At 49.0% G+C, this 72089-nt stretch overlaps 1 protein-coding gene across 1 annotated transcript; it reads left to right on the top strand.

Moving 5' to 3' along the window:
• The first annotated feature begins 46912 nt into the window (after positions 1 to 46912).
• On the top strand, positions 46913 to 47434 carry LOC109759184 (uncharacterized). Its single transcript, XM_020318009.1, has one exon. It carries the CDS (start codon positions 46913 to 46915, stop codon positions 47432 to 47434), a length of 522 nt encoding a protein of 173 aa, XP_020173598.1.
• The last annotated feature ends 24655 nt before the right edge of the window (positions 47435 to 72089 follow it).

The following is a 72089-nucleotide window of genomic DNA, read 5'->3' as shown; positions in this document are numbered from 1 at the left end:
CACTCGGCCAGAAGCATCTCGGCTTCCAATGATCTCGACAAGCGGAGCCGTGCAGACCACAGTAATTGGGTGCTCTTGAAAATACGGCTTCAATTTCTTGGCGGCAATGTGCACGCCGTAGCACATCTTCTGATAGTGGGGGTAGTTTTGCTTGGAGGCTGACAGCACTTCACTCAGGTAATACACCGGTCTCTGGACTGGTAGTGCCTTGCCTTCTTCCTTGCGTTCTACCACTATGACTGTGCTGACCACCCGGCTGGTGGCGGCGATGTACAGGAGCATGGGCTCCTTAGGAGTCGGAGCCGCCAGGACAGGTGGAGTGGTCAGCATCTTCTTGAGCTGGAGAAAAGCTTCGTCCGCCTTGTCGTTCCACTCGAACAAGGTGGTCTTCTTCATGAGCTGGTATAGGGGAAGAGCCTTCTCGCCCAGCCGACTGATGAAGCGGCTGATGGATGCCAAGCAGCCGGTGAATTTCTGCACATCTAGCAGTCGGGTGGGAACTTCCATCCTCTCGATGGCCTTGATTTTCACGGGGTTGCATTCTATGCCGTGCTTTGAGACCAGGAAGCCGAGAAGCTGGCCGGCTGGTACTCCAAAGACGCACTTCTCCGGGTTGAGCTTGATTTGAAATCGGCGCAAGTTCTCAAAAGTCTCCTTGAGGTCTTCCAGCAGCGTTCCACACTTCTTCGTCTTCACCACAACATCGTCCACATAAACGTGGGCATTCCTGCCGAGAGTTGCTTCAGGAGGCACTTCTGCATGCAATGTTGAAACGTGGTGCCGGCATTCCTCAAGCCGAACGTCATGGTCAAGTAGCAGAAGGCTCCAAATGGTGTGATGAAGGCGGTCTTCAGCCTGTCGGCCGGGTTCAGATTGATCTGGTGATACCCTGAGTATGCATCCAAGAAACTCAACAGCTCGCATCCGGCTGTGGAGTCTATCACTTGGTCAATTCTCGGCAAAGCAAATGGGTCTTTGGGGAAGGCTTTGTTGAGGCTGGTATAATCAATACACATGCGCCACTGCTTGTTTTTCTTCAGCACAAGGACTAGGTTGGCCAGCCACTCTGGAAAGAACACTTCCATGATGAAGCCGGCTGCCAGCAGCCGGGCTATCTCTTCTCCAACGACTCTTCTCTTCTCTTCTGACAGGCGGCCTAAGGGCTGCCTGACTAGCTTGGCATCAGACCGAACATGTAGTTTGTGCTCGGCGAAATCCGTCGGAACACCCGGCATGTCTTTGGGAGACCATGCAAAGATATCCCGATTCTCACGGAGGAAATCGACGAGCTCGCCTTCCTATTTGCTGTCAAGGCTTGCACCTATGACCGCGTGCCTCTCCGGGTGCTCCGGGTCCAAGGGTATCTTCTTTGTCTCTTTGGCCGGTTTAAACGAGCCCTCGGCTTCCAACTCCTTGGGGTTGGGCGGCATTTCCGGCTGCTTGCCTGCCATCGCCACAACCCGGTCAAGGAGCCGCTTCTCGGCCGCGTTCACAAGGGACTCGGCCAGCTGGCTGCTATCTGCTGCGCAGGCAGACGACTTCTTGTAATTCCCTGCTATGGTCAGAATTCCCTTGGAACTCGGCATCTTCATCTTGAGGTAAGCATAGTGGGGGACTGCCATGAACTTGGCCAGAGCCGGCCGGCCAAGCAGTGCATGATATGGGCTCTCAAGGTCCACCACCTCAAACCAGACTGGCTCTCGGTGGAAGTGATCTTTGTCTCCAAAGAGGACGTCTATCTGGATTTTGCCGATTGGTGAGCAGGAAAGGCCAGGAACTATGCCATGGAATACAGTTCGGCTGGGCTGAAGTTGCCTTTGTTTGATTCCTAACTTCTCCATGGTATCCTTGTACAAGATGTTGATGCTGCTGCCGCCATCTGTCAAAACTCGGGAAAAGCGAGCAGCTCACCTCTCTATGGCAAAAGTGGCATCCAGAACCAAGGCATAGGAGCCGGGATTGGGCATTACTTTTGGGTGGTCGGCTCTGCTCCAGCTGATGGGCTTCTCGGACCAATGCATGAACTCGGGGGTCTCTGATGCTACTGCATTTACTTCTTGCTATCGTCGCCGTCTGATGTGCTTATCGTCGGCCACGCTGGTGAACAGGACATAAGCTCCGTGCTCTTCAGGATACTCATCTTGTATGGCTCCGACTGGTCGAACTGCCGGCTGCTGGGGTGGACGAGGAGGCGGCTGCCCAGCAGGCGGAGAAGGCAGAAGGCCGTCACCCTTGGCGATTCTGGTGAGCCAATGGCACTTCCGAGTGGCGTGGTTGGACGGCTTCGCGCCACTGTGAAATTTGCAGGGTGCATCAAGAGTCTGCTCATACGAGAAAGCGCGCAGCCAATTGGGCTTGCCGCCCTTCTAGCGCTTAGACGGAGGATACCCTTCTGGCTGCTAGTCTTCGACTATCGCCACCTGCCGGCTTGTGGAAGCCGGCTGCATGGCCATGCGTTTGTTTTCGTTGGGATGTTGACGCCGACTGGTGTCACCAGCCGGGGCCCGAGGAGCTGGAGGAGCCACTTTGCCAGACGCATCAACTTGGATCTCTGCCTTCATGGAGGAGTCGGTCGTGGTGTATTTATCTGCTATGATCAGCAGCTCGTCGAGGGTCGCCGGCTCATCACAGAGAAGCCTGTGCTTGAGAAGGGTGCCCACTCGGCACTCGGCGGTGAAGTACTCATTGGCCTGCACCTCATGCACGCCTTCGCAAGAATTGCGGAGCTCGGCACAGCGTGTGAGGTAGTCACGAGTCGACTCGTTGGGGCCTTGGACACACAATGAGAGCTGGCGGGGCTTGGGCGGCCGCTTGTAAGTGCTGGTGAAGTTGCGGACGAAGGCTTCGGTGAAGTCGACCCAACTGTTGATGTTGCGGGGCTTCAAGCTGTTCAGCCATGCCCTGGAGCATGAGCGGAACGTACTTCACGGCAACGCGCTTGTTGCCGTTTGCGATGTTGACAGCTGTGGAATAGTCGACTAGCCAGTCCTCCGGTTTTACAGAGCCGGTGTATTTGGGCGTGTCTCTCGGGAGCGTGAACCCTTTGGGGAAGGGCTCGTCTCGAATGCGGGGGCCGAAACAAGGCGGACCCAGCTCATCTTCTTCTTCTAACGCCAGGGATCGGTTGAGACAGTCGATCCGGTGGCGGGCATCGTTCTCTCCGACTCCTTCCCGGCGGCCAAGGCGGTCGCCGAGTGTCGGGTGCTCAACAGGCGGCGGGGAGACGCGCCTCTCCCTATGGGGGGAGGAGGCGGACAATCATCCCGTCGTTCCACTGCTCTTGGGCGGCCGTCTTGGTCGCGCTCGATAGTGATGTGAGTCCGGCTGCGGCTGGCAGCCGGCTCCTTGTCTCTTCTTCCGCGGACGCCACCAGTCGGCGTCCGGGGTGTCGCGCCTTGGTCTCGGCGGGGAGGCGGACCGTCATTTTGCCAGTTGAGCGCCTCAGTGTGGCAGCCAGCCTCGTGCTGCTCAGCAGCCGCGTCGAGGAGTTGCTGGACGTGCTCCGCCATCTGGCGATGCTCTTCGCCCTCGAACTTGTCTAACTCTTCTGCTGCCGCCTGGGCGGCTCGTATGTTTTCCGCGGGCGTGGCGTAGATGGGGCGGTCTGCCCCGAACAGGCTGGCGATGGCCACGCCGCGCTGCTGGACCGTGCCGACGTGGCTAGGCCCACCAGGAGCCTGCGTGCCACCCACAGCGCGGTCCATCTCGCGCTGGTAGGCCTCCGATAGGCGTCTCATGTTGCCCAGCTTCTTGGCGCTCTCGACGAGCTGGGCGCGGCGTGCTTCCAGCATCTCGGTGTCGGCGTCTTCTGGAATGGGCGTCGTCAGGTCTCGCAGTGCTGAATCGAGCGGGTCATGAGCACCTCCGCCGGACTGCTCGCTGTGGCCGATGACAAGCACCTCCGTGACAGTGCTACCGCCGCTCTCCGCGCGAGGAAGCGGCTCGTCGTAGACCACCACATTGGTAGGGAACGCGTCAAGTGACGCGGTGTCGGAGTCGACAAGCATCGGGTCGGTGGAGCCAACGGACTCCAAATCTACAGCAAGCTCGCTGGTGACATGGAGCTGATCGAGGAGGCTCGCGAGGAGGCTCTAAGGGCCATCAGTGCCCGCATCAGACGCGGGCTCGTCGGAGAGGCAAACCTCGCCAACAAGATCGACGAGGCAGCTCGCCGCGCAGGCGACCTCTGCGCCATGTAGCGCGTCGGCGTAGACTCCGTCTGGCGTGCCAGGCTGGCTGCGCTCGCCAGGGAGGAACAGGGTTCCCGTCCAGAACAGGTCTCCGGAAGGCGGTGCACCTCGCCCCACGGTGGGCGCCAAATGTCGGGGTTGGGTGCGACATATGCCAATGGATAGCTTATCATGGTGGGAGCGAGTAGAACGTCGCCGGTGCCTGGAAGCGGGATGAGGCGTAGACACGAACGCCAGCGCACTTTACCCAGGTTCGGGGCTCTCCTAGGAGATAACACCCCTAGTCCTGCTCTGCGGGGTCTCTGCATGATCACCAAGGCACTAGTGAATACAATGATGCTCGTCGAGCTGTTTGCTAGAGGTAGAAGAAAGCAAGGCTAGCCCTTTCCTCTCTCTATGGTGAGTCTAGTTCTAACAGGTTGGGAACCCTTTGCATGGGTGCCCTTGGGGTTTATATAGGCTTACCCCCCAGGGGTACATCGGTTACCTTGTCGGGTGTAGGACCCGGCTGTCAGCGTCTCCGGCCTCCGGCTTCTCCGCTGGCTACTGGGGCCCGCCGACTGGCGGGCCCCGCCGACTGGTCTGGTACGGAGCCGACAGGCCGCTCCCGCCGCTCGCGGGTCTTGCCGGCTGCTGATCACTGTAGCCGTGATGCTAATGACGCAGGCTTGATCGGGGGAGCATGGCTACAGTCCCGCCGCTTGGCGGGCGATCACTGTAGCCATTCCGTGTCTTGTCTGGTTAATGGCGCACGGGTCCTGAGGGGGGAGTTGCCCGCCTGCTGGAACTCGGCCGCCTCCATGTCCGCCTGGTCCGGCTTCCTCCGCCCTCCGGGCTCCTGCTGCCTGGTAGGGCCCGCCGTCTTCGGGTCGCACCGACAGGCGGTCGTGGGAGCAGGGCCCCGCCTGACAGGGATGATGTCAGGGGTGGAGTGGCAACAGTGCTGCGCCGGGCAGAGATCTCCTTGTCTTGTCTTTCTTGATGAGGGTGCAGACTTTGCGGGCACCACGGGCCGACTGCTAGGGGCCGGCTTCTCTGGAAGCCGCCCGCTAGGAGTCGGCTTGTCTTCATGTCGGCTTCTGGAACTCGGCCACCAGAAGGAGGCACTTCGTCTTGATGCCTCGAGGGGCGCAGCCAGCCCCGATGTCTTGAAAGGCTCTGGGTGTCGGGTGAGCCTACCCGTGGCCCATTACTCCGACAAATACCTAAAATATTATCTTTTCATATCTATCAGATCTCACTCTCGTAAGTGACAGTGAAGGGATTGACAACCCCTTTATCGCGTTGGTTGCGAGGTTCTTATTTGTTTGTGTAGGTGCGTGGGACTCGAGCGTGGCCTCCTACTGGATTGATACCTTGGTTCTCAAAAACTGAGGGAAATACTTACGCTACTTTACTGCATCACCCTTTCCTCTTCAAGGGAAAACCAACGCAGTGCTCAAGAGGTAGCAAGAAGGATTTCTGGCGCCGTTGCCGGGGAGGCTTACGCAAAGTCAATTCAAGATTTGACTCCCAGCAACTAGCCATTTCTGGCGCCGTTGCCGGGGAGTCTACGCACAAGTCAAGACATACCAAGTACCCATCACAAACTCATCTCCCTTGCATTACATTATTTGCCATTTGCCTCTCGTTTTCCTCTCCCCCACTTCACCCTTGCCGTTTTATTCGCCCTCCTTCCGTTCGATCTTGTGTTACCATGTGCCTTTTTCTTGCTTGCATCTTCGCTTGCTAAAAGTTTATGGATCCTCATCCACTTGCTAATCTTTTTAAGAGATCCAATTTGATGAACCAATTGCTAGTGAGTTGTGTGCACTAGATTATCTTTATGAGGTTTTGCTTGAAATCCGTGAATCTGAAAATTGTGATGAAGTACTTTATGAAGTGATTCATGGTAGATGTTTGAATAAAAATCATGATTGCAATGATTTTACTATAAATTCTCTTGATGTCAATTGTGCTAATAATATGCAAAACCCTAAGCTTGGGGATGCTAGTTTTGCTATGTCTACTACTTGTTGCAATGATCATGATTGGGGTGATTCTTCTTATGATCATGAAAATTTATTTAAGCCCCATGATGAATATGAGATTGATAATAGTGTTTGCAATATTATTGAAAGTGGGTTTGGAAGAGTGTCAACTTTAGATCCCACATATTTGGAGAATATTCAATCTTATAATTTTTTTGATAAAAGTGGGTTTGGAGAGGTCATGACTTTAGTTAATGTTAATCCCTCTATTTTGGAAGAGTGTCTACTTTGCATGCATGTGGATCGTGTTGAGAATATTTTATGTGATAGCTATTTTGTTGAATTTGCTTATGATCCCACATGTAATTATTATGAGAGAGGAAAATATGATTGTATAAATTTTCATCTTGCTAAATTACCTCTCGTTATGTTGAGATTGTTATTGTTTCTTTCCTCTTCCTTGCATATGCTAGTTTTTGCTTGCTATGATAATTTGTTTGCCTATAAGATGCCTATGCATAGGAAGTATGTTAGACTTAGATGTGTTGGTCACGTGTTTCATGATGCTCTCTTTGCGCTTCAATTCTTGTCTTTCATGTGAGCATCATCAAAATTATTAATGCCTAGCTAGGGGCGTTAAATGATAGCGCTTGTTGGGAGGCAACCCAATTTTATTTTTAGTTTTTTTGATTTTTGCTTCTGTTTAGGAATAAATATTTGATCTATTCTCTGGTTAGATTTGTTTTTATGTTTTAATTAGTGTTTGTGCCAAGTTAAACCTATAGGATCTTCTTGGATGAGAGTTATTTGATCTTGCTGAAAATTCCAGAAACTTTCGGTTCACGAAAACAATTGTTAAAAATCACCACAACGTGATAAAATACTGATTCCAATTGCAGAAGATCAATAAACAAATTGTCTAGGTCTTCCTATTTTGGAAGATTTTTTTGAGTTCCAGAAGTTTGTGTTAGTTACAGATTACTACAGACTGTTCTGTTTTTTGACAGATTCGGTTTTTCGTGTGTTGTTTGCTTATTTTGATGAATCTATGGCTAGTAAAATAGTTTATAAACCATAGGGAAGTTGGAATACAGTAGGTTTAACACCAGTATAAATAAAGAATGAGTTCATTACAGTACCTCGAAGTGGTATTTTGTTTTCTTTCGCTAACGGAGCTCACGAGATTTTCTGCTAAGTTTTGTGTTGTGAAGTTTTCAAGTTTTGGGTAAAAGATTTGATGGATTACGGAACAAGGACTGGCAAGAGCCTAAGCTCGGGGATGCCCATGGCACCCCAAGATAATCTAAGGACACCAAAAATCCAAAGCTTGTGGATGCCCCGGAAGGCATCCCCTCTTTCATCTACTTCCATAGGTAACTTTACTTGGAGCTATATTTTTATTCGCCACATGATATGTGTTTTGCTTGCAGCGTCTTGTATGATTTGATTCTTTGCTTTTTAGTTTACCACAATCATCCTTGCTGTACACACCTTTTGAGAGAGACACACATAACTCGGAATTTATTAGAATACTCTATGTGCTTCACTTATATCTTTTGAGCTATATAGTTTTGCTCTAGTGCTTCACTTATATCATTTAGAGCACGGTGGTGGATTTGTTTTATAGAAACTATTGTTCTCTCATGCTTCACTTATATTATTTTCAGAGTGTTAAAACAGCATGGCAATTTGCTTTAATTATAATATCATGAGAAATTGATGCTTGATAATTGCTTTGAGATATAAAGGTGGTAATATCATAGTTGTGCTAGTTGAGTAATTGTGAAATTGAGAAATACTTGTGTTGGAGTTTGTGATTCCCGTAGCATGCACGTATGGTGAATCGTTATGTAACAAAGTCGGAGCATGAGGTATTTATTGATTGTCATCCTTTGTGTGGCGGTCGGGATCGCGCGATGGTTAACTCCTACCAACCCTTCCCCTAGGAGCATGCGTAGTAGTACTTTGCTTCGAGGGCTAATAAATTTTTGCAATAAGGATATGAGTTCTTTATGACTAATGTGAGTCCATGGATTATACGCACACTTACCTTTCCGCAATTTTCTAGCCTCTTCGGTACCGTGCATTGCCCTTTCTCACCTTGAGAGTTGGTGCAAACTTCGCCGATGCATCCAAACCCCGTGATATGATACGCTCTATCACACATAAACCTCCTTATACCTTCCTCAAAACAGCCACCATACCTACCTATTATGGCATTTCCATAGCCATTCCGAGATATAGTTCCATGCAACTTTCCACCATTTCGTTTATCATGACACGTTCCATCATTGTCATATTGCTTTGCATGATCATGTAGTTGACATTGTATTTGTGGCAAAGCCACCGTTCATAATTCTTTGATACATGTCGCTCTTGATTCATTGCATATCCTGGTACACCGCCGGCGGCATTCACATAGAGTCATATCTTGTTCTAAGTATTGAGTTATAATTCATGAGTTGTAAGTAAATAAAAGTGTGATGATCATCATTATTAGAGCATTGTCCCAAGTGAGGAAAGGATGATGGAGGCTATGATTCCCCCACAAGTCGGGATGAGACTGCGGACTAAATAAAATAAAATAAAAGAGGCCAAAAAAAGAAAAAGGCCCAACAAAAAATGAGAGAAAAAGAGAGAAGGGACAATGTTACTATCCTTTTACCACAATTGTGCTTCAAAGTAGCACCGTGATCTTCATGATAGAGAGTCTCTCATTTTGTCACTTTCATATACTAGTGGGAAATTTCATTATAGAACTTGGCTTGTATATTCCAATGATGGGCTTCCTCAAATGCCCGAGGTCTTCGTGAGCAAGCAAGTTGGATGCACACCCACTTAGTTTCTTTTGTTTGAGCTTTCATACACTTATAGGTCTAAGTGCATCCGTTGCATGGCAATCCCTACTCCTTGCATTGACATCAATTGATGGGCATCTCCATAGCCTGTTGATTAGCCTCGTTGATGTGAGACTTTCTCCTTTTTTTCGCTTCCCACATAACCCCTATCATTTTACCTTATTCCACCATAGTGCTATATCCATGGCTTGCGCTCATGTATTGCGTCAAAGTTGAAAAGGCTGAAGCGCGTTAAAAAGTATGAACCAATTGCTTGGCTAAAACTGGGGTTGTACATGATATGAATATTTTGTGTGGGGAAGATGGAGCATAGCCAGACTATATGATTTTGTAGGGATAACTTGCTTTGGCTATGTTATTTTGATAAGACATAATTGCTTGGTTAGCATGCTTGAAGTATTATTGTTTTTATGTCAACATCAAACATTTATCTTGAATCATATTAAATCTGAACATTTGTGCCACAATAAGAAGAATTACATTGCAATTATGCCAAGTAGCATTCCACATCAAAAATTCTGTTTTTATCATTTACCTACTCGAGGACGAGCAGGAATTAAGCTTGGGGATGCTTGATACGTCTCCAACGTATCTATAATTTTTTATTGTTCCATGCTATATTATATTCTGTTTTGGATGTTTAATGGGCTGTATTATACACTTTTATATTATTTTTGAGACTAACCTATTAACCGGAGGCCCAGCCCAAATTGTTGTCTTTGCCTATTTCAGAGTTTCGCAGAAAAAGAATATCAAACGGAGTCCAAACGGAATGAAACCTTCGGGAACGTGATTTTTGGAAAAAACGTGATCCAGAGGACTTGGAGTCCATGTCAAGAAAGCAACGAGGAGAGCACGAGGCAGGGGGCGCGCGTACCCCCCTGGGCGCGCCCTCCACCCTCGTGGGGCCCATGTTGCTCCACCGACGTACTTCTTCCTCCTATATATACCTACATACCCCCAAACCATCAGAGGCATCCACGAAAACCTAATTCCACCGCCGCAACCTTCTGTACCCGTGAGATCCCATCTTGGGGCCTTTTCCGGCGTCCTACCGGAGGGGCATTGATCACGGAGAGCTTCTACCTCAACACCATAGCCTCTCCGATGATGTGTGAGTAGTTTACCTCAGACCTTCGGGTCCGTAGTTATTAGCTAGATGGCTTCTTCTCTCTCTTTGGATCTCAATACAAAGTTCTCCACGATTCTCATGGAGATCTATTCGATGTAATCTTCTTTTGCGGTGTGTTTGTTGAGACCGATGAATTGTGGGTATATGATCAAGTTTATCTATGAACAATATTTGAATCTTCTCTGAATTATTTTATGTATGATTGGCTATCTTTCCAAGTCTCTTCGAATTATCAGTTTGGTTTGGCCTACTAGATTGATCTTTCTTGCAATGGGAGAAGTGCTTAGCTTTGGGTTCAATCTTGCGGTGTCCTTTCCCAGTGACAGCAGGGGCAGCAAGGCACGTATTGTATTGTTGCCATCGAGGATAACAAGATGGGGTTTATATCATATTTCATGAGTTTATCCCTCTACATCATGTCATGTTACTTAAAGCATTAATCTGTTCTTATGAACTTAATACTCTAGATGCATGCTGGATAGCGGTCGATGTGTGGAGTAATAGTAGTAGATGCAGGCAGGAGTCGGTCTACTTGTCACGGACGTGATGCCTATATACATGATCATACCTAGATATTCTCATAACTATGCTCAATTCTATCAATTGCTCAACAGTAATTTGTTCACCCACCGTAATACTTATGCTCTTGAGAGAAGCCACTAGTGAAACCTATGGCCCCGGGTCTATTTTTCATCATATTAATCTTCCGACACTTAGCTATTCCTATTGCCGTTTATTTTACTTTGCATCTTTATTTACTCTTTATCATAAAAATACCAAAAATATTATCTTATCATATCTATCAGATCTCACTCTCGTAAGTGACCGTGAAGGGATTGACAACCCCTTTATCGCGTTGGTTGCGAGGTTCTTATTTGTTTGTGTAGGTGCGTGGGACTCGAGCATGGCCTCCTACTGGATTGATACCTTGGTTCTCAAAAACTGAGGGAAATACTTACGCTACTTTACTGCATCACCCTTTCCTCTTCAAGGGAAAACCAACGCAGTGCTCAAGAGGTAGCATGCTCCAACCTTGCCCTTTGGCTTCGCTTCGAAGCCAAGTCCGAGCGCGCCTTGGGCCCGGGGGCTACTATCGGCGTTCTGGGAACCGGGGTACCCAGACTTGCCTGCCAGCGGCCCGCGGCGTGGCTCCATTGACGGCCAGTTACGGCCCATTTTCATCACCAACAACACAAGACCCTCGCGAGGGGTCATGCCTCGCGAGGCAGACGACGCCAAGACCTCCAGAAGGACGGACTCCTTAGGTTGGCTCCTAAGGAGCGGCCTCCTTAGGCTGGCTCCTGAGGACCGGCCTCCTTAGGCTGGCTTCTGAGGAGCGGATTCCTTAGGCTGGCTCCTAAGGAGCGGAGATTTCTATGTGAGCCCTCACCTCGTCAGGTTCGGATGACGCAAGCCATGACGACCATGTCCAGGCGGGCGCTAGCGGGCGCTGTACAACGGGTTTCCTCTTTGGTGCTAAAGAGGCAAGCGCAGGCCCGGAGTCCCGAGGCATCAACCAAAGGTTTCCATTTCCATGCAAAAAGACCAAGACCGCCAGGACGGCAGGACGGAGGTCATCGCCGAGCCCACCACGGCGTCACGACCAGAAGCTTCACAGGCGCATACCACCTTTCGTCAGGATAAGATGTACTAGTTGTCTCCATTCGAATTTGACCGTTGTGGGATCCCTTCCCACCTTCATGTCGGGAGGAGGACCAGGGCCCCTATAAGTATAGCCTAGCCGCCACCATAGACGGGGTCGGGATTCAGACCATCCAAACCCTCATACGCACAAGAACACACCTCCTGAGGTTGTTCTCCCATTGTAGGAGTAGGGTTTTAAAACCGCAAGGTTGGCCCGAACTTGGGTAAATTGCCTTGTTCCATTTCCTTCCAGTTCATCGAGCTGGGCCGTGAGATCAACGAGTTGGCAGACTGGCGAGGTTGAGTTCTTCGCACGCACCCCAGAGTTCGAATCTGTCGGAGTAATGGGCCACGGGTAGGCTAACCCGAGTCCCTAAACCTTCCAAGACATCGGGGCTGGCTGCGCCCCACAAGGCACCAAGACGAAGTGCCGCCTTCTGGTGGCTGGCTGGAGGAATAGCCGTCTGCCCATAGACGGCCGAGTTTCAGAAGCCGGCATCAAGACAAGCCGACTCCTAATGGGCGGATTCCAGAGAAGCCGGCCCCTAGCAGTCGGCCCGTGGCGCCCTCAAAGTCTGCGCCCCCATTAAGAAGACAATACGGGATGAGGCTACAGTGTAGCCCATCAACCCCATATCCAGGGCCGGGCATGGCCACAGTGCTCCGTACAGGCGGAGATCTCTACCCGGCGCGACACTGTTGCCACCTCGCCCCTGACGTCATCCCTGTCAGGCGGAGCCCTGCTCCCATGACCGCCTGTCGGTACGGCCTGAAGACAGCGGGCCCTACCAGGCAGCGAGAGCCCGGAAGACGGCGGAAGCCTGGCCAGTCGGACCCGAGGGAGGCCGGCCTCCAGCAGGCGGCCCGTTCCTTCCTCGGGGCCCCATGCGCCATCAACCAGATAAGACGCGGTGTGCCTAAAGTGATCTCCCACCGAGCGGCGGGACTGTAGCCACGGCCCCCTGACCAAGCATGCGTCATTAGCATCACGGCTACAGTAATCAGCAGCCGACAAGATCCGCGAGCGGTGGAGGTGGCTTGTCGGCTCTGTACCCGACCACTCGGCGGGGGCCACCAGGCGGCGGACCCCAGCAGCCGGCGGAGAAGCCGGCGACCAGAGAGACTGACAGTCGGGACCTACACCCGGCTGGATTACCATTGTACCCCTGGGGGTAGGCCTATATAAACCCCCCAGGGCACCCATGCAAAGGGTTGGAACCTGTTAGAATTAAACCAGCACCTAGGGGGAAGGAGAGCAAGCCTTCCATTCTTCCACCTCTAGCATACAGCTCGAGGAGCACCATTGTACTCACTAGTGCCTTAGTGATCATGCGGAGACCCCGCAGAGCAGGACTAGGGGTGTTATCTCCTAGGAGAGCCCCGAACCTGGGTAAAGTACACCGGCGTTCATGTCTACGCCTCATCCCGCTTCTAGGCACCAGCGACGTTCTACTCGCTCCCACCATGATAAGCCATCCTTTGGCATATGTCGCACCCAACCCCCGATATTTAGCGCCCACTGTGGGGCGAGGTGCACCGTCGTCCGGAGACATGTTCTGGATGGGAACCCTTTTTCTCCCTGGCGAGCGCAGCTAGCCCGGCACGCCAGACGGAGTCTGCGCTGACGCGCTTCATGGCGTGGAAGTCGCCTGCGCGGCAAGCTGCCTCGCCGATCTCGTTGGCGAGATTCGCCTCTCCGACGAGCCCGCGTCTGATGCGGGCACGGAAGACCCCGAGAACCGCCTCGTCACCCTCCTCGATCAGCTCCATGTCGCCAGCGAGCCTGTTGTAGACTTGGAGTCCGTCGGCTCCACCGACCCGATGCTTGTCGACTCCGACACTGCGTCGCTTGACGTGTTCCCCACCAACGTGGTGGTCTACGACGAGCCGCTTCCTCGCGCGGAGAGCGGCGGAAGCACCGTCACGGAGGTGTTGGTCATCGGCCACGGCGAGCACTCCGACGGAGGTGCTCATGACCCGCTCGATGCGGCGCTGCAAGACCTGACGGCGCCCATTCCAGAAGACGCCGACGTTGAGATGCTGGAAGCACGCCGCGCCCAGCTCGTCGAGAGCGCCAAGAAGCTGGCCAGCATGAGGCGCCTATCGGAGGCCTACCAGCGCGAGATGGACCAAGCTGTGGGTGGCACGCCGGCTCCTGGCAGGCCTAGCCACATCGGCACGGTCCAGTAACGCGGCGTGGCCATCGCCAGCCTATTCTGGGCACACTGCGCCGTCTACGCCACGCCCGCGGAGATAATACAAGCTGCCCAGGCGGCAGCAGAAGAGCTGGACAAGTTCGAGGGCGAGGAGCGTCGCCAGATGGCGGAACGCGTCCAGCGACTCCTCGATGCGGCTGCTGAGCAGCACGAGGCCGGATGCCGCACTGAGGCGCCCAACCAGCAAAATGATGATCCGCCTCCCTGCCAAGACCAAGGTGCGACATCCCGGACGCCGACCGGTGGCGTCCGCGAAAGAAGAGACAAGGAGCCGGCTGCCAGCCGCAGCCGGACTCGCATCACTATCGAGCGCGACCAAGACGGCCGCCCGAGAGCAGTGGAACGACGGGATGACTGTCCGCCTCCTCACCCCCCCCACAGGGAGAGGCGTGTTTCCCTGCCGCCTGTTGAGCACCCGACACTCAGCGACCGCCTTGGCCGCCGAGAAGGAGTCGAAGAGAACGATGCCCGCCACCGGATCGACCGTCTCAACCGATCCCTGGCGCTAGAAGAAGAAGATGAGCTGGGTCCGCCTTGTTTTGCCCCCGCATTCGAGATGAGCCCTTCCCCAAAGGGTTCACGCTCCCGAGAGATACGCCCAAATACACCGGCTCCGTGAAGCCGAAGGACTAGCTAGTCGACTATTCCACAGCTGTCAACGTCGCAAATGGCAACAAGCGCGTTGCCGTGAAGTACGTTCCGCTCATGCTCCAGGGCATGGCCCGGACATGGCTGAACAGCCTGAAGCCCCACAGCATCAATAGCTGGGTCGACTTCACCGAAGCCTTCGTCCGCAACTTCACCAACACGTACAAGCGGCCGCCCAAGCCTCGCCAGCTCTCCTTGTGCGTCTAAGGCCCCAACGAGTCGACTCGTGACTACCTCACGCGCTAGGCCGAGCTCCGCAACTCGCGTGCACGAGGTGCACGCCATCGAGTACTTCACCGCCGGGTGCCGAGAGGGAACCCTTCTCAAGCACAGGCTTCTCTGCGACGAGCCGGCGACCCTCGACGAGCTGCTGATCATAGCAGATAAATACGCCACGGCCGACTCCTCCACGAAGACAGAGATCCAAGTTGATGCGTCTGGCAAAGTGGCTCCTCCAGCCCCTCGGGCCCCGGCTGGTGACACCAGTCAGCGTCAGCAACCCAACGACAACAAACGCAAGGCCACGCAGCCGGCTTGTACAAGCCGGCAGGTGGCAACAGTCGAAGACCAGCAGCCGGAAGGGCAGCCTCCATCCAATCGCCAGAAGGGCGGCAAGCCCAATTGGCTGCCCGCTTTCTCTTATGAGCAGACTCTTGATGCACCCTGCAAATTTCACAGTGGCTCGAAGCCGTCCAACCACACCACTCGGAAGTGCCATTGGCTCACCAGGATTGCCAAGGGTGACGGCCTTCTGCCTCCTCCGCCTGCTGGGCACCCGCCTCCTCCTCCACCCCAGCAGCCGGCAGTTCGACCGGTCGGAGCCATACAAGAGGAGTATCCCGAAGAGCATGAAGCTTATGTCGTGTTTACCAGCGTGGCCGACGACAAGCACAATAGACGGCAACGACAGCAAGAAGTAAATGCGGAGGCATCAGAGACCCCCCAGTTCATGCATTGGTCCGAGAAGCCCATCAGCTGGAGCAGAGCCGACCACCCGGAAGTAATGCCCAATCCCGGCTCCTATGCCTGGTTCTGGATGCCACTTTTGCTACAGAGAGGCGAGCTGCTCGTTTTTCCCGAGTTCTGATAGATGGCGGCAGCAGCATCAACATCTTGTACAAGGATACCATGGAGAAGTCAGGAATCAAACAAAGGCAGCTTCAGCCCAGCCGGACTCTATTCCATGGCATAGTTTCTGGCCTTTCCTGCAGACCAATTGGCAAGATCCAGATAGACGTCCTCTTTGGAGACAAAGATCACTTCCGCCGAGAGTCAGTCTGGTTTGAGGTGGTGGACCTTGAGAGCCCATACCATGCACTACTTGGCCGGCCTGCTCTGGCCAAGTTCATGGCGGTCCCCCACTATGCTTACCTCAAGATGAAGATGCCGAGTTCTAAGGGAATTCTGACCATAGCAGGGGATTACAAGAAGTCGTCCGCCTGCGTGGCGGAGAGCAGCCGGTTAGCCGAGTCCCTCGTGATCGCGGCTGAGAAGCGACTCCTTGACCAGGTTGTGGCAATGGCAGGCAAGCAGCCGGAAATGTCACCCAACCCCAAGGAGTCGGAAGCCGAGGGCTCGTTCAAGCCTGCGAAAGAGACAAAGAAGATACCCTTGGACCCGGAGCACCCGGAGAGGCACGCTGTCATAGGAGCAAGCCTTGACAGCAAATAGGAAGGCGAGCTCGTCGATTTCCTCCGTGAGAATCGGGATATCTTTGCATGGTCTCCCAAAGACATGCCGGGTGTTCTGACAGATTTCACCGAGCACAAGCTACAGGTCTGGTCTGATGCCAAGCCAGTCAGGCAACCCTTGCACCGTCTGTCAGAAGAGAAGAGAAGAGTTGTTGGAGAAGAGATAGCCCGGCTTCTAGCAGCCGGATTCATCATGGAAGTGTTCTTTCAAGAGTGGCTGGCCAACCCAGTCCTCGTGCTGAAGAAAAACAAGCAGTGGCGTATGTGTATTGATTATACCAGCCTCAACAAAGCCTGCCCCAAAGACCCATTTGCTTTGCCAAGAATTGATCAAGTGATAGACTCCACAGCCGGATGCAAGCTGCTGAGTTTCTTGGATGCATACTCAGGGTATCACCAGATCAAGCTGAACCCGGCCGACAGGCTGAAGACCGCCTTCATCACACCGTTTGGAGCCTTCTGCTACTTGACCATGACGTTCGGCTTGAGGAATGCCGGCGCCACGTTCCAGCGTTGCATGCAGAAGTGTCTCCTCAAGCAACTCGGCAGAAACACCCATGTCTATGTGGATGATGTGGTGGTGAAGACGGAAAAGCATGGAACGCTACTAGAAGACCTCAAGGAGACCTTTGAGAACTTACGCGATTTCAGATCAAGCTCAACCCGGAGAAATGCGTCTTTGGAGTACCAGCCGGCCAGCTTCTCGGCTTTCTGGTCTCAGAGCGCGGCATAGAGTGCAACCCTGTGAAGATCAAGGCCATTGAGGGGATGGAAGTGCCCACCCGACTGTTGGACGTGCAAAAATTCACCGGCTGCTTGGCATCCATCAGCCGTTTCATCAGTCGGCTGGGCGAGAAGGCTCTTCCCCTGTACCAACTCATGAAGAAGACCACTTTTTCGAGTGGAATGAGAAGGCGGACGAATCTTTTCTCCAGCTCAAGAAGATGTTGACCACCCCGCCCGTCCTGGCGGCTCCGACTCCTAAGGAGCCCATGCTCCTCTACATTGCCGCTACCAGCCGGGTGGTCAGCACAGTCATAGTGGTGGAACGCAAGGAAGAAGGCAAAGCACTACCAGTCCAGAGACCGGTGTATTACCTAAGCGAAGTGATGTCCACCTCCAAGCAAAATTACCCCCACTACTAGAAGATGTGCTACAGCGTGCACTTTGCTGCCAAGAAATTGAAGCCATACTTCCAAGAGCACCCAATCACTGTGGTTTGCACAGCTCCGCTGGCCGAGATCATTGGAAGCCGAGATGCTTCGGGCCGAGTGGCCAAGTGGGCCATAGATTTAGCCCCCTACACCATCTACTACCAGCCTCGCACCGCCATCAAGTCACAAGCACTGGCCGACTTCCTCGTTGATTGGGCCGAGACCCAGTATCTGCCACATGTGCCAGACTCCACCCATTGGCGGATCCACTTTGATGGTTCCAAGATGCGCACCGGTTTGGGAGCCGGCATCGTCCTCACCTCTCCCAAAGGCGACAAGCTCAGATATGTGCTGCAAATTCAATTTGCCGCCTCCAACAACGTAGCTGAATACGAAGCACTCATACACGGGCTACGGCTTGCCAAGGAACTCGGCATTCGCCGGATCCTATGCTATGGAGACTCCGACTTGGTGGTCCAGCAGTCGTCGGGTGACTGGGATGCCAAGGATGCAAACATGGCTAGCTACCGCTTCCTCATCCAGAAACTCAGCGGATACTTTGAAGGGTGCGAGTTTCTCCATGTGCCAAGATATGACAATGAGCAAGCAGACGCCTTGGCACGAATCGGCTCCACCCGACAAGCAATACCAGCCGGCGTCGCCCTACAACGCCTCCTCAAGCCATCCGTCAAGCCGTCACCAGAGTCAGACTCCATTTTCGTGCCGGCCCCTCCTGAAGCAGTCGGATCCGACTTGAGAGCCCCAGCAGCCGGCACAGGGAACTCGACAGGCGACCCGGGGAGTGCCGCAGTCGCACCTGGCCCGGGGACTTCATTGACTCAGCAAGCGATGGCCGACTCCAGCCCACCGCCTCCCGGCCCAACCACCCTCGTACAAGTAGCAGTCCTAGTAGTTGAAGAAATTACAGCGCCTTCCTGGGCTCAGCCCATCCTCAACTTTCTGGTGAACAAAGAGCTGCCGGCTGACGAGATCTCGGCCCGACAAGTGCAACGCCGAGCTGCAGCATACAACATCGTCAACAGAGAGCTTGTAAGGCGCAGTGTTACTGGTGTCTACCAGCGCTGCGTGGAGCTGGAGCAAGGCCAAGCAATCCTCAAAGATATCCATCAAGGCGAGTGTGGTCACCACACGGCTTCAAGAGCACTTGTTGCCAAAGCTTTCCGCCATGGTTTTTTCTGGCCGACTGCTCTAGAAGACGCCAAAGACTTGGTCCAGAAATGCAAAGGGTGCCAGAAGTTCCGCTCCAAGCCTCATCAGCCGGCTTCTGCACTCAAGACTATTCCCATTGCCTGGCCCTTTGCTGTCTGGGGCCTAGACATGGTGGGACCATTCAAAACAACATGAGGTGGCATGACTCATCTCCTTGTCGCTGTGGACAAGTTCACCAAGTGGATAGAAGCAAAACCAATCAAGAAGCTGAATGGTCCGGCTGCTGTGACTTTCATCTCCGACATCACCATCCGGTATGGCATACCACACAGCATCATCACCGACAATGACACAAATTTCGCCAAAGGCGCATTGGCCCGTTTCTGCGCAACACAGGGCATCCGAATGGACTTAGCGTCCGTTGCCCATCCGCAGTCAAACGGTCAAGTGGAGAGAGCAAACGGCCTCATTTTGTCCGGCATCAAGCCCCGACTGGTCGAACCTCTGGAACGTTCGGCCGGCTGCTGGCTTGACGAGCTGCCGGCCGTCCTCTGGAGTCTGCGCACAACCCCAAACAAGTCAACCGGCTTCATGCCTTTCTTCCTCGTCTACGGTGCCGAAGCCGTCATCCTGATGGACATAGAATTCGACTCCCCCCGAGTCACCATGTACACCGAAGAGGAGGCCAAAGAAGCACGAGAAGACGACGTCGATTTGCTGGAAGAGGGCAGGCTGTTTGCACTCAGCCGGTCCAGCAGAGCCTGTGCCAATACTACAACCGGAAGGTCAAGCCGAGATCTTCCAAGAGGGAGACCTTGTGCTCTGGCCGATCCAGCGAACAGCCGGCCAGCACAAGCTCTCAGCGTCTTGGGAAGGCCCCTTCATCATCAGCAAGGTGTTCGGCAATGACTCCTACTACCTGATCGACGCTCAGAAGCCTCGAGCGCGCAAGAGGGACGACTCCGGCAAGGAGACGGAGCGCCCATGGAATGCAAATCTCCTCCGAAGATTTTACAGTTGATGCAGTATGTACCACGCTACCTTTTGTATTAAAGTACGAAGACTCCGGGCCCCCCGAGAAGAGCTCGGGGACTGCCCTCTTTTATCTATATGATAAGAATTATGCCTATGAATGTGTTATTTCATTTATGATGCCTGGCACCGGGTCCGACTAGTCGGCCCGGGGACTCGCCGCCTTGCACTATGTAATGCTTCCTGCAGCCGGACAAGTAATGTGTTGGCACTTAAGTCGTCTCCTGCCGAAAGCCGCAGCTCGCAGAGCGACTGTCCGGTGGGCTGGAGTAAGGCAGAAAGGGTGCCCACATGAAAAATGGCTAAGGACCGAAAGCATGTGCATAGTTCAAGCCGGCTTCCCGCCTCTACGACCGGCTGTTGAGCATCCGGCCGGCCGGCTCCTCCTTAACTTGCTAAAACGTTCTAATTGGCTAAGTACTTGCCTTCTCGAAGGTAGCTAAGTACTTGACCCAGCCACAGTCCGCAGAGCGGCTGTTCGGCTGGCAAGATGGCAACTAAGGGAGGGCGGCAAAGGAAAAAGGCCAAGGAACAGAAGGCAGGGAAAGATAGGACCGGCAAAAATATTTACACATCAAAGGCCCTTGGCCAGCATTCAACAAAGTTTGAAATACACCCCGCGGGTGGAATTGTGCAAAGTTAACAAGTTCGTCGAGACTGATAAGCAGGTAAAACAAAAGATAAACTGGCAGCCTAGGGAGCAACAGACGGGTTCGGTGGATCGGAGGAGTCGGTGGCGCCGGTTGGTGGAGCGGCCGGCTGGTCAGTCCCCGCTTGGTCGCCTCCAGTGGCAGCCGGCTCGCCCGGGCGTGGCTCGTTGCTGGAGGCGCGGTCAAGCCGAGGTTGGCCATCCCCTCGGACCTCTGGCGCATCCTCTTCGCCTTCCTCCTCCTCCTCGTCTTCTTCCTCACCGCTGGAGTCGATCACCTCGGCCGAGTCCTCGCCGTCCTCCGGGTTCAGCCCGAACCATTCTGGTGGCGCCTCGGCGCCGTTCTCGGCCTGCTCCGAGATGAAGACGCTGGTGTCGGTGTACTTGGCGATTGCCGCCGCGCGCTTGACAATGTCATTCTCTACTGCCACCAGCTCCTCCTGGGCCTCATGCCGAAACATGGTCAACTGGGCTAGATTTAGCCCAGGGTACCACGCCTTGACAAACTCCAAGGCCCGGCGCGCTCCAGCTCGGGCCGAGGAGCCCTTCCAGACCTCAAGATGGCCGGCCGCCACCTCCAGCCACTCGGCAGTCCGACTGGGAGTGCGCGGTGCCGGCATGTCCGTCCACAGGGCGGCGATCGCCTGGGCGCCGACACACTGAAGACGGCGCAGCATCCAGTGAGCCGGCCGAAGACGGACCTCGATGCTCAGGAGCTGCTCGCTAATGGTCCGGGGGGCGTTGGCAGCAATCTGCGCACCATCCACCCTCCGTCCTGCGCGATCAGCTTCAATGGCCTGATTGGCGGCGTCAGAATGACCAGGGAAGAAGTCTGCCCAAAACAGAAAGCAAAAATCCAAAGTTAGAGACAAGAGGATGGCTCGGTCAGCAGCCGGCAGCTCGAAGAAGGAAAAAGAGGGAAGCTCACCATCAACTATGTATTCAATCTCATGAAAGCCGGAAATCAGCATCGCCTCCTTGTCGGTCCAGGTGGAGCGTTCGGTCGCAAACTCAGCAAGGAGGCTGACCTCCTTGTCCTCCGCCTCCTTCTGAGCCTTCTTGAGAAGCTCCGCCTGCTCCGCCAGTTGCGTGACCAGCCGGTCACGCTCTTCATACAGCTTGCCGCACTCCACCTCCTTGGCGCGCAGCGCGGTGTTGGCTTCGCCCAGCTACTGCTGCAAGGCGGCGTTGGCCTCTGTAGAAAATAGAAAAAGGAAAAGGCGTCAGTTGCCAACAGAGAAGAAGTATAGTCACCGGGGATATCCGGCCCGACTGCTCAGCAGTCGGCCCAAATCTCGGGGACTACAGCCCGCGGGTGCGCCAGCGTGCCCCCGCGGAGAAAGGAGTCGTCAAAATCAACAGAAAAGAAGAGCAGTTGCCGAGGAGATCCGGCCCGGCTGCTCAGAAGTCGGCCCGAATCTCGGGGACTACAGCCCGCGGGTGCGCCAGCGCGCCCCCGCGAAGAAAGAAAAAGACTTGCTCCGGCTTTCCGACAAGTCGGCGGTCCGTTGATTCAGCTCCTGAACCTTGGAGTTGAAGACGGTCGCACAGAGGTTGTGATAGTCCTGCAATGAAGATATCAGATAATGTCAGTACTCGGAGCCTGCCGATTAAAGTTCCGAGCCGCCTGCTCAGCAGCCGGCCTGAAACTCGGGGACTACACCCAGTGGGTGCGCTGGCCGCCCCCATAGAGAGGCACAAGAAACAGAAACAAAGAAAGAAGGAAACATACCCGGATGGCCTCTCGCGAGTCCAGAAACGCCGTGTTGCAGCGCTTGAGAGCTTCGGCCTCGGCCCGGAGTTTGTCTTGGACGTCTAGGAGCGCCCGATTCAACGGGCCCGTTCCGCTTCCCCGCACCCAATCGACGGGTGCGGCGCTGGACGCCTCGGCATCCAAGATCAAAGAGCTTGTGGCACCAGTATCCAGCGGGCGTGGCGCCGAAGCCGCCTTTGCAAGCCGGCGGTGCGTTGGTGTGCGGGCCTCAGGAGTCGGGCCCGTCACCACCTTGTTTCCGGCTAGCGGCACTGGCGGGTCCGCCGGCTGCTCGCCTTGCGCGTTCCTGGACGGCGGCGGTGGAGGCACGATCACGTCCGGCATGGCGGCATCGCCGGCATCCCTCTCCATGACCGGGTGCCCGTCGCCGGCTTCCCCAGTCTGCGCCACGAACTCCGGTGGTGGCGGCGCGGAGTTCAGGGGAGTGACAAATATCGCCGACTGGCGGCGCGCGGCTTCTTCAGCCTGCTTCTTCGCCGCAGCGGCTGCCTCGGCTTTCGCCAGCTTCTTCAGGGCGGCAGCGTCCGCCGTTTCCGCTTCCGCCTTCTCCAGGTAGGCGGCCTCCTGCTCCTCGCGCGCCTCCCGTGCGTTTCGCTCCGTTGCCTCTGGAGGTCGGCGGCCGGGTCGATTTGCCGGGTGGTGGCAGAAGTCTCCGCTGACCCAACGATGGAGGCGGCGGCCGACTTCTCAAGAGAGAGTGGGGCCCTAAGTCAAGAAGATAAAGCGAAAGAAACTCAGAAAGAATCAACAAGGAAAAAATGAAGGCGCGAGAGGAAGGTAGTACTTACGCGGAAACCAGCTGCGGCTCGTTCACCGCCTTGCGGAAGCGGATGGCCTTCGCGGCCGCTTCATCCCGCTTAGTCGCCGCGGCCGAGCCCTTGGGTTTCTTCGGCCGGCTGCCGAACAGGCTCGGCGCGGCCCTGCGCTTGTGTGCACCACCTCGGGCTGCCAGCGTGGCAGACGAGCTCGCGCCCTGCTGGTCGGACCCCGGCTGGCGGCGCGGGACGACTTCCCCCGCGTTGTCGTCGGGCCAGTCCTCGAGGCCAGCCCCTAGCCCTGAGCCGCCTGCTTCGCCGCCTCCTCCCAGGCCGCCGCCCCCAAGTCGGGGTCATCCACGTCGCTCTCCGCTCGGTCGGGGAGGAATTGACGTTCCGGCCCCGCGGCGCCGGCGGCCGGCTGGAGGAGGGGGCTCTGTTCAATGGCCGATTGGTCAGGTTGGACAGGCAGAACTCAGCAACAAAAAGATAGAGAAAAAGAAAGATAACTTACCACAGGCGGGGGGTCGGCGCGTGAATACGGCTCCTTGCCGAACTGCCACTCTTCCGTGAGCTCGCAGTTCGCAAGGTAGTTCACCATATGAGCTACCTCTGCGTGAGGCATCTCCTTGGTGCATAGCCGGCTTGGGTCCCGATGCCCGCTCATCTGACAGATCATGTGAGGGCTGCCCTAGAGCGGGAGCACCCGGCACGCCACGAAGGCGGACAGGAAGTCGGGCCCGGTCAGGCCCTCCGACTGTGTCAACACCCGGAGCCGCGCGATCACGGCGGCTCCAGAAGGCGACAGTGTCCTGGCCCGGTATGACTAGTTGGGCCGCCTCCCAGCCGGCGGGCCGGCTACGTAAGCCGGCAAGTTGACCCAGTCGCCCTCTGGGAAGACGCTCTTCATGTAGAAGTACGACCGCTGCCACATCTTCACCGACTTGATCAGCGTGATGGGAGGAAACGGATTTTCAGCCATAGGCCTCCGCACCGCAATGAAAGTGTCGCATTGAGCCGGCACGTCCGCGACGAGGGTGCCGAGCTTGGTGTAGAAGAACTCCCCTAAAGCTCGATGGTGGGGAGGACGCCGAGGAAGCCTTCGCACTGAGTGACGAAGGCGGACAGCAGCACCACCGTGTTCGGGGTGAGGTGGTGCGGCTGATGATTGTAGAACTCGAGGAAGGACCGGAAGAAGCCGCTCGCCGGCAGGCCGAGGCCGTGCAGGCAGTCCGAGCGGAAGACGACCCGCTCGCCCTCCTCCGGCGCCGGCAAGATCTCCCTCTCCGGCACGAGGCGAACCTTCATGAAGTCTTTGCCGGGCACCGCCGCGTCTGGCGGAGAAAGTCGATGTGGTCTTCATGGACTTCGGAGCCATCCCATGCTCCGGAGTGCGCCATGGGGGCCGTGAGGTTGATAGACGAGCTCATCGGAGACGAGCAGCGGCAGCGCCCCGACGTGGCTTGGAGGTGCTGCGCGAAAGGGATGGGGTGGAGGGGCACGCGTGCTCCGCCGCTCCCTCTCCTCCCCCTACTTATAGGCATACGGGCTGCGAAGCCCAGGGGGCGATCGTGGGATTTACTGCGCCCACGACCCCACGCCCCCACATTTATCGCGCGAGTTACTGCGCGCGGTAACTCCGTGGAGAAACTCAACCGCCCACCTCGGCCGCAGCGGATCCGCTCGCGTGCTGAGGCCCGATAGTGGTGGGCCCCGCCCACAGGGGCGTCCCATCGCGCGCGTGGGCTGGCAGACCGGCCCGGCCGCTCAATGCCATGTGACCTGGCCACGACAGGCGGCGGCCTGGAAGCTTAGCAAGCACGCCACCTAGTTCCCGCCGTCGCATTCGGAGTTTTGGACATGTCAGGATGGACGAGGCCGACTCCCGCCAGGCGGCTCCGCAGAAGTCGGACGAAGCTCCACCTCAAGCACTCGGAGATGGAAACTGTTGAGGCTCCTCGGCTGCTCAGCCGCGGCACCTCACCAGCTTCGGGGACTACTGTCGGAGTAATGGGCCACGGGTAGGCTAACACGGGTCCCTGAACCTTCCAAGACATCGGGGCTGGCTGCGCCCCTCAAGGCACCAAGACGAAGTGCCGCCTTCTGGTGGCCGGCTGGATGAATAGCCGGCTGCCCGTAGATGGCCGAGTTTCAGAAGCCGGAATCAAGACAAGCCGACTCCTAATGGGCGGCTTCTAGAGAAGCCGGCCCCTAGCAGTCGGCCCGTGGCGCCCTCAAAGTCTGCGCCCCCATTAAGAAGACAAGACGGGGTGAGGCTACAGTGTAGCCCATCACCCCAATATCCAGGGCCGGGCGTGGCCACAATGCTCCATACAGGCGGAGATCTCCGCTCGGCGTGGCACTGTTGCCACCTCGCCCCTGACGTCATCCCTGTCACGCGGAGCGCTGCTCCCACGACCGCCTGTCGGTACGGCCTGAAGACGGCGGGCCCTACCAGGCAGCGAGAGCCTGGAAGACAGCAGAAGCCTGGCCAGTCGGACCCGAGGGAGGCCGGCCTCCAGCAGGCGGCCCGTTCCTTCCTCGGGGCCCCACGCGCCATCAACCAGATAAGACGCGGTGTGGCTACAGTGATCTCCCACCAAGCGGCGGGACTGTAGCCACGCCCCCCTGACCAAGCCTGCGTCATTAGCATCACGGCTACAGTAATCAGCAGCCGACAAGACCCGCGAGCGGCGGAGACGGCCTGTCGGCTCCGTACCCGACCAGTCGGCGGGGGCCACCAGGCGGCGGGCCCCAGCAGCCGGCGGAGAAGCCGACGACCAGAGAGACTGACAGCCGGGACCTACACCCGGCTGGATTACCATTTTACCCCTGGGGGTAGGCCTATATAAACCCCCCAGGGCACCCATGCAAAGGGTTGGAACCTGTTAGAATTAAACCAGCACCTAGGGGGGAAGGAGAGCAAGCCTTGCCTTCTTCCACCTCTAGCATACAGCTCGAGGAGCACCATTGTACTCACTAGTGCCTTAGTGATCATGTGGAGACCCCGTAGAGCAGGACTAGGGGTGTTATCTCCAAGCAGAGCCCCGAACCTGGGTAAAGTACGCCGGCGTTCGTGTCTACGCCTCATCCCGCTTCCAGGCATCGGTGACGTCCTACTCGCTCCCACCATGATAAGCCATCCTTTGGCATATGTCGCACCCAACCCCCGACAGAATCTATCTAGGGTCTGCGGAGCCCCGAATTTGACAACACCCCAAGGTAATATTCAAGGACAACGAAGAGCCTAAGCTTGGGGATGCCCCGGATGGCATCCCCTCTTTCGTCTTCGTCTATCGGTAAATTTACTTGAGGCTATATTTTTATTCACCACATGATATGTGTTTTGCTTGGAGCGTCTTGGATGATATGAGTCTTTGCTTTTAGTATGCCACAATCATCCTTGATGTACGCATCTTTTGAGAGGGACACGCATGAATCGTAGTTTATTAGAATACTCTATGTGCTTCACTCATATCTTTTGAGCTAGGCAATTTTTCTCTAGTGCTTCACTTATATCTTTTTAGAGCATGGCGGTGGCTTTATTTTATAGAAATTCTTGAACTCTCATGCTTCACTTATGTTATTTTGAGAGTCTCTCTAAACAACATGGTAATTTTCTTTGGTTATGAATTTAGTCCTAATATGATGGGCATCCAAGAGGGATGTAATAAAAACTTTCATATAAAGTGCATTGAATACTATGTGAAGTTTGATTCTTAATGATTGTTTTGAGATACAAATGTGGTGATATTAGAGTCATGCTAGTGAGTAATCGTGGATTGGAAGAAATACTTGTGTTAAAGTTTGTGATTCCCGTAGCATGCACGTATGGTGAACCGTTATGTGATGAAGTCGGAGCATGATTTATTTATTGATTGTCTTCCTTACGAGTGGCAGTCGGGGATGGGCGATGGTCTTTTCCTACCAGTCTATCCCCTAGGAGCATGCGCGTAGTACTTTGTTTCTATGACTAATATATTTTTGCAATAAGTATGTGAGTTCTTTATGACTAATGTTGAGTCCTTGGATTATACGCACTCTCACCCTTCCACCATTGCTAGCCTCTCTAGTACCACGCAACTTTCGTCGGTGCCTTACACCCACCTTATACCTTCCTCAAAACAGCCACCATACATACCTATTATGGCATTTCCATAGCCATTCCGAGACATATTGCCATGCAACTTCCACCTTTTCGTTTTATTATGACACGCTCCATCATTGTCATATTGCTTTGCATGATCGTAAGATAGCTAGCATGATGTTTACATGGCTTGTAAGTTTTTTTGATGTCATTTGCTATGCTAGATCATTGCACAACCCGGTACACCGCTGGAGGCATTCATATAGAGTCATATTTTGTTCTCAGTATCTAGTTGTAGTTCTTACGTTGTAAGTAAATAAAAGTGTGATGATCATCATTATTAGAGCATTGTCCCATGTGAAGAAAGGATGATGTAAGCTATGATTCCCTCACAAGTTGGGATGAGTCTTCGGACTTTATAAAAATAAAAGGGGCCAAAGAAACCCACACAAAAAAGGGACAAAAAAATTAAAAAAATGAGAGAAAAGAGAGAAGGGGCAATGTTACTATCCTTTTTCCACACTTGTGCTTCAAAGTAGCATCATGATCTTCATGATAGAGAATATCCTATGATTTCACCTTCATATACTAGGGGGGCTCCGAGAAGAGCACAACCCACCTGGACGCGCCTGGGGGCCCAGGCGTGCCCTCGTGGGTTGTGCCCACCTCGGCCGCCTCCCGCACCGCCTCTTTGCTCTATAAATACCCAGAAAATCCAAAAACCCTAGGGGAGTCGACGAAACACAATTCCAGCCGCCGCAAGTTCCAGAACCACCAGATCCAATCTAGACACTGATACGTCTCCAACGTATCTATACCTTTTTATTGTTTCGTGCTATTTTATTATCTGTTTTGGATGTTTTATATGCATTATTATGCTATTTTATATTACTTTTCGGACTAACTTATTAACCTAGAGCCCAATGCCAGTTTCTGTTTTTTCCTTGTTTTTGAGTTTCGTAGAAAAGGAATATCAAACAGAGTCTAAACGGAATAAAACTTAACGATGAGTTTTCTTGGACCAGAAGACACCCAGAGGACTTGGATTCCAAGCCAAAAGAGCCACGAGGCAGCGGCAAGGGTGGAGGGCGCGCCCCTACCTTGTGCCCCCAGGGATCTCCTAACCTACCTCTTCGTCCTATATATTCACATATATTCCAAAACCCTCAAAGAGAGCCACCAGAATACTTTTCCACCACTGCAACCTTCTGTTCCCGTGAGATCCCATCTTGGGGCCTTTTCCGGCGTTCTGTCGAAGGTGGATTCGATCATGGAGGGCATCTACCTCAACCCTATTGCCCTTCTGATGAAGAGTAAGTAGTTTACCTCAGACCTGCAGAGTCCATAGCTAGTAGCTAGATGGCTTCTTCTCTCTCTTTGATTCTCAATACCATGTTCTCCTCGATGTTCTTGGAGATCTATCCGATGTAATCTTCTTTTGCGGTGTGTTTGTCGAGATCCGATGAATTGTGGATTTATGATCAGCTTATCTATGAATATTATTTGAATCTTCTCTCAATTCTTACATGCATGATTTGATATCTTTGTATTTCTCTTCGAATTATCGGTTTGGTTTGGCCAACTAGATTGGTTTTTCTTGCAATGGGAGAGGTGCTTGGCTTTGGGTTCAATCTTGCGTTATTTCACCCAGTGACAAAGTAGGGGTAGCGGGACATGTATTGATTTGTTGCCATCGAGGATAAAAAGATGGGGTTTTCATCATATTTCTTGAGTTTATTCCTCTACATCATGTCATCTTACTTAAGGTGTTACTCCGTTCTTTATGAACTTAATACTCTAGATGCATGCTGGATAGCGGTCGATTTGTCTAGTAATAGTAGTAGATGCACGCAGGAGTCGGTCTACTTGACACAGACGTGATGTCTATATGCATAATCATTGCCTTGGATATCGTCATAACTTTGCACTTTTCTATCAGTTGCTCGACAGTAATTTGTTCACCCACCGTATTATTTGTCTTCAAGAGAGAAGCCTCTAGTGAAACCTATGGCCCCCGGGTCTATTTTCTATCATATTTGTTTATGATCTACTATTTCGCAATCTTTTATTTTCATATCTATAAACCAAAAAACCCAAAAATATTTAGTTATCTTTTATTTAGTTTTATCTATATATCTCTATCAGATCTCCCCTTTGCAAGTGACCGTGAAGGGATCGACAATGCCTTTATCGCGTTGGGTGCAAGTGTTTGATTGTTTGTGTAGGTGCATCTATTGGGGACTTGCACCTTTCTCCTACTGGATTGATACCTTGGTTCTTAACTGAGGGAAATACTTATCTCTACTGTGCTGCATCACCCTTTCCTCTTCAAGGGAAAAACCAATGCAAGCTCAAGAAGTAGCAATCGGCCGGCAATGGCAAGTAGCTGGCTTAGGCCGAGGCGCAAATGTTCCGGTGTGAATACTTGTACTGGTGATGAGTGGTCAATCGGTTTTGAATGCAGAGGTTTGCAAAGCCTGATGGCTGGAGCGTGGAGAGTTCTGAGTTATGGGGTGGGACCGAAGTTTCAGAGTTTGACATGGCAGACATCGGGACGCCCCGAAACCTCCCCACTGGACCGGTTTGTGCGATTTTTTTTTTGACTAGCAATGTGGCCGTGCTTTGCAATGGATCCAAAGTAGAATAATACTTGTTCACAAACTTGAAAGAAAACACTCTAGTTTTGATGAGGTGAGGGAGGGGTGTGGTTGGTTTCAAGATAATAAGAGGTTTTCTGCAAATTCGAGCAGAGAAGTGGGCTATTGTTGAAAAAAGGCCACAACTTACCTCATAGTTGTTAGATGCGGATCTAATGGTTAGAAATGAAGGATGGCAGACACACCATCATCATCAATTGATATTTTTTATAGGAGTAGGGATATGCGGTCTATGGGATTTGCATCGATGGATCGCTCGAAGCAACAAAAACCAAGTATTACACGATAATTGAAGTATGCAAGTTCAGAAAGAAAGGATGGTCTACATCACTCATGTCGCATTCACGTCGCACCCCGACACGGTTGGTACAACACGTCGCTCACCGAATGCAATGCACAACGTCTTGCATTTTCGCTCACTTGTGGGACCGCAGTTGAGAACAAACCAGTGTTAGGCAAACTTCCCCCTACCCTGGCTACATCGGCTGAATTTAGAAGAGAGAGAGACGAGTGATGTCAGAAAGAAATAGAAGAGAGAAACGAGGAGGGAGAGATTGTAGCATGGATTCCATGAATTTTGTTGAGAGTGTGAGTTGGGCCATATGTTAATAAAGTTAGAGCACACTCCATACTCCACTGTAGATGTCATCAGTACTCCACTATACTAGTAGTACTATTGGATTGGCTAGACATGGCAAAATCCCGTAGCAAGCGCATGCGCGAGAACAAGCATTCACGTGTTTGAATGGACATTTGAAACCATTTTATGTTTTTATACAAATCTATGCATGTGCTTGTACACATATTGTACGTTGAAAAGCATAACGAATACTGAATGCCCTTTACATATGATTTGCAAATTCTATGATCACCAATTCAAATATTGGAATCCACTTTACGTAAAATTATAACATTTGAAACTTTTTTGATGTTCGATTCAAATACCATCTGTCTTTTTTACTATGATTTTTTTACTATGAATACCGTCTGTCTTTCTTATGAATAATGTGTCTCACACACCCAACATAGAGTGTTGTCACATTTTTCTTATTTGACACACTCTCTCTATATTACACACCCACTCGATATCTCTCGGTTTCATCTCGGGGTCTCTCTATCTTTCTCTCGCACAAACATACATACCACCTCTCTTTCACTTTATGCATGTCACGCATGATCGATCTCTCGAGGTATCGGGATTGTATCTCACTCGTGATGTTGCTCTTTGACACACTCCTAGGTCATTCTAGCATGCATTAATTGTAACAAGCATTCATCGATCTTTCTTTAAGATTGCATTCATCTTTCTCTCTGCCCCTATTTGGATTGGTCGGTCGATCAATCTCTGAACCCACCTTAGTCCTCTTTTAGTCGATCTATAGCTAGATGGTATGTGACTGACTCGCGCACACACAACCCCACTCTTTCTCCACTCCACACGATCATTTCTATCATAGGCACGCACCAAACCTTTATTTTCATGTAGGTCACACACTCGATCTCTCAACATCCATCAATCACATCAAGACGTATTAGTTTACGTAACAAAGGGGTTGTCACTACTATATAAGATGGGAAGCGAGACATAGTCGAGGCAATGCAAAACTTTAAACGAACCATTTGTATGTATGCATGCCAGACAAATTACAACTTTGGACAAACTGGCTCATTGTTGAACTATAACATAAAACAGGGTCTACGGCCACATGTCAATGACACTCGGCGGAATGTTGAGATGAGGCATGCGGAGGCATGGAGTCGGAGGGTGGCATGATCGATGGAGAATAAGTTTGCAGAGGAATGATAAAGAAGCAAAGTCGTGGGTTTATATTTGGGCGGCTCACAAACCGACCTCGCTAACTAATTTTCCAAGCAACTTACATATAGTTAGAACATCTACAACCAGAACTAGGTAATTTGGACCCCTAAATGCAGACATGGACTGGGCACACGTCAATTTTCCTTCTCATAGTCGGATACCTCAATTAACACACCCCGAATCCATACAAATACATGCAACACACATCGTCCAACTACGACATTGGGACATGCCATCGGACTACCCAAATTTGGCATTTTTCAACCTACATACTTGCTATAGCTATGGAGAAGATCATCCACATCTACCCTTGCCTTGCTAGCGCACTTGTAAAAGGCGGTACACTATATGCAGTCCTGTCGTGTTCATGTCGCACCACCAGACGGTCGATCAGCATGCTGCTGACCCAAGGTAACGCCAGTCGTCTTGCTTTTTCACTGACATGTGGGAACACATGTGATCAAAGGGCATCTCCAACGTTGCGACACCTGCAGCTGACTACCCTGGCCCATGAAAAACCCACATCCCTCGCCCGCGTGCATTCCCGCCAAGCACCAGCTCCCTGCATTCATTTCGCTCGTCTGTATGCCACCATTAAGTAGGCTTGCGGGCCGAGGAACCAACTCTTGTGACTCATTGGTGCACCCGAATGCTTGGACTCACTAGAATCCGCTATTTAAAGGTGGCAATACCCGCTAAACTCCACACTGGAGCACATCCTCCTGCCTTGCACCAGATCCATCATGACCATGAGCGGGAACACACTACGAGAGAGCATCTCTTCAGAGATGAAGCACGAGGTCGTCACCCTTGCTCAACGCACCGCTCGCAACACAGTGCCATAAGGATGGCAATGGGTAGGGTATGGGGCGAGTAGAGCAATACCATACCCATACCCGTGTAGTCGATGGGACTTCTACCCGTACCCATGGGTATGAAACCTTACCTGTACCCATACCCGATGGTTACCCATACCCATTGGGTACCCAACGGGTAGATCAAATAGTACACAAGTTATTCACAATTTTACATTCATCTATAACACATTTGAAAAAAAACATTGATCTCAACTCAATAACATATAGATGAGCACATGCCAATTATTTCATTCAAATTGAAAATTGGTGACAACTTTAACATGGGTTCACAAGCTCATGACAGAACTTTAACATAGGAAAACTTGTTAATCACGGGTAAGGTTCACATGTCAGTATAAATGGGTAGGGTATGGGTATATCCATGGGTAAAATCTTATACCTGTGCCCTACCCATGCTTTAACGGGTATGGTATGGGTACTACCCGTGGGTATAAAATTATGCCCATACTCTGCCCATGGGGTACGGTATCCGCGGGTACCTGTACCCATGGGTAAAATTGCCATCCTTAGTACCAGCACTGCCGGACGCAGACGCAGCCGTACAAGCGTTGTCCATGTTGGCGGCCGAGGACAAAAGCGCCGCCAGCCAGGCATCCTATGCGCCACCGTCCAACATTCGGGGCGCATGTGGCAGGTGGACAGCGACGGGCCATCCATGCCCATCATCGACCTCATGTCCATCAGCACGGGCAAGGTCGTGGACTCCTTTGAGGATGAGTAGGGCATGGGAGGCAGCAGGGTATGCTGTCCCAAGTAGGCCGGTCTGTCTCCCGTGTTCTACTCTTCCTTGTCAAACACCGCACCTTCACTTCACGAGTCTCGAACCCCATTGCCGTTCATGGAGATGGCGGATGGAGGAAGTGGTCACTGATGCGGAATACGAAGGAAAGTCTATGTTGGCCGCCACCGTAGGATAGGTTTTGGGTTGGATTTATTTTCATTTTTTTGTCCTAAATGTTCAAAATGTAATGAAAATCTTCCGTGTATGCATGAATCTCGTCAGGTTTATATGAAAATCCACTTTGTTTGCATGACTTTAATTTTTCATGTATAATAATATGATGAACGATAATATGGTGTATCCCTCCATTTTATTCACTACGCATATTAGCTTTCACTTAAGTCAACTTTTAAAGTTTGACCAAGTTTTTTTTTGCAAATGATAAAGTTTGACCAAGTTATTTTGCAAAATGATAAATTTCTAAAAAAGTTTATGGAAATGTAACATCCCAAAATTCTAAATTTTGGAATGTTATATTAAATAAATAATTATGGTTGTTTGTTTGATTGTTGTGATTGATTGCGTGAAATTGAGTGAAATTTGAAACTTTTTGAAATTTGAATGAGAGGGAACAAAAGGACTTTCCCAAACTTTCATTTTGCATTTTAATCTCCATGAATACAAATTCATTTCATCACAAAACCCTAGAGTGAAGATAATATGACTTCTTCCATTTAAAGAAATGAGAAGTGGTTTTGAAAAGATTTGAATTCCTTTTGAAAACATTTTAAACTCAGAAACTCTACGCCACTCAAGGATTTTCATGAGAGAAAATAATAGGACTTCTTCAAAATATATGAAATAGAGTGGGAAGTGATGAGGACCATTTTCAAATATGGGAAAGCACTTTCAACTTTTTTTCCATATGAAGTGTTTCCATTTGAATCCCTATTCAATTCTGAGTTATATTCTTTTCCAAATTATCTAATAAAGAAATATTTGAGTGAAGGAAACATGATCCTTCAAAATTCATAGAAAGATTTGAAAAGTATATGAAGGAAAAAAACAGAAACTATTTGTAAATAATTTGAAAATCAAATTCAAATCCATTTTGAAGTTATTGCAAGAATAATTTTTAAGTATTTTATTTGCCTCTGGAAATAGTTCATATTTTTCTTTGATATATTCTAAGAATTATGGTATATTATATGGCTATGTTCTTTTTCTATTTTATTTTCTATTTATCTTTCTTCCTTCTCTATTTAAAACAAAAACAAAATAAACAAAGAGCCCATCCGCCAGGCCAGCGCTAACCGCCCGGCCCATTGGCCATTTCAGCCCACGACCCGCGCGAGTGCCGAAGCGCTACACAGCGGTCAACCGACACCTCTCTCCCTCTCCTATGATCGCTGACAAGCGGGACCCACCCATCTTCTTCTTCCACACGAAAAGTCTCCAAAGCCAGCTCGTGCACGGCATGTTGATCGAATCCCGGATCTCTCGGGATCGCATCCCGCATCCCTTTCCCTCATGCACGCTAGTGTCCTATAAATACCCATGCCTCCTCTCATTCAAACCCTCCCAAAACCCACGCCTGAAGCACACAAGAGTGCACATCACCAATCCCGAACGCCGGAGCCGATACCTTCCGTCGTAGGATTCATATCCGGTGAACAACCTCGACCCTCCCAACTCTGTCTATCGTCTTCCTGACCTCCCGCACACATCTTTAACACCTTTTTGATGTCCAGACCTCACCAGAGTCGCCGCCTCGACCTCGCCGGAGCACTGAGTTCACCTAGGTTCCGCCATCACCGCTCCGCTCGATTTCGTCGTCCCTGGCCGCAACCGGCGCCACCCCCAAGGCCCCCTCACTCTACTGCATCCGCCTAACACCCCCACCGACTCCGAAGCCCACCGGAGCACCGTCGGCGACCCCGCCTGACTCCATCTTCGGTGATCACCTCACTGTAAGCCCGGCCACCCCTCCTCACCATTCGGTCCACGTTAGACGGCATAGATTAGATCTAAGCAAATGGGTAGTTTTTTATTAGAGATCGCTTTTGCGGTTTAATCCGGTGAACCGTTCGGTTCGGTTTTTTAGGCATAGCTGCCGAATCACTTAAGAATCGAGTGTCCACCCTTTAGCACAGCAGCGGACACCCCATAGCTAATCAGGTTGCACCACGTGGAGGTGGCCGATCCGTAGCTTTTTTGTTTTTTGTTTTCTATTTTAAATTCTAGATTTGTTCTGTTTTTTATTTGTTTGTAGCTTTCTCACTTTAACTCCAAATTTAGTGATTCTTTTGGCATTAGATGAATAATTTTGTCTAGTTGTTGTAGATGGAAAGTTTGGTCATATTTGAAAATTTTAAATTTGGGGTTTGATGAAATTTGTTCAAACCACTATTTTTCTTATAACTTGAGTTTAAAAAATTATTTTAATTTGATTATTTTTGCACTTGGTCACTAGAATAGTTGTGCATCTAGTAGCACTTCAAAATATATTTTTGGTTTATTCTAAATTTAGTTTATAGCAAAAACATTACTGTTTTGACTTTGTTTTTGTTTTGTGTGTAAACTTTTACTTTTAATTGTTTTTAGTTTTTTTGTCATGTTTAACAAATTTTGCTTTATTTATGTTAGTAAACAATAGCTAGTTTTATTTGTTAGTTAAAATAAATTTTAATATTTTTTTTCTTTAGTTTTGTAGTAAAACTTGTTTTGATCATAAGTAGAGTTTTATAAATACTTTTAGGTTGATTCTTTTTGCATGGAAAACTTTAGGTAAAATCCTTTCTGTTATTTTAATAAAAACTTTATTTATTTTATATTAATTTATTAGTTTAGTGTTTTATTTATTGTTAACGCTTTACTTAGGACAAAATTATTTTTGTTGTGAAGATAAGCCCTAGAGTTTTCTTTAGTGATTTCTTTATAGTTTTCTTTGTAGTTCTTCTTTGGATTTTATTTGGTTTTCTTATTGATTTCTTATTTACTTCTATTGGTTGTTTGTTAATTTGATTGCTAGAATTGAATGCTAGAGTCATGCATATATGAATGCCATATTGTTGAATATATATTTTCATTAGAGTGAAAGATAGTTCTACCCAGACATTTTCTGACAGCATTATAATCTTCATCAAGTAATACCAGGCAAGTTCACTTTCACCATCTGTTTATACCTAAGTTTTATTTCCATGTACTATCACCCTTTCAACAATTCCTCCAGTAATGATATTGAATCTTGTAGTTGAGTAGAATGCATGAGGTAGGAACCCATATTCATGTTACCAAGGCCCGGACATTGTTTAGTTTTAATGCTATGCTATAGTAGACGGTGTGTGGTATGAGTGCTCGGGAGAGGTGTGTGATACGTCTCCAACGTATCTATAATTTTGATTATTCCATGCTATTACATTATCTATTTTGGATTTTTTTATATGCATAAATATGCTGTTTTATATTATTTTTTTGGACTAACTTATTAACCCAGAGCCCAGTGCCACTTTTTGTTTTTTCCTTGTTTTTGACTTTTATAGAAAAGGAATATCAAATGGAGTCGTAACGGAATAAAACTTTACGATGATTTTTCTTGGACCAGAAGACATCTACGTGACCTGGAGAGAGGGCCAAAAGAGTCCCAAGGAGGCCACAAGCCTCTAGGGCGCGCCCTTAGGGCTTCTGGGCCCCTCGGGTGTCCTCCAACCCAAATTCCACCTCTATAAATTCCTAAATATTCCCCAAACCTCATAAGTGTCCACCAAAATACCTTTCTGCCGCCGCAAGCATCTGTTCCCGTGAGATCCCATCTTGGGGCCTTTTCCGGCATCCTGCCGAAGGGAGATTCGATCATGGAGGGCCTCTACATCAACCTTGCTGCCCTTTCGATGAAGCGTGAGTAGTTTACCACAGACCTACGGGTCCATAGCTAGTAGCTAGATGACTTCTTCCCTCTCTTTGATCTTCAATACAATGTTCTCCTTGATATTCTTGCATATCTATCCGATGTAATATTCTTTTGCGATGTGTTTGTCGACATCCGATGAATTGTGGATTTATGATCAGGTTATCTATGAATATTATTTGAGTCTTCTCTGAACTATTTTATGCATGATTAAGATATCTTTGTATTTCTCTTCGAACTATCGATTTGGTTTGGCCAACTAGATTGGTTTTTCTTGCAATGGGAGAGGTGGTTAGTTTTGGGTTCAATCTTGCGGTGTCCTCACCCAGTGACAGAAGGGGTAGCGAGGCACGTATTGTATTGTTGCCATCAAGGATAAAAATATGGGTTTACATCATATTGCTTGAGTTTATCCTTCTACATCATGTCCTCTTACTTAAGGCGTACTCCGTTCTTATGAACTTAATACTCTAGATGCATGCTAGATAGCAGTCGATGTGTGGAATAATAGTAGTAGATGCAGGCAGGAGTCGGTCTACTTGTCACGGACGTGATGCCTATATTCATCATCATTGCCTTAGATATCGTCATAACTATGCGCTTTTCTATCCATTGCTCGACAGTAATTTGTTTATGCACCGTATCTTTTCTTTCAAGAGTGAAGCCTCTAGTGAAACCTATGGCCCCCGGGTCTATTTTCCATCATATATTTTCAGATCTATAAACCAGAAAACCCAAAAATATGATGCTGCAATTTATTTATATTTACTTTAGTTTGCTCTTTTATTTATCTTTTATACCTATATCTATTAGATCTCACTCTTATTTGTGACCGTGAAGGGATTCGCAACCCCTTTTTTGCATTGTGTGCAGGTGTTTGTTAGTTTGTGCAGGTGCATATATTGGGGACTTGCTTGTGCCTCCTACTGGATTGATACCTTGGTTCTTAACTAAGGGAAATACTTATCTCTACTTTGCTGCATCACGCTTTCCTCTTCAAGGGAAAATCAGTGCGAGAAGGAGGACTCTACTTCAATGATGACCACGTCATGATGGCATCTTCAAGACCTCAATACTTCGAGAATCGAGACAAGATTTCAATACACACTACTGGGTGAAGGATGGTTTAGATGGGCACCCTGGAGCAACCAGTGGATGGTCAGGATGCATGGAGAAGCGCCATGACATCTTGTAGAAAGCTTCACACAGACTCAAAGAGAAGAAAGAATACTTCATGCCCAGAAACTTACCTATGCAGCCAAAAGTCATTATGGGCTCCGGCTTGGTTGATCTTAGCTGTGACTCTGGTAGGGCAGTGCCAGCAGATGTAGAACTAAGGTATGATTGGATGGGCGCTATTCATGGCCAGGGAAGCATCTCTGAAAGACCATGTTTCATTTGTCCCGTTCTCAAACACTCGGCAATGCGAGAACATAAAAGGAGGGAACGATTCTTGTGGGTAAAGTGCACAACACTCTGTAGAGTTAAAACCTAATCGATTAGCCTGAACACATTGCCCAGAATTGCCTGAACGATTCGTCAGGTAGCTGTTGCACATAGGCCAGATCCCAGACATCGGAAGGGCCTGAATTATCGGGGCAATATTAGATGTGAGAGGTGGGTGGGAGAGGAATTTTGATCTCCATGGACCGTGGGCTTGAAGCCCCGATGTTCTTATCCTGTGAAGGACACGTAGCTCCTAGATCGGCCGAGCTGATTTGAGGATCAGGCTTGTCGGTTGTTTCTAGCCGGTCGCTGTCAGGATCGCTTTCCAGAAAATACCTCAGCTGTCGGGCCCGTGGGACTGGGGGTACCCAGGCCCGTCTGCCTGCGGCCCAACACATGGCGCATATATCGGGCCCAACGCACGGCCCACTACTGCACTTCACGAGAAGACCCTCTCGAGGTGGCTTCCCGAGGCTACCTCCCGAGGCCCCTCGCGGAGGTGTATAAGTCAAGAGCAGCTCGGTAGAGTCACGCGGCCCTGCACCTTCACGTGGGTGAAGCGTGCGACGACGAAGGAAGCCATAGGAGCGCCAAAGGAGCGCTAGCAGGCACGGATGATGAGGCTTTCCTCTTTTGGGTTAAGGGAGCAAGGCCATCCGCTAGTTCCCGAGGCAATCCCCCAAGGTTGCCGTTTCGGTGAATGAAGACCAGGAAAGTGGGCGCGCTAGGACGGAGGTCATCGCCGAGCCCACCGATGTGTCATGGACAGCGGTTTTGCAGGCGAAAACTGCTTTTGTCAGGATAGACTGCGACCCTATCCCCATTCGAATTGGCCGTTGTGGCAACCCTTCCCGCCAATTGTTTTTGGGGGAAGAGGACCAAGGCCAATTAAAGATAGGGCAGGGTGCCGCCGTAGAGGGACGGATTCTGGCAACTAGAACACACAACTCTTGTACTCACGTCTCCTCTCGTAAGAGCAATCCAACCACAAAGCAGGAGTAGGGTTTTACACCGCAAGGTGGCCCGAACCTGGGTAAACTGTTGGGTCTGCTATTCTTCCCCCTTAGCTCGAGCCTGCCGGAGCATCACCGCGAGGTTGTGCGGACGCGAGGCAGGGCAGAGAGGTAGCAGCGAGCGCACCCCAGAGTTCGGACCTTCTTGGGTCCCCCAAGCCCCGATTCTGACATTTGGCATGCCAGGTAGGGGTGCGCCGTTGTTCTTTTGCTTCGCTCCGATATCCGCTCCACCGACTCCATGGCTAACACTCACCGTGCTCGTGTCAAGCGCCGTGCAGCTCGCGTCACCCAGACAGAGCCCGCAGGCCGCGACAACCTCCGCCACTCTGCCGAGGCCGCGGCAGCTGGCACTGACCCTGCCGCTTGCGAGCAGTGGGGCTCCCCACGGCGGCACGTTTCGGGTAAAGGAGCGGGAGGCAACGTCTTTGCGGCCCCCTCCTCCTCATCCTCCTCAGGTTCATCTGCTATGGCGTGAGGCCGGCCCGCCGGATGGCGACGGTCGACGCGCCACTCCGCGTGCGAGCAGCGCTTTTCTGAGCGCCATGGGTTGCTCAGCTTTCAGCAGCGAGTTGCGCCAGGTGAATTGGCCGGGGCAGTTTAAGCCGGAGTTGCCCCCGTGCTACGACAGCGCCCTCGGCCCGATGGAGTTCCTCTAGCTCTACGTCCAGAGCATCTTGGTGGCAGGTGGTGACGACAAGGCCATGGCGAACTGGTTCCCCATGGCCCTCGTGGCCATCCCGCGCTCCTGGCTCCTAAGCCTCCTCAAGCTTCGGTCTCTTCCTGGGGCGAGCTTCGTGACCGGTTCGTCGCGCTCTTCACGCCCCAGGGGCCCCACGCAGTTGTGTGCATCCTTGGCGGATACCAGGCCCCCGCATCCAATCGCCACTCCAAGCAGCTTTTCCATGGGGCGAACACCACGCAACCCAAGCCGGGGGCCTCACATTCCCATGCGTGGCCTCAGTGCACCATCACATTCGATTCCAGAGACCACCCCAAGTCCACAACCACTGCCGGCGCACTTCCCATGCTGTGCACTCCTAGCATCAACAACATTGCTGTCACCAAGACCCTCGTCGACGGGGGTACTGGCCTCAACGTGATCTCCATTGCAACCTTCAAGGTGCTCAAAGTGCCCTATGACCAGTTGGTGCCGACCAGGCCCTTCACGGGAGTGACGGATGGGTCTACCATTCTCCTGGGGCAAGTGTGCCTCCCGGTCACCTTCGGCACTTGCGACAACTACCACACTGAGCTTATCGCGTGGCCCATATTGGCCTCCCGTACAACGCCATACTCGGATACTCAGCGCTCGCCAAGTTCATGGCGGCGACCCACCCCGGCTACAACGTCATCAAGATGCCCAGCAGCGGCGGCGTTATCACCATCGTGGACCACCGGGAGGACGCGGTCCGCGCCCTCAAGCGCGCCTACAAGGCCGCGGCAGGTGCACGCCCATGTACAATAGACAAGGCCGAGTTCCTGGAGCCTATGCCCGCCAGGAAGAAGGAACTATTCTCTCAGGAACGCGTCGAGACGAAGAAAGTATAGCACGGAATGTAAATATAATTACGAACATAAAAATAAATAATTACATTTATTATTGCCTTTAGGGCCTATTTTCTTCAAGCACGACCTCGTATTCCTTTGAAGTTAGCCCAGGAGGTCCAGAAATAGTAGATCGGCGCTTATTGGCTGCGCTAAAAGTTTTTCTTGTAGCCGACCCACACAATTTGAAATCTTTGATGTCACTTAGCACGAAAGCTCCTCTAGGCCACTACGGCGTCTACAGCCAGACCACCCAAATCCTCCTCATTCGTCCAGGAGGACAACCCGGTCACTGATTGGATAGGAGAGAGACGGTAAAAATGGCACCCAATCGGACTCTCCACTTTGTGCCCATATGACTAGGTTGTCCGCAAATCTCCATATCCACACCTACTATGGTGAAAATATTGGGATGTCCGGGCAGCCTTCCACGTTGGTTTTGGGCCATCTGGAGACGCGCCCAGTCAGATCAAAATTAGACGGTGGTTGTAGATGACCTTATGTCACTTAGGCCCGAAACTTCTCTAGGCCCTTTATGTAGTTAAAAAACAAATAAATAAATAAATGAGGAGGGTGGGCTGTTTCTGAAATGAGGTGGCGATGCTGTCATATTTTATATATGACATAGTTATACCACGGCTAGACGAGCTCAAAAAAACAAACAAATATGTTTGATTGTTTTTCTTATGGGAACAAATATGTTCGATTAGTACAGAAAGGAAGCACGAGGTTTGTCAGGGCGCTTGTCTGCTGGTCTCCTGCTGCATGCTGCCATGCAAACGCATGCAGCGGGTCGTCGGTCGATGCATGCAAAGAAAGCGATCGACGGGAAAAGCTAGACCATCAAAGGCAGGCAGGCTCTCCTTTGCTGGCCGTGACTGTATCTGCTGTACGTACGCGATCGTCGACGCCCAATAAAAAGGAGAAAACTAAAGCAGCTCTGCTAGCGTGCACGCTCCTGCTGTGCCTGCCGGCCGTTAGTGTTGGGCTCAAGAGGTACGCCATGGGGTGGGGATGGCCGCTTTGCTTTGCCTAGTTTTTTTGTTGTGCCGGTGGAGATGGTGTGCCGTGGTGGTGGTGGTGGCGGGCACGCATGCATGGTCGAACGCGGCGTCCCGAGGCTGACGCGATGCTCCTTGACCGCATGCTGACTTGCTTCGGTCACTGGTCCACGCACCTCAGGGTCTTCCCTTTGGTCGACACGATCTGTTCTTTTCTTTGATGTATAAAGAAGAAGATAAGTACGTACATGCGTGTAAATAAATGTATTCTAAATGAGTATTGTCTACTGGTAAACGGAGATTGAAAGATGGCATAGTACTTGCTCGATCGGCCGAGGCTGGTGAAGAAGAAATAGGAAACATGCATGCTGGACATTGGTTAGTCAAACAAGCTAAATATACAGTCACCACACTATTTGAGATATCGCGGAAACCACTGCAAATTATGTAAGTACAAACGTCAAAATTAAGTCCGGTAGGTTGCCACTTAATCGTAACCTCTCTAGCATTTATGTTGGACGCTCAGATGCTTTCCTCCTGTACAAAAATCTAGTGCAAAAGCAAAAACATAGTACTACCTTCCTCCTGGTGCATAGGGCATGCACGCAGTTCTAAATTGATGATTTAGCTACCTAAATATGAACGAAAATGCTACAGCATGGCAAAACTAATGTTTTTATTGGCGTCAGGATGGCAAATTTAGTTTGCCAGCATGACAATTTTGCTGGCAGAAAAATAAATTGAGTTGGATTTGCCATGCTCGTGAACTAAAACATGCCATGCTCGGCAAACATAATTTGTCTTGAAAAACGTTCGATTTGCCATATGTAAAAATCTGATGTTCTCTAGATATTCAGGTTATCTAAACTAATTTTCCCACAGAGATCCTTTGGATATGCGAGCAAGGCCACGAAATTTCAAATGGATCACATTCGCACCATGCAAATTCAACTGAATTTAACTTAGTTGACCTTTGGAAAATTTCTTCACAGTCTATGTAAATACCATGTCCTTGCACGGCAGCCTAACCACTAATAAAAGTATTAACGTTGCCAACCAAACCACTCATCTTACCAATAGAAAAATATCAAATTTCTAACTTTGTACTTTACAGGAGTTGGCATCAATTTGGGACCGTCAGTGAGGCCAGCTTGAGAAAATTCCGTTGGGCTCTGCTCGAGCTTTAGCGGGCCAAAGTTAGTCTTCGAACTACTCCTTCCGCTCCAAAATAGATGACTCAACTTTATACTAATTTTGTACTGAAGTTAGTACAAAGTTGGGTCATCTATTTTGAAACGGAGGGAGTAGATGTTAGGCTCGAGTTTAGTTCATGAAAAGCGTGAACGCACACACACACAAAAAGAAAATCAATGTTTTGATCAAAAAGTAAAATCAATTTTCGCTCATATAGAAATATAGTAATTGAGCTTGAGGAAACTCGGGGGAGATCGAGCTTCGCTCGACCAAGTGAGTCTGAACTGTAAGAAACTAATGTTCACTAATATGAAAACAAAGTGACGTTGATAAAGCTCTTGCCCGATGTGAATGCCACATGATCATGAAACAAGCTTGCGTCCCGCTATATTATTATAGCAAACATCCGGTATAACCAATGATAGATGCGGGGGCGGAAGTAGCATAGTCATGCCCAAAAGAAACGAAAGAGAAACTACAAAAGGAACAAATGCCGACAACGACGGATCAACAAAAATGAAGAAGCCTCGTAACCGATGCGCCCATCAGAGATCTCCACCAAGCTCCTACACTCCGAAGCATCGGCGCCAATCAACACCTCCAAGAAGGGACGTGACGATGCCGACGCTGCTGCCAAGGGTTTCTCCCGGTACGTGGCGAGGAGAAAGGAAGGGTAGCACCCGACGTCCCTCAAGAAGATCCGGCGGCACCCTCAGGCGCCATCGCGTCGGTGTCAGACATGCCAACAGGGATTTCTCGCGATCCCAACCATCACTCTCGGATGCTCCGGAGCACCCCACCATACCGTCCACCACCCTGCACCACCACGGTCTTGAGGCCTGCCACGCTGTCTCACCACGGCACCACGAAGTGAGGCCTGCACAACGAAGAGGAAGAGCCGGGACTAGGAGCAGCAGCACCATCGGCACGTGGGAGGGCCCTACCTCCAAGGTCAATGACGGTAACCGACCGGACACAACAACAGGATCATACCAGGCCCGTCGGCCCACAGGTCGGGCCCTCAAATGCCCTTAAAGCTCCCGCCGTCGCACTGCAGAAGGCACGCCGTCGGCGTCGCCACCCCCTGTCCAAGCTGCTCCTCCGCATCACCGCGTAGTAGGCATCATGGTCGCGACGGAGCCGTCCCGCTAGGACCCAGATTTGGCCCTAAAGGGCCCGGATCTAGGCCGGGGGCGCGCCGCCGGCCACCCTGCACCACCAGTCCGTCCCGCCGTCAAGGGGCAGCGCAACCACCGCGCCCGCCGCCGACCACCGCCTATAGGTCGCCGGACCGCCACCGGCCGAGCTTCACCGCCGCCGCCCCCTGCCCCGGGAAGAGGAACCACACGCGGGTGCGGTAGGTCCCGCCGCTGCCGACACTACCCGGGCCAGATCCGGGGGCACCCACCGGCGGCGGCGGGGAGGGGGAGGGTGGACGAGGAGAGAGGACGCTCGCGCCGCCCCGGCCGCCTCCCGGGGAGCCGGCGCTAGGGCGGAGTCAGGGGAGGCTCGGGCTCAGAGGAAAAAAAAGCCCGTTCTCACCAACAGTCTTCTTCGAAGGCAGGTGAATAACACATGAGATAAAGAGAGATTTGAATCAGAAAGATGACAGATGCATGCAGAGGAAGGGAGACCGCAACATTCTTGCTAGCATTGCATCACAAGAAATTAACTATCTACCGAATTTTTTCTCTTATGAGTCACATGCACCATCCATATATTATCAAACCCATCGCATTGGTCTAAACTTGATGATTCTAAAAGTTTTCGGTCCCAACTAAGGGGATGAAGATTTGAAGGTCGAAATATGACCAAGACAATAGTTCAAGGTATTGTTCAAGATTAAGGGCCTCTTTGGATAGCGTGGTTCTCAACACAAGAGAATAGAAAAATTATACTAATTTAGATGTCCTGACTTCATACATTGAATTAAAACACATGAATTTCTTTTTGCGGGTAAAAAACACACACACATGAATTTGCAGACATGCATGATTAGTTGTGAAGGAATTTAAAGAGGGCGGAGGTGAATGCATGGCACGAATTACGGAAATGTTCCGCTTGGTAGGAATCATATGTAATATGTGTATAGAAATTCAGTGTAAGAATTTTGGTGGTCTTATCCCTGGATCCAAAGGGCCGGTGTCCACAGGAAAATATTATACATATTATTGAAATCCTCGGAACTCCTATGAAATCTTTCAATCCAACAAGAGGTTATTAAAAATGACCTTTCTCTATTACCTATGATTATTATTATGTCATGTATGTTACCAGAAAACTTACTAACGCCAAGGCATTTCTTTTACCATCCAGAGATTAAATTAAAAATAGAATCTGTAGATAGTCGTTTCTTTTGACATGATGTTTGTTCTCTGCCGGGGACAATGTGTAGATATTTGAACACCATCCTTGTCTATGCCGGGGACAAAGAGTCTTGATGCAAACAAAATCAAACAGTGCAAACTACAAAGCCCTACAACGGCTGCATGCACTCCCAAAATCATATGTGCATGATGGGTGTTTGGGCGACCTGACCAAATCAACACACAGTGCCCCCGCAGAGGCAGTTGCTGTGCCTGCCTATGACATCGCTTATGGTCGAGCCCCACCATCATGGAGTGCCCTACTACTGTAGCGCGCCATGTTTGGCACTCTCTCTCGTTTTTTTTTTCACGAGCAAGACAGGACTCTGCTGCTTTCATTAAGAGAGGAAAAAATACAACAGAAAAAGAAAGAGAAAAAAACAACCGCCAAAAATCATCAAACAACAAAAAAAGAAAGAGAAAAGAACAGCAGAAAAAGAAAGAGAAAAAAACAACCGCCGAAGCCAATCCAAACACACCACACAGTCCATCGCACGCAGTTAAAATCCACTTTCGCACAGGCAAAAGCAAACAATCGTCTTACGATAGTGTGCGAGAGGGGGAAGGGAGTCCATTTTTGCACCACTTTTTATTTTCTGTTTCCCATCATAGTGTTATAGTGTTAGTACTCTTAGAGTTTTACTGTGTTCTCGTACCTTTTTCTGCCTGATTTGATCAGGACCTTAAAAGAAAGGATATTTGGAACATTTAATGGAAACATGCCCATACCGGACGCATGTGCAGCATGTTCGGCAGGGCCCCCAAATGACCAGGACCTGCAATTCCAATTTTTATGTATACTAGTATTTTCTTTGAGCATTTTATGCAAATACTGCTTCTTAACTGATCGATGCATTTGACTGTACAGGGTACTAGTATTTGTTGGGAACATGCACCATAAAGGCATCTTCAAGACGGACTAGCAAACCGTCTGCATAAGTTCGGACCGCGGAAGCCATCCAATGCGGTCCTGTATCGGTCCGTGGTGCGGTCCGGACGTGTTTTCTCCCGCAAACCGAAGACAAAAATGGGGGAGCTTTATAGGAGTCTGGACACCGGACATGCAGGACTCCAACACCCTCGGCCCATGCAAAACCCTTCCCGGACCCCGCACCTTCATCCTCCCCATTTTCTCTACTTCCTATTTTCTCCCTTGCCTTCGCCGCCGCTCCACCACCCCGGCAGCCACGCCACACCCCTGCCGGAACTCTACATCTCCGTCACCTCCAGCGCTCCAGCAGGGCTCCACCCCGCTTCTCCTCCGTCGCCGTTCGACCTGTGTCCTCCGACGGCCCCGCCAGGTACCATCCGCTACTGCTATATTCACCATGCTCGGCAACTGTTCGATGAATCGCCATAGCTAAAAACAGTTTTCCCTTCTGCTTTCTAGCAATGGATTTCGATTTGGAGTACATATACGAGCACTATGTTGAGTCGTCCGACGGCTCGTCGGATGAGGAGTACTCCGATGGGATGGTGATGATGCAGACGGTCCTTGAAGACGCTGACCATGCAAAGGAATATGTTCTCAATTTCAAGCGCTCGATCAAGGGTCATCGAGTGGTCAATCGCAACAGGGCCTGCGGCCATTTGACACTGATGGCCGACTACTTTGCCCCGGATGCACTCTTTGCTGACCACTTTTGCCGGCATTTTCAGATACACAAGACTGTCTTCGATCGTTTGTACCATGGTGTCCGGTCCTATGATGATTACTTCATCCTGAAGAAGGACGCAGTGGGAGCGATTGGCTTCTCTGGTTGGCAGAAGTGCACGGCCACACTCCGGATGCTCACATATGGCACGACCACTCATTCGTGGGATGAATACTTACGGATGTCTGATAGCACATGCGGAGATGCGATGGTCAGGTTTGCAACTGCTGTGTCAAGGTGTTCGGACCTCGGTACCTAAGAGAACCAACTGTGGCAGACACCGAGAGGCTCTTGGCAATCTCAGAAGTAAGAGGGTGGCCAGGTTTGCTTGGATCTCTTGACTGCATGCATTAGAAATGGAAAAACTTCCCGAAGGCTTTACATGGGCAATATCAGGGTCATGTTAAGAAGCCCACCATCATTCTTGAAGTAGTTGCGTCACAGGATCTTTGGATTTGGCACACTTTCTTTGGCATGCTCAAGTCTAATGAAATCAATGTGCTGCACCGATCGTCATTGTTTGCAAGGTCGACTGAAGGAAACGCTCCTCCTTGCGACTATATTGTGAATGGACATGAGTACAACATGGGCTACTATCTGGTTGACGGTATCTATCCTCCATGGGCTATCTTTGTCAGCACCATCACTAACCCAGTTGGCTAGAAAAAGGCTCACATTGCCCAAAGACAAGCAGCTGGAAAGGATGTCGAGAGGGCATTTAGAGTTATGTAGGCCCATTTTACAGTTGTTTCTGGACATGCCAAACAATGGGATCCGGAGACCTTGTGGTAGGTAATGACATGTTGTGTGATCATGCACAACATGATCGTCGAGGATGAGGGTGATGATGATGCCGCAGCTCTAGAATGTGAGAACATGGGTGATCCTATCCAACTTCCATACCAGAATCTGACCACATTTGAACAGTTTATTCAAATGCATCAACAAATTTGGCAACGACCAACTCACGAGCAGCTGAAGGAAGATCTGATTGAGCATCAATGGGCGGTTAGAGGGGAAAACAATGTTGGGATGTAATATTTGAACTTTTTTAAATTTGAAATACTGCTGCATGTGGCTATTTTGAACGTCTGTACCCTTTGTATGCGGCTATTTGAACGTCTGTACCCTTTGTATGTGGCTATTTGATCGTGCGGACATAAAAAATTGAGGAAGGCCAGATATATGCGGCAAAGGTTGGCGGCCTCATGCATCCGTGTCGGCGGACTGGTCCCCCTGTCGTCAGACGGATGTGGGATGAAATTTGCGGATTGCCATTGGAGATGCCCTAATAACTCCCATGACTCCTCGCGCACGCCTCTCCAACTCCTAATCTCCTTTTATGTATTCTCTTTCACTTCTAGCGATAAGTGCAAATCCCTTCCTCATCACAGGGCTCATAGATTAATTCCTCACTTTGAGCGAATAGGGTAAATCCCTTCCTTCATCACAAGGCTCATAGATTAATTCCTTCACAGTTTTGCTGAAATAAATCCATTGTTTGAATGTATAGGTATGCTCCACTCTCAATCCAAAATCTTTTTATTTGGTGTTTGCTACTTGTGAGCTGCGTTGGGATTTTCCCCGAAGAGGAAGGGTGCAACAATATAGTAGCTGATAAGTATTTCCCTAAGTGAGAACCAAGGTTATCGAGCCAATGGGAGAACCACGCAAATCCTAGTCAAGCAGCACCTGCACACACAAGAGCAAATACTTGCACCCAATGCGGGCAAGAGGATTGTCAATCCCCTTGAACTTGTTACTCCCAAATATTAAAAAATTGGTACTAGTAGATATATAAATTGCAAAGTAAAATAAAAGCAAATAAATTGCATCAAGGTATTTTTGGTTCTAGTAATATGATTAAAGTAGACCCTGGGGGCATACTTTTGACTAGAGGCTTCTCTCTCGAAACATAGCATACGGTGGGCAGACAAATTACTGATGGAAAATTGATGGAAAAAGCGCATAGTTATGACGTTATTCATGGCAATGACCATGTATATAGGTATAATGTCCATCACAAGTAGACTGACTGATGCCTGCATCTACTACTATCACTCCATCAATCGACCGACTCCTGCCTGCATCTATGGCATTAAGTTCATGACAAACATAGTAATGCTTTAAGCAAGATGACATGATGTAGATAGAATAAAACTAAGCAATATTATTAAACCCCGTCGTTTTACCCTTAATGGCAACAATACAAATACGTGCCTCGCTACCCCTACTATCACTAGGTGAGGACACCGCAAGATTGAACCCACTACAAAGCACCTCTCCTCCTGAAGATAAATCAATCTAGTTGGCCAAACCAAACGGATAGATCAGAGAGAAATACAAAGCTATAACAATCATGCATAATAAAATTCAGAGAAAACTCAATTACTTTCAATGAATAATCAGATCATAAACATACAATTCACCGGATCCCAACAAACACACCGCAAAAGAAGATTACATCGGATAGAACTCCATGAAGATCATGGAGAACATGGTATTGAAGATCAAAGAGAGAGAAGAACCCATCCAGCTACTAGCTATGGACCCGTAGGTCTATGGTCATCTACTCACACATCATTAGAAGGGCAGCAAGGTTGGTATAGAAGCCCTCCGTGATCGATTCCCACTGCGGCAGAGTACCAGTAAAGGCCTCCAGATGGGACCACGGAAGAACAGGAGCTTGCGGCGGTGGAATTGTTTCGGGCGCCTCTCTTGGCTTTTCCCAATATTTGAGAATTTATAGAAGTGGAATTAGGTCATACGGAGCCATGTGGGGGCCACAATGCATAAGGGCGCTCTCTGTTGCCTTGCCATCTCCTTATTTCGTGTCTGGTCTCCTCCCAAAGCTTCCAGGGTCTCTTATGTCTAGAAAAAAAATCAACAAAATGTTTCATAGCATTTGGACTCCGTTTGGTACTGATTTTCTGAAAAACCAAAAACAAGCAGAAAACAACAACTAGCACTAGGCACTAGGTTAATACGTTATGATATTAAATTGCATAAAAAGTAGCTAACATTGGTAATATAATAGCATGAACTAATCAAAAAATATATACGTTGAAGACGCATCAGCATCTCCAAGCTTAATTCCTACTCGTCCTTGAGTAGGTAAATGATAAAAGTAGATTTTTTATGTTGAATGCTACCTAGCATGTTTATCATGTAATCTGTTTATGGTATAAATATTGAGAAACGATGGAGTAATTGATATCAACATAATAATATCCATGAATATAACAACATAATAGTTACTTTTTCAAAATAACGAATGTTATCCCTACTCACTGAATTATGTAGGCATGTCATGACTCTGCCTTCACCGCATAAGTATAAATCATGAGCACCCCAGTGTCAAACCAAGCAATTGTATCATACTTTTTAATGCGCTTCAGCATTTTCAAATCACTCAATACATGAGTGTGAGCCATGGATATTAGCACTATGGTGGAATAATGTGCGGTGGTAGAGATATATAGGAGAAGTCAAAAAGGAAGAAAGGCTCGCATCAACTCAGCGGATTGTTAGGAAATGAAGAGGCCTTACAATCGATATCAATGTGAGGAGTAGGGACTGCCATGCAACGGATGCACTAGAGCTATAAGCGTATGAAAGATCAAACTGAAACTAAGTGAGTGTGCATCCAACTTGCTTGCTCATGAAGGCCTCAGGCATTTCAGGAAGCCCATCATTGGAATATACAAGCCAAGTTCTATAATGAAAAATTCCCACTAGTGTATGAAAGTGATAACTCAGGAGACTCTATATATGAACAACAAGGTGTTACTCAGAAGCACAAGTGTGGTAAAAGGATAGTAACATTGACCCTTCTCTCTTTTTCTCTCATTTTCTGTTAGACTCTTTTGGTCGCTTTTTATTTTTATTTTATTTAGTACGGAGTCTGATCCTGACTTGTGGGGGATTCATTGGCTCCCCTATCCTTTCCTTGCTGAGACAATGCTCTAATAATGATGATCATCACACTTTTATTTACTTACAACTCGATATTATGATACGTCTCCAACGTATCTATATTTTTTGATTGTTTTGTGCTATTATATTATCAATCGTGGATGCTTTATATGAATTTATATGTCATTTTATATCATTCTTTGGGACAAACCTATTAACCTAGTGCCCAGTGCCAGTTCTTGTTTTTTGCTTATCTTTGGCTTTTCAGAAAATCAGTACCAAACGAAGTCCAAACACGATGAAATTTTAGGGTGATTTTTTTGGACCAAAAGGGACCCTAGAAGGTTCGGGAGGAGGCCAGAAGCCTTACGGGAGCGTCACGAGCTCACCAGACGCGCCCAGGGGGTAGGCACGGCCCTAAGCTCATGACTCCCATGCAACTTTGTTTGACCTAGTTCCACCTCCATAAATTCCCAAATATTCCCAAACACACAAAGAGCCACCCAAAACATTTTTCCGCTGCCACATGCTTCTATTCTTCCGCGATCCCATCTGGAGGTCTTTTTCGATACTCTGCCGGAGGGGGAATCGATCATGGAGAGCTTGTACATCATCCTTGCTGTCTTCTGATGATGCTTGAGAAGTTCTCCACAGACCTACACTAGTAGAAAACAGGGCTTTGGTTGGGGCCTGGCCAGCCCATTAGTCCTGGTTCAGTCACGAACCGGGACCCATGGGGGGCATACGTCCCGATTCGTGCGCCCAGGGGGCCGGCCGGGCCTCGTGGGGCATTTATCTCGGTTCGTCTGGACCCATTTGTCCCGGTTCCAGGCTCGAACCGGGACGAATGGTCCTCGCTCCTGGCCCACATTCATTGGTCCCGGTTCATGGCTGGAACCGGGACAGAAGGGGGGCCTTTAGTCCCGGTTCCAGCCACGAACCGGGACCAATGAGTTTCCTATATATACCCCCTTGCCGGCGAGCAAAGCACTCCACACTGCTCTGTTTTTTCTGGCCGGCGAGGGGAGAGCTTTGTGGTGCTCTAGCTCACCTCCTATGCACATGAGGTGCTCGATGAAATGCCCGAGCCACACTAGTTAAGCTATCTCCTCTCGAAGCTCGACCTCAAAGCTCCATTTTCCTCGAGATTTGTCTAGGTTTAGCGGTCCATCACGTCCCGTCTCCGTCTTCACCACCGTCGATCGCCCGCGCCGATCTCGTTGTCGGCACCACCGTGGTGAGCTTCTTGTTCTTATATTCTTTCTGAAAGAAAAAAAATCTTACTTTAGATAGATACTTGTCTAATTTTCTTACTTTTGTTATTGCTTGTTATTATACAGTGCGATGGTTTTGGTATCCGCCCCCATCGGCCCTCGTCCTGTCTATGATTCGGATGTGGTATATATTATCTTTTATAACTCTTTGGTTCATTTATTGTTTATGACAATTATGCCGACCAACGTGACATAGATTTTATTTATCTAGGAGGTATGTGAACCGGAAATTCCAACCGACCCTATTGTCGAGAGGTTAAATTTAGTTGAAGAAGAAAACAATTACTTGAAGGAAAAAATAAAAAATATTGAGGAGGAGAAGATGATATTGGAGTTGCATGTTGCGGATGTCGTCGATGATCACAAGATCAAGATGGACGCAATGCGTTTAATGATTAGAAAGATTAGAAAACATGCCATTCATACCGAGGCTTGGTATCATTATGTCGTTGGATCAATTGTTATCTTGGTTGCGATTATGATCACATTTGTTGTTGCATTGAAATGTTTTACATAGTTTCAATGTATGGTTTAATTAGATGCTCTGGAGAGCTATATGTTGTTCAATGAGATCTATGTATGTACTTTGGTTTTAATGTGATGATGAACTTCTATTAATTTGGTCACTTATCTACTCATGATGTTCTGTAATGGTTTTTGACACACTTAATTATATATAATGCACGCAGATGAACCGGCAATGGATGTACGGTGACATACACACCTCCGAGTACATTAAGGGCGTGCATAATTTTCTTGAAGTGGCTGAGGCAAACAAGCAGAATGGTTTTATGTGCTGTCCATGCCCTAGCTATGGGAATACAAAGTCTTACTCTGACTCGAAAACCCTTCACTGCTTTATAAGGGTTTCATGCCACACTATAATGTTTGGACCAAGCACGGAGAAATAGGGGTTATGATGGAAGACAGTGAAGAAGAAGAGGACAATGACAACTATGTGCCCCCTGAATACGGTGATGCTGCAATGGGGGAAGCTGAAGATCAAGAGGAACCAGACGATGTGCCCGATGATGATCTCCGCCGGGTCATTGTTGATGCAAGGAGACAGTGCGAAAGTGAAAAGGAGAAGCTGAAGTTCGATCGCATGTTAGAGGATCACAAAAAAGGGTTGTACCCCAATTGCGAAGATGGCAACACAATCTCGATACCGAACTGGAATTGCTGCAGTGGAAGGCAGAGAATGCTGTGCCTGACAAAGGGTTTGAGAAGCTACTGAAAATATTGAAGAAGAAGCTTCCAAGGGATAACGAATTGCCCGACAGTACGTACGCAGCAAAGAAGGTCGTATGCCCTCTAGGATTGGAGGTGCAGAAGATACATGCATGCCCTAATGACTGCATCCTCTACCGCGGTGCGTATGAGGATTCGAACGCATGCCTGGTATGTGCATTGCTGTATAAGATCAGATGAGATGACCCTGGTGATGTTGACGGCGAGCCCCCGGGAAGAGGGTTCCTGCGAAGGTGATGTGGTATGCTCCTATAATACCACGGTTGAAACGACTGTTCAGAAACAAAGAGCATGCCAACTTGATGCGATGGCACAGTGAGGACCGTAAGAACGACGGGAAGTTGAGAGCACCCACTGACGGGTCGAAGTGGAGAAAAATCGAGAGAAAGTACCGGGCTGAGTTTGCAGGTGACCCAAGGAACGTATGGTTTGGTTTAAGCGCAAATGGCATTAATCCTTTCGGGGAGCAGATCAGCAATCACAGCACCTGGCCCGTGACTCTATGTATGTATAACCTTCCTCCTTGGATGTGCATGAAGCGGAAGTTCATTATGATGCCAGTTCTTGTCCAATGCCCTAAGCAACCCGGCAATGACATTGATGTGTACCTAAGGCCATTAGTTGAAGAACTTTTACAACTGTGGAATGGAAACGGTGTACGTGTGTGGGATGAGCACAAACAGGAGGAATTTAACCTGCATGCGTTGCTTTTTGTAACCATCAATGATTGGCCTGCTCTCAGTAACCTTTCAGGGCAGACAAACAAGGGATACCATGCGTGCACGCACTGTTTAGCTGACACCGAAAGTATATACCTGGACAAATGCAGGAATGTGTACCTGGGGCATCGTTGATTTCTTCCGACCAACCATCAATGTTGAAAGAAAGGAAAGCATTTCAAAGGCGAGGCAGATCACAGGAAGAAGCCCGCCATGCGTACCGGTGATCACGTACTTGCTATGGTCAATAATTTACACGTAATCTTTGGAAAGGGTCCCGGCGGACTATCTGTTCCAAATGACGCTGAGGGACACGCACCCATGTGGAAGAAGAAATCTCTATTTTGGGACCTACCCTACTGGAAAGACCTAGAGGTCCGCTCTTATATTGACATGATGCACGTGAAGAAGAACCTTTGCGTGAACCTGCTAAGCTTCTTGGGCGTGTATGGAAAGACGAAAGATACACCGGAGGCATGGGAGGACCTGCAACGTTTGCACGAAAAAGACGGCATACCTCCAAAGCAGTATGAAGGTCCTGCCAGCTATGCTCTTACCAAATAAGAGAAGGAATTCTTCTTTGAATGCCTGCTCAGTATGAAGGTCCCATCTGGCTTCTCGTCGAATATAAAGGGAATAATAAATATGGCAGAGAAAAAGTTTCAGAACCTAAAGTCTCATGACTGCCACGTGATTATGACACAACTACTTCCGGTTGCATTGAGGGGGCTTCTACCGGAAAACGTTCGATTAGCCATTGTGAAGCTATGTGCATTCCTCAATGCAATCTCTCAAAAGGTGATCGATCCAGAAATCCTACCAAGGCTAAGGAGTGATGTGGTGCAATGTCTTGTCAGTTTCGAGCTGGTGTTCCCACCATCCTTCTTCAATATCATGACGCACGTCCTAGTTCATCTAGTCGACAAGATTGTCATTCTGGGCCCTGTATTTCTACACAAGATGTTCTTCTTCGAGAGGTTCATGGGAGTCCTAAAGAAATATGTCCATAACCGCGCTAGGCCAGAAGGAAGCATCTCCATGGGCCATCAAACAGAGGATGTCATTGGGTTTTGTGTTGACTTCATTCCTGGCCTTAAGAAGATTGGTCTCCCTCAATCACGGTATGAGGGGAGACTGACTGGAAAAGGCACACTTGGAGGAGACTCAATAATATGTAGGGACGGGCATTCTTGGTCTCAAGCACACTACATAGTTCTACAGAACTCTACCTTGGTGACCCCGTATGTCGATGAACACAAGAACAGTCTGCGCTCCAAACATCCGAAGCAGTGTGACGACTGGATTACAAGTGAACACATCAGGACTTTCGGCAGTTGGTTGGAAACACGTCTCAGAGGTGACAACACTATTTCTGATGAGCTATACTCGTTGTCCAGGGGACCATCTTCGACTGTATTGACTTACCAAGGATACGAGATAAATGGGAATACATTTTACATGATTGCCCAAGATGAAAAGAGCACCAACCAAAACAGCGGTGTCCGCTTTGATGCAGCAACCGATAGGGGAAAGGACACATATTATGGTTACATAGTGGACATATGGGAACCTGACTACGGACATGATTTTAAGGTCCCTTTGTTTAAGTGTAAATGGGTCAATCTGTCAGGAGGCGGGGTACAGGTAGACCCATAGTACGGAATGAAACAGTGGATCTGAACAATCTTGGGTACATAGATGAACCGTTCGTCCTAGCCAATGATGTCGCGCAGGTTTTCTATGTGAAGGAAATGTCTACCAAACCGAGAAAAAGATAAGATAAGGAAGCAAATACATCATACGATGAGCCAAAGCGCCACATAGTTCTTTCAGGAAAAAGAGACATCATGGGATTGGAGGGCAAGAAAGAAATGTCTGAAGATTATGAAAAGTTTCATGAAATTCCTCCCTTCAAAGTCAAGGCTGACCCAAGCACTATGTTAAGCGATGAAGAATATCCATGGTTACGGCGCAATAAGCAAAGGACACAAGAGAAGAAAAAGTGAAGACTTTCTCTCCACAACTATTATGATGATGCCTTTGATCTAGAATATCACTGCAGTTACATGTGAAGAAATGAAATGCCTGTTGTAACCGACGAGTTTCCGTATGAAACCCTGATACCTCGAAACAGATTGTCCGTTTTGTACATGAAATGCATCCAGTTTTTGTCGTAACCCTCTCAACTTTTTAGCACATGCTATGTGGGTGAAATGATGATACCATGCCAACTTTCAACCTTTTCAGAGTTCATTTGAAATGCTTTTCAATTTCAGGGTCTTTAGCTCAAAAAAAATCAGTAAATGCATGAAAATAACAAATGAAGTCAGAAAGGGTTGAAAATTGATGATGTGGCTTTGAATGGCGCATTTTGAACACACAAGAAGTCTGGAGTTCAAATAAGTTCAAAAAATGAAATCCCTTTATAACAGATGAGTTTTCATCCGAAACCCTGATACTTCGAAAGAGATTGTCCGTTTTGTACACGAAGTGCATCCAGTTTTTGCCGTAACCCTCTCAACTTTTTTGCACATGCTATATGGGTGAAATGATGATACCATGCCAACTTTCAACCTTTTCATATAGTTCATTTGAAATGCTTTTCAATTTCAGGGTCTTATAGCTCAAAAAATCAATAAATGCATGAAAAATAACGAATGAAGTCAGAAAGGGTTGAAAATTGATGATGTGGCTTTGAATGGTGCATTTTGAACACACAAAAAGTCTGGAGTTCAAATAAGTTCGAAAAAATGAAATCCCTTTGTAACAGATGAGTTTCCGTATGAAACCCTGATACTTCGAAAGAGATTGTCCGTTTTGTACATGAAATGCATCCATTTTTTGCCGTAACCCTCTACCTTTTGCACAGGCTATGTGGGTGAAATGATGATACCATGCCAAGTTTCAACCTTTTCAGATTTCATTTCGCAGTGCTTTTCAATTTCACGGTCATTTAGCTCTCTAAACAAATCAGTAAATGAATGAAAAATAACAAATGAAGTCAGAAAGGGTTGAAAGTTGATGACGTGGCTTTGAATGGTGCATACAGAACACAAAAAAGTCCAGAGTTGTAATAAGTTAATAAAAATAAAAGAGAGGTGCAATGCTCACTTGCGCATTGCTTAGCTTCAGGCCTGGAGGAAATAGTGTAGACTGCACGGAGCTATGTGTAGTTTTTGTTTGAAACCTTGATAGCTCCGTGCAGTCTACACCACTTCCTCAAGGCCTGAAGCTAAGCAACTTGCAGGTAAGCATTGTGCCTCTCCTTCATATCGTCTCCGCACTCAGGGCTTATAAACCGCTGCGAGTGCCTTCCCGCTTGGCGAGGTGGGACTAAAAAAGAGTTGCAAAAAGAATCAACTAAAAAACTCTATTACCGGTTCATGCCACGAACCAGTACTAAAGGTGCTCGTGGGGAGCCTTAGAACCGGTACTAAATGAAATGCCTTTGTAACAGCCTTAGAACCGGTACTAAAGGAATCAACAAAAAAGCTTTTATAAACCTCTAGTATTATTGAAACTAAAATTATATAAAATTTATGCAACTAAAATTATCAAAGTATTTTCTGTTCAAAACATTAAAAGCAAAAAAATTCATATAATAAATAAAAAAGTAAAAAAGAAAATAAAATAAATAAGTAGAAACAAAATAAACTTTAATAAATAAGTAGAAAAAATAGAATAGAATAAAATAAAATAAACTTTAATAAAATAAATAAGTAGAAACAAAATAAAATAAAATAAAATAAACTTTAATAAAATAAATAAGTAGAAACAAAATAAAATAAAATAAACTTTAATAAAATAAATAAAAATAACAACAGTAAGTATTTTGTTGTAAGTAGAAACATAAAAAATAAAGCAACAAAAAAAACAAAAAAATTGGAAAAAAAATAAAAAATGCCACCTACTCGGCCACCATGGCCTAAATACGACTAGAAACCCAGCTAGTTGGGCCAGGATTCAGGCCCGCAGAAGGCCCAGCAGGCCCACAGGCATAGCAGTGTCATATTAGGCCCATAGGCCTGCAGTTCAGAGGAGTTCGAGAGGGAAGAGGCAGCGGAGCTTATAAACAGGTGCGGGGCGCTTTCAACTAGCGAGGTGGGACTAAACTCCCACCACCACGCCGTTGTGCAAGGCCATTGTTCCCGGTTGGTGGCACGAATCGGGACCAATGCCACCCTTTGGTCCCGTTTCATGGCACCAACCGGGACCAATGCCCCCCCTTTAGTCCCGGTTGGTGCCACCAACCGGGACCAAAGGCCCCTGCTTCCCGCCCTTTGGGCTGCTGAAAAGAGATCTTTGGTCCCGGTTGGTGGCACCAACCGGGACTAAAGGGGGGCATTGGTCCCGGTTGGTGCCACGAACCGGGACCAATGCTCTGGGTATATAAAGTAGCACTTAGGAATTTTGCAGAGTTCATCACCAGTTGCTCCCGACGACGCCGAGCACATCGACGCCGCCAGGCTGCCCTGACGCCGTCCGCCGCCCGCGCCGTCGCCCGCGCCCCTGCCCCGGCCCGCCCCCGTCGTCGCCCTCGCCGTTGCCCCGAGCCCACGCCCCTGCCCTGCCCCCGTCGTCGCCGTCGCCCCTGCCCCCCGAGCACGCGCCCCTGCCCCATCGTCGTCGTCGCCATCCACGCCGCCGACCCCGTGCCCCTGCCCCGTCGACGCCGCCCCTCATCCCCGTTCGGTCCGGCCGACGCCCCCTTTCCTCTCTGTCCTTCCTCCCTTTTCTTACTTTTTTCATATATATGATGATTTTCTGTTCATATATATATATATGATATGTATGTGTATATGATGATATGTATGTGTATATGATGATATGTCCTGATTTTTCAAAAAAAATGTTCATATATATGATGATTTTTTTGTTCATAGATAATCGTATGATAAATAATTGTTCATATATATGATGAATTTTTGTTCATAGACACTAGAATTCACCGGTTTGAGAAGATCAGAGATCACTGGGACGCATTTGTGGCCCACAAGACATCGAACAAGAGTAAGAAGATGTCAGTGACAAACAAGAAAAATGCGGCGAAGAAGGAGCATCACCATCGCACGGGGTCAGGTGGCTACCTCAAAGCCCGACCGTTGTGGGAGAAGGCTGAGAATGACCTGCTTGATAAAGGGGTCGAACCAGAGACATTGAACTGGCCAGACCGTTCAAGGACATGGTTCTTCGGGGTTGGCGGAACCTTGGACCCTCAAATAAGGAAGTGCGTTTGGACGAACGAGCAACTGCAAATACCTGTCACGAAGCTTCATGACTATATCACCGCAGCGCGGGAAGGGACGTTCGTTCCCGACATAGAGAACGATGAGCACAGAATGGCCCTCGGGAATCCTGAGCACCCTGGACGGACACGAGGCACGCCAGGCTCCATTCCATGGAGAGCTGAGTTTCTGGACGCAGGCGGTTACAAAGGTCGGGAGAGGAGGAGGAAAGTGGAGCAGGCCCAACTGCAGGCGCTGCACGCAAGGGTACACGCGCTAGAGGAACGAGAAGCAGTTCACAGCAAGCGACCTGCCGAAGCTACCCCGCCATCTCAGCGGAGAAGCAGCGTGGCTTCCACCGAGCTGCTTCAGGAGCCTGTCTTCACGGCTCCTGCTAGCTACCCCGTGGATGCTATCACGGAGTCTCAACATTGCCACCTTATGACGCAATGGCAGAACTTCAAAGTCAAGGCGGATGCCGGCTCTGTTGCACCTCCTTAACCCGGCGCAACTTTTCACTGCCAGCCGATTCCAGAAGGATATGCTAGGGTGGTGGTGGATGGAATAACGGAGGGATTTGAGGAGCTCGAGCTTGACCACCCTACCGGTGAAGGGGAGACTCAGCAGGGTTCTGCTTTGAAGACTCCATGCCTATGGCGGAAGGAGTTCATCAACCTTCCTAACTGGACGCCTCCGCCTCCTCCTCCTCCTCCTCCTCCTCCGGCGAGTCAGGGCACTCCGCCTCCTCCTTCGGCGAGTGATCAGGGCACTCCGCCTCCTTCTTCCGCGCGTGGCGGCACTCCGCCTCCTTCTCAGCCTGCGCCGGCGCGTCTGAGCAGCCCGCCTCCTCCTCCGCCTTGTCAGCAAGGGCGGAAGAGAGCTGCCGCTGCTCCGGCTGCTCTGGCGCATCGTAGTCCTTCTCCTCCGCCTTGTAACCGAGGAAAGAACACAGCCGCAGCTGCTCCGTCTGCTCCGGCGTCTAGCAGTACAGCCAGAGCCGGGAGGCAATACAGATTCGATCCATCTCTCAAGCATGTAGAGAAGTTACCATACGAGAGGACTGTGGAGGAAAATGCGGAGATCTGTCAAGCCTATGTGAAGAAATTCTCTGAAACGCAAAGAGCTAAGAAACATCCACCTCCGGAGGAGAAGATAGATCCGGTGAAAGCAAAGAGCACCATCGATGCCCTGAAGAAACCACCATCGTCTCCGCCGAAAACCAACTATGAGCGCATTATTGAAATGTCATATATCGAAGCGGAGCGGTCGGGAAGTACTTGCAGTGATCGAAGATTAGCAGAACGAAGAAGTGGGAAAAAATTCCCCAGCTCAGCGAACAAGCGAACCAATCGTGCCCCCCGCTCAAGGTGTCTAGCGATATCATCACTAATCATCCATGGATCTTGCCCGGTACCAATCCTACAGATTACATGCACGATGACGATGCAGATTTTGATATAATGGAGGTGGACGAATTCAGATACCAGTACGGGAAGCCTCTCATCAAAGATGGAAGTCCTCCTGTAACAACGATGATGCGAAGATACAATGATTGGTACATGATAACCTGCAGAGAGTCTGGGGGGAAGGATACTTTGACGCGGAGAGTTAAAGAGGAGCACGACCTCGTTGGAATTGATCTGTTGACTGTTCCATTTGAGGAGTTCTTCTAGTTTTTCAATCAAAAGGCCCTCGATAAATTAACGATCACTTGCTACTGTCTGTAAGTACTACTTCTGTCATTAAGTCTCTATATATGGCTCAGCTCTTTCATTACATGTATATATAATTATCCTCACTATATTATGTAGATTGAAGATCGTCGAATGCAGAAAAGCAGAAATCTATGATATTGGGTTCATTAACACAAATCTCATAGATGAATTTATGGTTAGATTTCATGCCAAAGAAACCGAGGCCAACTTGCTCAAATCGTTGCTAATAAATCAAAACAAAGATAAAATACTCTTTCCTTACAACTTCAAGTGAGTGTTACTGTCTTGTGCATATTCGGTTTCCCTTATTACTCGAGGTTATAGTAATGTAATTGATGAGTTATCCATGCGTGCGCAGCTTCCACTATATTCTCCTAGAGATTAAGATTGAGCAGGGACTAGTAACCATCTTAGACTCGAGACGAAAAGATCCCGAGGACTATGCAGACATGACTAAAATGCTCAAGAAGTAAGTTCAATCGATCATTATCGCACCATATCGGCAACTTTGTTCATTTCCTGATATCAAGTAATTGTTTCTTTGTCTCGCAGGGTTTGGAAAGTATTCACCGCACAAGCTCCGGGACTGCCGGGGGAGCTGCGATTTAAATACCCAAAAGTAAGTACTACTAGCTAGGTAGTTCCGCACATCTCCCATTGATTCTAGCTACTTTTATCAATGCCATTTATAATGCTCCATTATCAGTTTGATTGACCTCTATTTCTCGTGAAGTGCTTGTGGCAGGAACCTGGGAATAATTACTGTGGATACTACTTTTGCGAGTTCACCTACAACGCGACGGCCAAGAATAAGCAGGGCTACTCTAAAAGACAATATGAAGTGTGTAAGCAATAATATTCACAATTTCATTTCATTACCATCATTTGTGTTGAGTTTCATTCATATATATGTATTGACCCCCATCTTCAAATTAGACGTGGCAGATGCGGGATGAACTCCTACCACAAGATCACATGAAAGCAATTCAAGAGGAATTGGCGAGATTCTTTCTTGATCACGTCATGAATAAAGCCAGAGAATACCATGTGGAAGTTGAGTACAGATATTAGGGGATTGTAAGAGATCTTATATTGTATATAGGTAGTGTAACGCCCACGATGCGGCTATATCTCCCACGTGTCGAGGCACGACTTAGAGGCATAACCGCATAGTGGTTTTGTCGCAAGAAGGGTCATCTTCACACAATCCCATGTAATGAACAAGAATGGATAAAGAGTTGGCTTACAATCGCCACTTCACACAATACATAAATATCATTCACACATCATCCAAAATACAATCATATAGACCGACTACGGTCAAAACCCAGATGAAAATACGATAACCCCAAATGCTAGATCCCCGATCGTCCCAACTGGGCTCCACTACTGATCATCACGAAAAGACACATAGTAACGACCACGTTCCTCGTCGAACTCCCACTTGAGATCGACGCCATCATCTGCACTGGCATCGTCGACACCTGCAACTGTTTTGGAAGTATCTGTGAGTCATGGGGACTCAGCAATCTCACACCCGCGGGATCAAGACTATTTAAGCTTATAGGACAAGGAGGTGCAAGAGGTGGAGCTGCAGCGGCAAAAGCGTATATGGTGGCTAACTTGCGCAAATGAGAGCGAGAAGAGAAGCAACGGAACGGACGTCATCTAGCAATGACCAAGAAGAGGTCCTGAACACCTACTTACGTCATACATAACACAGACCGTGTTCACTTCCCGGACTCCGCCGAGAAGAGACCATCACGGCTACACACGCAGTTGATGTGTTTTATTTGGGTCAAGTGACAAGTTATCTACAACCGGACATTAACAAATTCCCATCTGCCTCATAACCGCGGGCACGGCTTTCGAAAGATAATACCCTGCAGGGGTGTCCCAACTTAGCCCATCATAAGCTCTCACGGTCAACGAAGGATAAACCTTCTCCCGGAAAGACCCGACCAGTCTCGGAATCCCGGTTTACAAGACATCTCGACAATGGTAAAACAAGACCAGCAAAGCCACCCGAATGTGCCGACAAATCCCGATAGGAGCTGCACATATCTCGTTCTCAGGGCACACCGGATGAGACATCCTACGAGTAAAACCAGACCTCGAGTTTCCAGGAGGGGGCCCCGCAGTCTGCTCAGTTCGGACCAACACTCGAAGGAGCACTGGCCCGGGGGGTTAAAATAAGATGACCCTCGGGCTCGCGAAAACCCGGGGGAAAAAGGTATAGGTCGCAAATGGTAAAACCAAGGTTGGGCCTTGCTGGAGGAGTTTTATTCAAGGCGAACTGTCAAGGGGGTCCCATAAATCACCCGACCGCGTAAGGAACGCAAACTCAAGGAATATAATCCCGGTATAACAGTAACTAGGGCGGCAAGAGTGGAACAAAACACCAGGCATAAGGCCGAGCCTTCCACCCTTTACCAAATATATATAGATGCATTAATTAAATAAGAGATATTGTGATATCCCAACAAATCCATGTTTCGACATGGAACAAACTTCAACTTCACCTGCAACTAGCAACGCTATAAGAGGGGCTGAGCAAAAGCGGTAACATAGCCAAACAACGGTTTGCTAGGAAAGGATGGTTAGGGGCTGACATGGCTGAAATAGGAGACATGATATAGCAAGTGATAGGTAGCGGAGCATGGCAATAGAGCGAACAACTAGCATAGCAAAGATAGAAGTGATTTCGAGGGGTGTCATCTTGCCTGCAAGATTCTCAGAGTTGTCGAAAGCTTGATCCTCGTAAGCGTACTCGACAGGTTCCTCGTTCACGAACTCGTCTCCCGGCTCTACCCAAGACAAGAACACAAAGAAACGGAACCACAATCAACAACGAGAAATGCGCAAGCAACATGATACAAAACATGTATGATATGCAAGATATGATATGCGATGCATATGCGTGCTCCGGAAGGAAAATGATGAACATGGCAGTAACTTGGCAAACCAAGCATGCCACTGGAAAGATGAGATGATTTCGGTCGAAATCGATATAAAGATCACCGGAATCGGATGCACGGTTTGCAAATGGCAAGCAAAACAAGGATGACACTAATCTGCGATAAACAGCAAGATAGCACTTAAAATGCAACAAGTAACAAAGCTGCAGCACCCCAACATTGCAACAAAGCATATGACAGTAATCTACAGGAGATGCTTGACAAAATATGAACACTGAGCTACGGCTAGTTCACAACATATCAAGCTCAAACAAGCATGGCAAAAGAGCAAAAGATTACAGGTTCACAGACTTGGTGAAAAACTGGACATGGCAGAAATCAGTATCAGGTAGCCATGTTCAGAGCATGCAATCAACATGCTACAGGAACTTAACATAGCAAAACAAGGCATGGTAGTGTTCTACTAAATGCATATGACAAAAGTCCCTTACTGACCATAAGCCAAAAAGGACCTGAAGATATGATGGAAAGCATGTAAACATAGCAAGTTTCGTTATCAGGTTTCAGACAGCAGAAAACAGAGCATGGCAGAAATATGAATATGTAGGCCTCTTTGTGAGCTTGATGCACTCACTACAGAGCAATTCATGACAAACCAAGCATACCTACAGCAGGATGGCATGTTTATGAAGCTATCCATGGCAAGAACAATTGCATAGCATGTATGGATCAACTACAATAAGCTTGGCAAAAATGCATGTCATGTTAAGAATCTGCCAGAAATATTTTATAGCAAAAGTAGAGCAAGATTCAGTCATGCTATGGCACTCTAAAATTGCAAACAATTGCAGGAATGGATCAATTACAACTATAGCTACAAAACATCCTTACTGAACATCTCCAAAATATGCACGGATCTCTCTGTAGCATCAAGTTTACATGGCAACAAAGTTACAGCAGACGAGGACTTGGAGAAATCACTAAGTCCCTGAAATCAGAAATATTATGGGGCCTACTTTGCAAGCTTGTGCTAGTCACCACAGAGATCACAAAAATACATGGACTACAGCACTGGAAAGATGGCATGGCATACTTCAAAACACATGTAGAGCTCATGCTCAAAAGATGCACAGAATAAATGATACAAAAATGACAAATCTCCAAGTTCTGATAAGAACCAGAGATTAACAGAAACTAGCCCTCTTCCAACGAAGATTTGGGCATCAATATTACCTCTAATGATCATGGTGCAACTGAACAAAATGAAGAGCATCACAAGGCGAACAATTTGACATATTACACGCGCGAATCGGAGTTACATGCACAAAGTTACGGCATCTCAAACAGGAGCACATGCTGAGAAATTTCCAGACTTGGAAGAAAAAACGAGGACGAGAAAGTCAACGGGCCTCACCAGATCTGGATCGAACGAGCTCTTCGAGCCCGAGCTCGCTCGCCGGCGGAGGAAGGAGGGAGAGGGAGCGGCGGCCAGAGGGAGGAGGAGAAGAGGGGCCCGGAGGGCGGCGGTCGCCGGCCGGAGCGGGCGGAGGAGGGCGGCGCTGACGGGGACCGCGGCGGCGGCGGCGGTCGGCGGCGGGGCCGACCGGCGCGGAGGCGGCGCCCGGCGGCGGGGCAGGCGCGCGGCGGCGGGCGTGGGCCGCGGGGGCCGGGGTCGGGCCCGCGGGCCGGCGGGGGACGGCGGCGGCGGACGCTGACGTGGCGACGGGCGATTCGTCCGCCGGCGCGGGCGGACGTGTCCGGCGCGGCGGACGCTGTCCGGCGGCGCGAGGGATTTTTGCTAGGGTTAGACTGCGATTCCGTTTTTCGGGATGCCCACTTATAAATAGGTAGAGGGAGCTAGGAGGCTCCAAATGAGGTGCGGTTTTCGCCCACACGATCGTGATCGAACGACCTAGAGCATGGAAGAGAGTTTGGTGGGTTTTGGGCTGGTTTTGGAGGGGTTTTTTGCTGGACACTCAAATGGACTTAGCGGATGCCCGGTTAACCGTTGGAGTACCAAACGAACTCCGAATGGAACGAAACTTGACCGGTAGTCTCCGGGTGGTATATTAAGACCACTTGACAAGCCTCGGTCCATTCCGAGAAAGTTTGACACACGCACACGAAAGAAAACAAGAGGGGGTGCACCGGAGGAGATAGGAGCACCGGATTGCAAAACGGACAACGGGGAAAATGCTCGAATGCATGAGACGAACATGTATGCGAATGCAATGCACATGATGACATGATATGAAAATGCATGACATGACAAAATACAAAACGAAAGACAAAACCCGACACGGAGGGAAAAACATATAACATAGCCGAAAATGGCAAGAGTCGGAGTTACAAATATGGCAAGTTACATCCGGGGTGTTACAGCTAGCCAGCAGTAGCGTCGGATAGATATACTAAAACTTGTTGTTCGACCAATCTCTCAGAGAAGGAGAGGTCGATATCACTTCTCTCTGTATGCATATATTCATGACGATCTTCTGTACTTAATGGTTTCCTTTATTTGCTTACTAGCTAGCGTGTCGAGTCCTCTCTATACGTATAGTACGTAGCGTCGACCAAGGATGGAGATAAGAGAGGACACTTCTCTCTCTTAGCTAGCTAACACAATATATGAAACACCTAAATTAACCCTACAAAACCCCCAACCCCCCCCTTTCAAAAAAAAAACAAAAACTCTAGCCCCTGAACTGCTGACGCGTGGTAGCTTATTGGTCCCGGTTGGTGCTACCAACCGGGACAAAAGGCCCCCTGCCAGGGCAAGCCGCAGTGGCCATGTGGAGCCCCATCTTTCCCGGTTGGTATAAGAACCGGGACTAAAGGTGTAGGGCATTAGTACCGACCCTTTAGTCCTGGTGCCCGAACCGGGACAAATGGGCCTTATAAACCGGGACAAATAGCCCTTTTTCTACTAGTGCCACGGCTCCATAGCTAGTAGCTAGATGGCTTCTTCTCTCTCTTTGATCTGCGATACCATGTGCTCCTCGGTCTTCTTGGAGTTCTATCCGATGTAATCTTCTTTTGCGGTGTGTTTGTTGGCATCCCATGAATTGTGGGTTTATGATCAGATTATTCATTGAAAGTAATTGAGTCTTTTCTGAACTTTATTATGCATGATAGTTATAGCTTTATATTTATCTCTGATCTATCCATTTGGTTTGGCCAACTAGATTGATTTATCTTAAGTGGAAGAGGTGCTTTATGATGGGTTCAATCTTGTGGTGCTCTATATCCCAGTGACAGAAGGGGACAAGACACGTATTTGTATTGTTGCCATTAAGGGTAAAATGACAGGGTTTATTCATATTGAATGGGTTTACTTTGTCTAGATCATGTCATCTTGCTTAAGGCGTTACTCTGTTTTTCATTAACTTAATACCATAGATGCATGCTGGATAGCAGTTGATTGGTGGAGCAATAGTAGTAGATGCAGGCAGGAGTCGGTCTACTTGTCTCGGAGGTGATGCCTATATACATGATCATTGCTGTGAATATGTCATAACTACGTGCTTTTCTATCAATTTCCGAACAATAATTTGTTCACCCACCGTATGCTATGTGTTTGAGAGAGAAGCCTCTAGTGAGAAGTATGGTGCCCAGGTCTACCTTCATCATATTATAAAATCCAAAAATACTTTGTTGCAATTTATTTACTTTTATCACTACAAAAAAAGACACATTCGTGACATTTTGGGCCAAACGAATTTTTTCTGTCATGCTTATGACACTTCACTACTGCAGGATGCTGCTAACGCCACACTACGGTCGAAGACCCTTCGACGAAACTGTGTGCGATGCCATAATCGCAAACAGTGGTGTAATAAAATCGTCAAAAAAGGTGCAAAACATTTGCGATGGAGGATGCATCAAACACGGTTCAGATTTTAGTTGCGTGTGCGATGCAGGGCATACGGTTCAGCTCAATTAACCGTTTGTGATGAGGAGGAACAAAAGAAACAGGCAGCCAGATGAAGGTGTGTGCGATGTACATCATATGGTTCACTCGGATGAACTGTTTGTGATTAGGCAACACAAAAGAAATGGTCAGCCAGATCAAAGGTGTGTGCGATATACAGCATGCAGTTCACTCGGATGAACTGTTTGCGTTGAGACATGAGAACAAAAATGGTTCAAATGAACAAGATGTGTGTGATACGAGGCAAACAGGTCTGTAATCAGAAACATGTGCGAAGACCGATATCAACATAGACGATTACTGCTAACAAGCCGTGTGTGTTGTGAGCAAACGATTGCTGGTATACAATTGTGAGTGATTGATGAAAACATCACCGACGTGTTCCATTGTTTAGTCCGTGTGCGATGTGATTTTCTTTGTCCGCACAACATCTATGCTCTGTCTACAGAGCATCAACATATATACTTAAAAAGACAGCATTGCATAACCAAATTAAGCATACAATTACACAAGTGACTACACACATAACATTTCCACACACCAAAGAAAGAAATTACATGCATACTAAAGTAGGAGAAATGAGGATCTAATCATCTACTTATTGTTGTGACGACGCTTGCCATTGCTCTGCTTCTGGTTGGATCCCTGGCCGTTTTGGGGAAGGATGCACTTCCTCATGTCAACGATCCTCCTGTACATGTCGTAGCTCGTGTACGCCTCCTTGGCCGCGTACACGACTTGAGCTTTGTCGAGTTTCTCCATCCAGGCCGAGTGCCAGGCATGCTTGTCCTTGTTGCACGAATCCTTCATGTCTCTGTAGTAGGGGTCGATGATGGCCTCGGCGAGGTGAACCAGTGAGTCCTTCTCATGCTCCTTGCTGCCCCAGATCTTGTATTGGCCCTGGATGTCGACAAGATTCTGGTAGGCGATGCCCGAATTCTCGAGCGCCTTTACATCATTGGTGATGTCCACCGTAGTGAACATGTAGTGGGGGCTGTTGACAACCTGGCGAAACGCTCGCAAGGCCTTGTGGCCAGGCAGTAGTGGTAGACAAGGACATGGTAGCACAAGCACATCTGGGTAACGGCGACCTTGGTACGAGACCTAGCACGAGCGCGGGTGTACTTGAGGTCGAACCCGACCACCTTGTACTTCTCCGCGGCAAGCAACAGATCCATGATGTGGATGGAGTGCTCCACCCAGACCGGGTCGTTGGTGTACACCATCGAGAGGTCCATTTAACCATTGGAGCCGCGCAGGATACCCTCTAAGAATTTCTCGTGGTGGGTGTGCTTCTTGCAATGGTTAAATGGCCACTGTAATAAATGGGGGCCGGCCGACCTTTAATCATCATGTCTTGTCACGAAGTTCATAGTGGAGGATTCCAGTGCACGCTTGACAATGCTGCACTGCACGCGTGGGCTCGAAGAGGCGCCAAATGTATCATCGGTGAGCCTGTTCCCGCGCTACCGTGCTGCTTACCGCGTAAGCTTCCCGCCCGGCTAGTTTAGCCACGCGTTGGCTAGAAGAGGGACAAATCGTGGGCGTTTATAGGCAAAAAGCTTTGTAAAAATGAAGTGTCTGGAATGACTTCGGTCATAAGTATACCCTTGGGTGATGAGGTCAAAGTTACATAGAAGGGTGATGATGGACACTCGAGTGCGATAATTAATTCTGCGCTCTAAAGTGCACACGGTGGAAGAAACCAACTGTGTGCAATAATGTCGAAGATCGCAGTCGAGTTAGCTATACAGATCGTGTGCTGTGAGATCGACAAGGTAAACTGATTCGAGAATGGTTAATAAAATCTAAGACCATTGCGTATTAAGGTCAAAATAGTGCTAGCAATATACGAGTCTCATACGATGCCTTTTCAACGATTGTACCACAAAAGCTCGAAATATTACAAGGTTCAAATTCCAGAGTTATATGGCTCAAATTCGAAGATTACAAGGTTCAAACTGATATTAGAAAGGAAATTCAGCTCATCAGCTACAAACGCTCGCGCTGATCCGCTGAACATGGATATCAGAGAGGTTCAAACTAATATCAACGCTTCTAAGTCTGGCTTCGAAACCTCACAATTTTTGCAAAGGGGTCATCCACTGAGAAGTCATGTATGGGGTTGCCGCGATGACTTCTGATTACTCTGTCATCTGAAGTTCCGAAATGAAATTCAGCATTTTTGGAGCCTACTCCATTCTACCGCAGGCGTCGGCGTTGATCAACAAACATTCATTTTTGCGAAATAAATGTAGGGCAAACCTCATTTCCTTCAGCACCCTTGCTCTGAGAACAAAGAACCTAGCGAATATAAACTCCGGTAAGGTCCCTCGGTAGGAGTTCAAAGTTATTTCTGAGAGATGCATATCTAGGCATTCGACGTGATTGTTATATTATATCACATTATCCACCACTGGGCCTAATCTTATCTGCAAAAGAAGAAAACATGTTAGTGCCTAAATGCAGTTTTGAACATTACTACAGGCCTAGCTATTTGGTTTGCAGGATTTGTAAAATGCACTAACATGCCATCTTTGATCTGACATGATTAACATGGGCATTTTATTACATTCTAGAAAAATGTAGCCTTCTTCCCAAGAGGTTGGAGTGGATGAAAAGTTCCCTAAGAAAACTAGTACAGATGAATCCAAAGGAGAAATGCTTATTGATTGTAACCATATGGATCAAGCAACCAATCTGGGGGGGGGGGCATGTATGTACTGAAATCCTCGAGAAGAACCTTCAGAAATTGTAGTACATTGTCATTGTAAACTTGGAAAAAGGTGTCACAAATTGAACTCCCTTCTGGTTAACATTTAACAGGAAAGGAACATCACCTCAATATATAGCTTCTGCAGGCACGGAAAGCATCTCAGGAAATTGACAACTTGCTCCAGGTCGGGCCCGATAGATTCTAGTGCCAAGACCTTCACTGTGCGCAGTTTGGGGGTCAAGCTTGTCGGAATCATTTTCTGAATGACAGACGAACAAACATCTTCAGAATTATAAATAATGTTAATTTGTAGTAGGAGAGGTAGAAGGCGGCTGTTGTACCTGAACGGGTGTGGATCCAATAACAAGTTCGGACGAGTAGCCCACCACTGTCAATTTCGGCGCAGAAATGACATTGATTCTTGTTGGACGTTCTTGATCAACTACAAGTAATATCTCAAGTGCAGGTGTGTCCTGGATGACCATACCATGGTACACATCTTGTGATGTCTTCCTGCCGCACCAGCAATACACATAAATAGTCCGGAGAGTCATGGAGGTGATGTGGAAGGTACTCAACCCATTGACCGCCTGAAGACGAAGGTACTCGAGTGCAGTACAGCCACGGAGCAGGCGCTCCATGTCACCCTTTGAGAGGTAGACATCGACGAGCTTGAGGTGCTTCAGCATGGTGGAATAAGAGCGGGCGCGTCATTAAGGGGCGGGAAATGGCAGTTCCTGAACTTGGCGACGCGCAGCGTGGGCACGAGGCGGAGTGCGGACATTGGCAGCGACCTCATATGCCCATCATCAAAAGTGAGCTCCTCAAGCTGATCTAGGGCGGGGGATCGGAACCAGGCGTCAAGCTTGGCTCGGTCCTTGCCGTTGGAACGGAACTTTCCCATTCTAAGGCCTTTGGTTGGGCCAAGGTGACTGCTGAGGATCTTGGAGAACGCATCCAAGCTTTTGTGATAGCCATGGCAGATCTTGTAGGTGTCGATGAGGTCGAGAGGGCTAGAGTTCCATAGGGGGCGCCACCGCCGGGAAAGGAGGGTTGTCCGCGCCCCATATTTGATTGGGAGGAGGGAGATGATGATTCTCAACATATCATCGGGAGGTTGCTGATTAAGTCTAGGCCTGCTGGAGTCACTTGCAGTTCTAGCTCGCCCCGCCTCCGCTTGTTGGCAGCCCCGTTCTCCACCTCCGGAGTCTCCTTGTCAGCGGCGCTTTCTGATAAAAATGGGAGTACAG

Source organism: Aegilops tauschii, chromosome 2 (assembly GCF_002575655.3).
Source record: "Aegilops tauschii subsp. strangulata cultivar AL8/78 chromosome 2, Aet v6.0, whole genome shotgun sequence".
NCBI classification, from domain to species: Eukaryota; Viridiplantae; Streptophyta; class Magnoliopsida; order Poales; family Poaceae; genus Aegilops; species Aegilops tauschii.
This window is presented reverse-complemented; position numbering and strand designations above follow the sequence as displayed.

Coding starts and splice junctions, on each gene's coding strand:
- LOC109759184 (XM_020318009.1), top strand. CDS start 46,913: ATGGATTTCGATTTGGAGTACATATACGAGCACTATGTTGAGTCGTCC.